Source organism: Petromyzon marinus, unplaced genomic scaffold, assembly GCF_048934315.1.
Source record: "Petromyzon marinus isolate PM22_M1 ecotype Great Lakes invasive population unplaced genomic scaffold, UKy_Petmar_22M1.pri1.0 PM_G_Scaffold_88, whole genome shotgun sequence".
NCBI lineage: Eukaryota > Metazoa > Chordata > Hyperoartia > Petromyzontiformes > Petromyzontidae > Petromyzon > Petromyzon marinus.
In genome coordinates, this window is record NW_027423044.1 from 156,957 (window position 1) to 229,045 (window position 72,089).

At 46.8% G+C, this 72,089-nt stretch overlaps 4 protein-coding genes and 1 long non-coding RNA gene across 5 annotated transcripts in view; 2 read left to right on the plus strand and 3 right to left on the minus strand.

The window, feature by feature from the left end:
• The first annotated feature begins 7,440 nt into the window (after positions 1-7,440).
• On the plus strand, positions 7,441-14,477 carry LOC142921739 (gap junction gamma-1 protein-like). Its single transcript, XM_076063060.1, has 3 exons — positions 7,441-7,768; positions 9,209-9,673; positions 13,919-14,477. Exons 1-3 carry the CDS (start codon positions 7,467-7,469, stop codon positions 14,097-14,099), a joined length of 948 nt encoding a protein of 315 aa, XP_075919175.1. The 5' UTR covers positions 7,441-7,466; the 3' UTR covers positions 14,100-14,477.
• A 3,886-nt stretch (positions 14,478-18,363) lies between these two features.
• LOC142921729 (uncharacterized) lies at positions 18,364-24,607 on the minus strand. The gene is made up of 3 exons (XM_076063044.1): positions 24,529-24,607; positions 22,615-22,688; positions 18,364-20,505 (listed from the first exon to the last, which is right to left on the minus strand). The coding sequence occupies exon 3, from the start codon at positions 20,493-20,495 to the stop codon at positions 19,518-19,520; it is 978 nt and encodes a 325-aa protein (XP_075919159.1). The 5' UTR covers positions 20,496-20,505; positions 22,615-22,688; positions 24,529-24,607; the 3' UTR covers positions 18,364-19,517.
• Positions 24,608-26,020: 1,413 nt separating this feature from the next.
• LOC142921728 (uncharacterized) lies at positions 26,021-28,886 on the minus strand. The gene has a single exon (XM_076063043.1). The coding sequence runs from the start codon at positions 28,878-28,880 to the stop codon at positions 27,720-27,722; it is 1,161 nt and encodes a 386-aa protein (XP_075919158.1). The 5' UTR covers positions 28,881-28,886; the 3' UTR covers positions 26,021-27,719.
• Positions 28,887-38,372: 9,486 nt separating this feature from the next.
• Positions 38,373-50,965, minus strand: LOC142921740 (uncharacterized). Its single transcript, XM_076063061.1, has 3 exons — positions 50,892-50,965; positions 44,185-45,474; positions 38,373-38,378 (listed from the first exon to the last, which is right to left on the minus strand). Exons 1-3 carry the CDS (start codon positions 50,940-50,942, stop codon positions 38,373-38,375), a joined length of 1,347 nt encoding a protein of 448 aa, XP_075919176.1. The 5' UTR covers positions 50,943-50,965.
• A 20,952-nt stretch (positions 50,966-71,917) lies between these two features.
• The window catches only part of LOC142921721 (uncharacterized), a 4,677-nt gene continuing 4,505 nt past the window's right edge, over positions 71,918-72,089 (plus strand). The window contains exon 1 of the long non-coding RNA XR_012939628.1: positions 71,918-72,004. This is a non-coding gene — a long non-coding RNA (uncharacterized LOC142921721). The remainder of the gene's footprint in view (positions 72,005-72,089) is intronic.

Below are 72,089 nucleotides of genomic sequence, written 5' to 3' on the forward strand. Positions count from 1 at the left end.
TGTGTATAGTGTAGTGTATAATGTAGTGTATAGTAGTGTGTAGTGTATAATGTAGTGTATAGTGTAAATTAGAACAGAACCAGCCCACAGTTTGTATCACTGCTGCTGCTGCTGTCAGTGACATTTACTCCACGTGGGGTTGATAATGACCTCAGGCAAGAGGACCACAATGCAGCTATTAAGGAAATTCTGCTTATCCACACATGGCCGTTTTAAAATAAAACGTGTGCATCTTGTGTGTAACGTACGGGGTTTTAGCATGCCCTATTCTTTGGTTGTGATTTCGGTTTTTTTTGCTCATTGACAGCTTTGTTGATTGGAACTGAAACGCTAGGTGACATTTTAGATAGGGGCTGTACCGTACGTGGCGTGCCTGAGATGGTTATAACACGTGTGTCACTGGTGAGTGATTGGTGAGGGAGATGGTGAGTTGGTGAGGGAGTGATTGGTGAGTGAGTTGGTGAGTTGGTGAGTGAGTTGGTCAGTGAGTGAGCTAACCACTGCACCACCACTCCCCACTCACACACACTGCGCTAACCACTGCACCACCACTCCCCCCACACAAATTATTTTGCAACTCAATGCTGCCGTCTTGTGGTAAATAACTAGAATCTCACTCACCAACTCACCCACTCACCCACCCATTCATCCACTCACTCACCAACTCACTCACCCACCCACCCATTCATCCACTCACTCACCCACACACCCACTCACCCACCCACATACCCACCCACTCACACACCCACTCACCCACCCACATACCCACCCACTCACCCACCCACTCACCCATCCACTCACCCACCCATTCATCCACTCACTCACTCACCCACACACCCACTCACCCACCCACATACCCACCCACTCACCCACCCACTCACCCACCCATTGATCCACCCACCCACCCATTCAGCTTTGATGATTGGAACTGAAAAGCTTGGTGACATTTTAGATAGGGGCTGCACCGTACGTGGCGTGCCTGAGATGGTTATAACACGTGTGTCACTGGTGAGTGATTGGTGAGGGAGTTGGTGAGTGAGTTGGTGAGGGAGTGATTGGTGAGTGAGTTGGTGAGTTGGTGAGTGAGTTGGTTATAACACGTGTGTCACTGGTGAGTGATTGGTGAGGGAGTTGGTGAGTGAGTTGGTTATAACACGTGTGTCACTGGTGAGTGATTGGTGAGTGAGATGGTTATAACACGTGTGTCACTGCTCACTGTGCACATTTAAGAGTGTTCATGCGTGTTTCGGCAGTAAAGGGAGTTTGTCTCTCTGTCTCTTAAGTTGTACGTCTCGTTTGAAACGACACCCTCAGTTACAACTACATCACCAAACTGCGCTCAGCCACTCCACCACTGCAGTACACTACACACTACACTACACCACAATACCACACCACTACAGTACACTACACACTACACTACACCACAATACCAGACCACTCCACCACTGCAGTACATTACACACCACCACTACACCACAACACCACGACTGTAACACGTTGTACCACTACTACACCACACCACTACACACCACTACTACACCACACTACACCACACAACACCACCACACCACACTACACCACTACTACACCACACTACACCACACCACGACTGTAACACGTTGTACCACCACTACTACACTACTACTACACCACACTACACCACACCACGACTGTAACACGTTGTACCACCACCACCACTACACCACGACTGCCCCGCGTACATTCTGACGGATTCTCACCCTGGACACCGACCGATGAGACGCTTCCCTTGGCGCCAGGGGCAGATGTGGTACAATAAAAGCGACCGGCGAAGGAATCCCCAGGTCTTGTCGGTGTTAGTTTGACACGTCCCCGTTGGCTGTCGCGACCAACGTCAACTCGTACAGCGAGCAGGAAACCGGGCGGAAAGTTCCTCCAGGATTTTATAATGACGACGACGACGATGAGCAGAGCTCTAAACTTATCGGCAAACTCTTACCAATTTGGCACGCGCACGCAGAGACAAAGATCCCCCGTGTAGCCTTAACAGACTGTAGGGGCAAGTGCTGTTAGCGAGCACCTATGAAGGCCGGAACGGTACACGAGGGGGCGGGTGGCCGGCACCACCCCTGGCCGCCTTTGTCTCCCCAGTGGCGATGTTTACACAACGCACCAGGGTACTCATTTAATGCCGAGTCGACCTAGGGGAGGCCCGGGACCGGTTCAGATGATCGTCGCCGGCGGCGTCGGCCGTGAGCGGGAATTGAACCCCGGGTCACCACCACCTGACACACACCACGTGACACACACCACCTGACACACCACCTCACACACACCACCTCACACTCACCACCTCACACGCACCACCTCACACACCACCTCACACACACCACCACACACACCACGTGACACACCACCTCACACACACCACCTGACACACCACGTGACACACCACCTCACACACACCACCTCACACACACCACCTGACACACACCACCTGACACTGTTGTATCTAGGCCCCTTTTCCATCTTAATGTTAACAGGTAATTTTCCGATACATATAGATACATGTTTCTATTGTTTTTTTTTATATAATAATGAATAAAAACACCAAACCAGGCCTCCGCATGGCATGTGGAGGTTCTCTTTACCATGACCCACTAATACGATTTTGACATTAAGAGCCCTCCCAGGGTCAGAGGGAGCAGATAGAGAGCAGAGCACAGCGGATTGCAAGGGGCTGACGTAAACACACCAAGCCAGGGTCACTGGGAGTTTGCGTTAGCCTAGATATAGTTCAGTCAAAAAGCTGATTGGTTCTACATTACTATTAAAGTAACTTAACATCGGAATTCAACGACAGGGTAGGCTAAAGTTATTGATCTTCACACCAACTTCAATTGAACCCTGCCAATAGCTACATCAATGTAACCATCAACCGTCTATTGGTTTAACATTAAATCTATTTTCATATTTTAATAATTTTTATACGACTGGACCCAAAGCCTATAACAATCAGGTTTTCCGAAGTCAACATGAATGTTCTAACCCAGACATGAGTGAATAATGAGCAGAGTGGATATAAGGTTGGAGAAGAAAGGAAAATAAGCGCAGCAAACTGCAAACGTAGGCAAAAAGCCAGGAACAACCAACCAACCTAACAACAGCAAGCCGGGGCTAGACAGGCCATCAAATTAGATAAATCCCGGGGTCAGAGGTCACAGACCAAGTGCTGAGAGGCAGACGAAAACCAGAACTGACTCCAGGGCTAACCCGCCCTCACCTACACGGAGTGACGGAAATTAATGAGGCCTTGAATTGGCGGCGTCAGCGAAAACAGCGGTCACTACGCGCTAGAGAGAGTGAGGGCCAAAGAGTGTAGAGAGACTGAAAAGAGAATAAGGGCGGGACCTTAGAGTGTCAACGCATTTCAGCGAAAATACCAGGCTAATAAAAATCACAGTGCATTATTTCCTACTTAACATTCGTGTTGGCACCATTCACCGAGGCTTACACAAAACATAAACTGCATAATGACTTGGGCGGTGTTAAACCCAAGGTTGGAAAGAAAGGGAGATTCCGGCCGTCTTTGTATCCCCGCAGCGCGGGGTAGGAGTGTGTATATGCTCGGGGGGAAAACCTTCCCTTGACATTAAGTACAATACCACAACGGAAGCTAACCCAGACCTTGGGTTACATACAGAGCATAACTGTGAAACTGTGAGGGATAAATGTTAACTTTAAAAACCTTAACCGTTTCTTGGTGCGTCGGTGAAAGTCGGAGGGAATATCGCCCCTCCCTCCAGGTTGTGTACCCAGACAGAGAGGCGCCTTCGAGACAATTTATAACATTTGATTGTTTTACTTGTGGGTTTTATGGAAGGAGGGTGACAACGGAATATGCACACAAGAACACACACTGACACACACTGACACACACACGGACGCAGATACATACGGACAAACCCTGACACAGCAAAAATCGGAAGAAACCCCGCCTTGTGGGCAGGGTCCGAGTGAAGGGATTTTTGGGCATAAAAAGAGGATCCTGAACATTGAAACCTCAGTTCGACCGGGGGGGTCGACTCAGGAGCGAGCTGCGGCCAACGGGTCGGCTCGACTCGTCCGCAGTTCATCGGAAACTCAGCTGAGTTCGATCGGCTCACCGGAGCCGGCCATCGGGGGCTCGACTCATTGGAGCAGCTCCCCATCTCATCTGCAGGCGGGCAAGACCCGCTTGACAGCTCAACTCGCCCCTGCGTGGGTCAGCCTCTGCCGACACGGAGGTCTCTGCTGCCGCCGGGGTGGTGAGGGTCGCTGTTTGGCGACAAGGCTGCGTGCACACCGTGCATCGCCAGCCGAGTGCACACCCGGGTCAACACTCAACCACCGTGCACGCTGCGAGCGAGCTGTGGCGCCATCTACCGACCGTATCCTGACCTGCAGCAGCGTATCGACGACATCCGAATCCGTTCAACACGGTGACCGCCGAATCGACTGATACGTATGACGCGCACCGCCCCCTCACCACACGACAAGCAGGCGTCTGTTTGACACGAAGTTCGACTCCGAACACTGACTATTCAAAACAATTCATGTCACTCAAACATACACGGGTCCTTAAACCAGAAGCCAACACTCAAGTCTATCGGGCATCAGTGGCTGTGAAGGCGTCACGACGAGACCGAGTGTTCATACATGTGTCGTTATAAGCATATCCATAGTTGTCCTCTTTACTATTTAGTGGGCTGTACTCTTAATCGCATAAATATGCAACAGATCCATCAATACGAATTTACTTTTGACACCTTCTCCCGTAGAGCCACGCTCTTGTGGGGAAGGGTGTGTCCCACCAGATCCTCATCAGGCGATCTGGTCCACAATTAATTAAAACTTGGTATCAGGTGAGGTCTTCAGGAGAAAGGAGCACCCCATCGCATGCCCTTACTCCAAGCCATTATGTAGTCAGATAATCTGCCGATGTATCTGTTGAGATTTGTGCCTTTGAGAATAATAACTGTTTTAATTGTTTTTCTTATCGTCGTATAATCTTTAAAGTACCTTTCGTTCGTAATCGCCGCACGTTCTCACGTACTCTACAGAATAATCACCTGTTCTGTGACCCAGTGTGCTAACAACGTGATAAGGGTTGCATATGATCTATGATCAATAACGATTGCGATACTGCGGGAATAATTCAAGTATAATCATTCATTATAAGTTACGTTTTTTGTTTAGTATAGCATTTCCATGTTCTAATAACTCTCTCTTTCACTAATAACCATCGCTTCATGCGGGGTCCATGTGTTATCAAAGTGAAATCGTACAGTCATTGATGATACTGTCTCATTGATGATACTGTTAAACTGACTAACCTCTATGGGGAGGATACTTTTCTTAAAACCAGAAAATTGGAGAAGCTTCGCATTAAGCGGATGAAATTGATATCTTCACTGGCGTTCCTCAAAAGGTGCAGAGATTCAAAGGTAATACCAAACGCAGTTAAAATAACACATCACATAAAGTCTTCTAAAGCTAACCAAATACTACACAAAGCTAGCAAATTATTATTAATAGAGACAATACAGCACAATAGGAGTGAATTATCTTCTTTGGTTCTTTCGGTAAAGTCACGTAGAATGAGAATAAAATAATAAATTGATAAAATAAAATAACACAATAATATTCTCACGACGTTTCGGCCACAACACAAGCGGCCTTCATCAGGTGAAGGGAGCGAGACTGTCTGGTAGGACAGCGCTGGAGTGAGAGAGCCACGTTCAGATCACGGCTTTTAAGCTGTGTGAGAGGAACAAAGAGCCTTGACGAAGGAATTAGCATAAAATTTAGCATTGAAAAGGCTGAATGATTAGCTTGTGACTGGTCACAGAAATAGCTATGTTAAAAGTCAAAGCATACACATCCGCAGAGGCACCCATTGTTAAAAGGAATTAGCATAGAATTTAGCATTGAAATAGCTAAATTAAGGCATTCGCTTGTAACTGCTACAGAAATAGTTACGTTGAAGTCAGAGCATACACATTCACCGAGGCACTTAGTACAAATCAAAACAGGAGAATTTAGCATTGAAATAACTAGGCGAATTTATCATTGAAATAACTGGGTGATTTGCTAGTGACTGGTCACAGAAATGACTACAAATCTGAGCTATTCACAGTACTATATAGTGAACCAATAAAAACTAAAATATAAATTACCTTCATGTTATCAATAAACTCTATATTCTCCAATCAGCTAAGCTACCAACCATAAGTCGTTATATATCACAATGCTATATGGCGAAAAAATGGGTGGATTCTTACCCTCAAATTTCCGTACCACGGATAGCTACGGGCCCCGTTCAGACGGACGAGTTCGTCCATGGTCGGAACAGAGGAGGGGGAGAGAGACAGCTGCGAAGCCCTAGTATACTCCATGTTGTAAACCATACCATTAACCGTGGTGTGAGAGGTATTAAGAGGCAATGCTGGCGAAAGAGCTGCGGTCTGAAGGTCATCGTAAAATTACAATTAATTAAGAACAGAAATGATTTAACACATCTTTCCAGTGGTTACTGAGCCTGAATCCATCTTCTCGGTTGAAATTGTCTCTGTGCTTGTATATGTGAATGGCCTCATGAACGAATCTCTCATGGTAGCCAGTTGGTTTGCAAAGAACCTCCGTCTTGGAGAAGTCAATGTCATGTGAGCCCACTGAATTGTAACAGTGATCTGCCACGGCAGAGGAGTTCGTCTTACCGTGTTTCAAGTCTGCTTTATGTTCGCGGATGCGATCCGAGATATGTCTTTTGGTTTCTCCAATGTAGCTACTACCACAGAGGCACTTTAGTTTGTAAACGCCCGGGTACTGTATGTCTGGAAGAGCATCTTTTACAGATGGAAGTAAATCACGGATTTTGTGTACTGTGTTGAATCGGACCTGGATCTTGTGTTTATTCAGGATTTTGGAGATCTTTTTAGTGACCCCTGCAATGTAGGGTAAGGTGATGGTTTTGAGTGGCTCCACAAGAGGATCCTTCTTCATGACTGGAGTGATGGCTTTGCGGATTGTGTAGTCGGAGTAGCCATTAGCCCTGAGAGCCTGGTGTATGTGTTTGAGTTCACTGGTAATGTGTTCCTGGTCGGAAATGCATTGGGCTCTATGGTATAGAGTCTTGATGAGGCAGTTCTTCTGGGATGGATGGTGGTGGGAATCCGGTTTCAAGTAAGCATCTGTATGGGTAGCTTTCCTGTAGACAGAGTGGCTCATTGAACCATCATGTCTCCTTTTAATTAAGACATCCAGAAAGGGTAGTTTGACATCTTTTTCGACCTCCATGGTAAATCTGATGGGCAAACGGGATAGGTTTTTTTTATTATCTCTAAAAGTCTTTAAGTTGAAGGTTTGTAAGTAGAGTAGTGCCTGTACAAACTCGGGTGAACGTTTCCCCGCAGCGGCATCGCTGCATCTGACTGGCGGCCACGATGAGCTGGGGCTACCTCACGCAGCTGCTGGAGGAGGTTCATCGGCACTCCACCTTCCTGAGCAAGCTGTGGATCACCACCTTCCTCATCTTTCGCATCATTCTCACGACGGTCGCCGGCGAGTCCATCTACTACGACGAGCAGGGCAGCTTCTCGTGCAACACGGAGCAGCCCGGCTGCGAGAACGTCTGCTACGACAGCTTCGCCCCACTCTCCCAAGTCCGCTTCTGGGTGTTCCAGATCATCGCGGTCGCCACGCCCACCATCATGTACCTCGGCTTCGCCGTGCATCTCATCACCAGGTGCGGAGGTTCCCGGAGGGAGTTTTCACAGCGGGGGAGCTACGGTGGAAATTTGAATGGCTGCCCGCAGTTGGAAATGTTTTAATTTGTTTTTTAATTAGGCTGCGCCGTCGATTTGGTCACGAGTTTGAACGGTGAAAGGGCCGGCAAGGTTTCCCCTTGACTTAGGAACGGAGTTCCGTTCCCGAGCCCCCTGTCAGTATGTCCGAACGGCTAGTTCAGTTCAGGAGGGCGAATGTGCGCTGTGTTTAAACACGCATATGGTCAGCGTCGTAAAATATATTCTGCGGTTCAACAGCAAAAAGGGAAGCATTGTTAAACTCTTCAACAATAAGAAATATAATACATTTGCATGCGATATTATAATTGCATAGTGTATCTATATGTATAAAAGGGAAATTTGTGAATGTGTTCAAAATGTTTAGCGTACTTCCTGACATTTAACAAACTTGAGATTTGCCATGTGGGTACTTTCCATACTGTGCACCATGCAAACATTATAAAAATAGACTTGTTTTTTTTTGGGGGGGGGTGGGGGGGGAATGATGATGAAGTGTGGCGAGAATCGATATCTGGTGAGCTTTTGTGGTATCAATTAAACGGGAATAGGCCGATTCTAAAGAAATCTACAAACTTCAATTCCTTTGCGCGATCTAAAGAATCGAATCTTGGCGCACGAGCGTACGTTTTTTTTCCGCTGCGCTAATTTTTATGAATGAGGTAATGATCATCGTTTTTTTTTCATTTGTATATGTTATGTTTTTAAGTTTTGAGAAGTTTTTCAATATATTTTCCCCCGGGCAACGCCGGGTGCTTCCCGCTAGTAGTAAATAAAGCGTAAAATAAAGGAAGGTAAATATTTTCACTTACCTCGAGTCCCGATGCTGGCTTGCTTGTAGCGCACAGACATCTACACCAACAACCGCCGTTTGCCACTAAGCGGTGGTGACGTCACCACGGTGCTTGTGCCAGGCTACGTGCACGGTAAGGCCACGCACACACAGACACACGCGGACGCACACGGGGCCACACGCGCACAAAGACAAAAATCCCCCATGTAGCCTTCACAGGCTGTCGGGATAAGCGCTGCTCGTGAGCGGCGCCTCAAAGCACACGAGGGGGGTCTATGGCCAAAGCCATGCCGGGCTGCATTTTTCTCCCCAGTTGGCAAAGTTTTTACAAATCGCATCAGCTACTCATTCGAGGCTGAGTCGACCTAGGGTAGGCCCAGGACCGATTCAGATCATTGCCACCGGCACGGACACTTTAAGTGGTCTCTCAGAGGCGACGATCAGAAGTGAAAGTGGAATCCCGGACAGCCTCGTAGCTGTCGCTGTTCGTCGTAATGTCGCGTTTCATAGCGAGTGCATATTTCCATTTGCTCGCGACGTTTCACACCGAGGGGTGAAACTTAAACGCCGCCGCTCTCTGTCGTGGTAGGATCGAGTACAAGCGAGACGAACAAACCAAGCGAGCCAAGCGAGCCGGCGGCCCCGACCGCGTGGTTGAATGCACGGAGAAAGAGGAGGAGAAGGTGGAAGAGGTGGAGGGTGAAGAAGATGGCAAGGGGAAGCAGCACAACGAGCGGTGGTGGATCAAGACGGACGGCCTGATGGTGGCCTACACCCTCCAGCTGCTGGCCCGCACGCTGGCCGAGGTTGGCTTCCTGGTGGGGCAGTACCTGATGTATGGCTTGGAGGTGGCCCCGCGCTTCAAGTGCGTCCGTGACCCCTGCCCGAATAGCGTCGACTGCTTTGTGTCGCGCCCCACAGAGAAGACCGTCTTCCTTCTGGTCATGTACACAGTCGCCAGTCTCAGCCTCCTGCTCGAACTGTCCGAGATTGCCTACCTGGGGCTGGGCACCATCCACGACTCGCTGAGCGGGAGGCACCGGCTACGGAGCAGGTGGGGGGCCTCGCTGGCGCGGTTGGCCACGGTCGGGGGGGGGGGGGGTGCGGAAGAAGTTCGGCGCGCGTACGACCGACTGTGTCGGAGGTTGTCGGCTTCGGTGTTGGATCGCGAGAAACTAAAGCGTCGTCTCGTCAAAGCCGTCAACTTGTAGTAGCGGCGTTGCGTCACGTAAACGAAACGTGCCGGGTCGCTACCGGCTCGACACTCGCCGGCTGCGTGTCAGAGAGTGACCCCCAACTACGCCGACGATTCGAGTTTCCGTGACGTTTCGCCGATGATGACAACAGCAAAAAACATCATGGGACCTCCCTTGCCAGTAACAAAATATAAGAATTGGTTTTACCCTTTCTAGTAATAAAACAGCTGTGTGAACGTGATAACACCAAACGTAAACCTCTTGCAAGGAATCATCTCACTGCATTGGCCACGCACACGGTACTTGTAATGAACATGCAAACAGAAAAAAACATGCTCTGGTAGTCTACGAGATGATGATGCATTGTCTTTGAAACTGATTGTTCCACACCAGAGACAGCTTTCTTTAGAGCCTCGTGTGTCTCACCCCGAGCTGTCAATGTCTTCGTAGTGGCATTGTCCTCTCATCTAACACTGTTTGAGACTAGGCTCTAAACAAAGCTGTCTCTTATTCTTGGTTCTTTCGGTAAAGTCACGTGGAAGGGAAATAATAACGGTTCCGTCAGCTTCCCAACCGCTATATATAGATGTTGTGTATAGTTTATAGTGTAGTGTATAATGTAGTGTATGTGTTGATAGCTATATATATAGATGTTGTGTATAGTTTATAGTGTAGTGTATAATGTAGTGTATGTGTTGATAGCTATGTATATAGATGTGTGTAGTTTATAGTGTAGTATGTAGTGTATGTGTTGATAGCTATGTATATAGATGTTGTGTGTAGTGTATAGTGTAGTGTATAATGTAGTGTATGTGTTGATAGCTATATATATAGATGTTGTGTATAGTTTATAGTGTAGTGTATAATGTAGTGTATGTGTTGATAGCTATGTATATAGATGTGTGTAGTTTATAGTGTAGTATGTAGTGTATGTGTTGATAGCTATGTATATAGATGTTGTGTGTAGTATATAGTGTAGTGTATAATGTAGTGTAATGTAGTGTATGTGTTGATAGCTATGTATATATATGTTGTGTGTATTGTATAGTGTAGTGTATAATGTAGTGTATGTGTTTATAGCTATGCATATAGATGTTGTGTATAGTTTATAGTGTAGTGTATAATGTAGTGTATGTGTTGATAGCTATGTATATAGATGTTGTGTATAGTTTATAGTGTAGTGTATAATGTAGTGTATGTGTTGATAGCTATATATGTTGTGTGTAGTGTATAGTGTATGTGTTGATAGCTATGTATATAGATGTTGTGTGTGTAGTGTATACTGTATAGTGTAGTGTATGTGTTGATAGCTATGTATATAGCTGTTGTGGGTAGTTTATAGTGTAGTGTACAATGTAGTGTATGTGTTTATAGCTATGTATATAGATGTTGTGTTTGTAGTGTATAGTGTAGTGTATGTGTTGATAGCTATGTATATAGATGTTGTGTTTGTAATGTATAGTGTAGTGTATGTGTTGATAGCGATGTATATAGATGTGTGTAGTTTATAGTGTAGTGTATGTGTTGATAGCTATGTATATAGATGTTTGTAGTTTATAGTGTAGTGTATAGTGTAGTGTATGTGTTGATAACTATGTATAGATGTTGTGTGTAGTGTATAGTGTAGTGTATGTGTTGATAGCTATGTATATAGATGTGTGTAGTGTATAGTGTAGTGTATGTGTTGATAGCTATGTATATAGATGTTGTGTATAGTTTATAGTGTAGTGTATAATGTAGTGTATGTGTTGATAGCTATATATATAGATGTTGTGTGTAGTGTATAGTGTAGTGTACGTGTTGATAGCTATGTATATAGATGTGTGTGTAGTGTAGTGTATGTCTTGATAGCTATGTATATAGCTGTTGTGTGTGTAGTGTATACTGTATAGTGTAGTGTATGTGTTGATATCTATGTATATAGATGTTGTGTGTAGTTTATAGTGTAGTGTACAATGTAGTGTATGTGTTGATAGCTATGTATATAGATGTTGTGTTTGTAGTGTATAGTGTAGTGTACGTGTTGATAGCTATATATATGTTGTGTATATTTTATAGTGTAGTGTATGTGTTGATAGCTATGTATATCGATGTTGTGTGTGTAGTGTATAGTGTAGTGTATGTGTTGATAGCTATGTATATAGATTTTGATTTAAAGCTTTCGTGACTGCAGTAATTCATATTCTTAGCTCTTTCGGTAAAGTCACGTTGAAGGGAAACAATAAAATAATACAATATATATAAAACAATAAAAATTCTCATGACGTTTCGACCATAACACAAACGGTCGTCATCAGGTGTGTCGGTTCGCATTAATTAATTAATTTTTTGCAGTGTTTTTATTTATTTAAAAAAAACGTTAGCGCCACGCGCAGCGATTTGGCAGTTTATTTAGAAGGACGAGTCCATCTATGTTCTGAAAAGAGGAGGGGGGAGACGAAAAATTAATGTATGCTGTCTGAAAGCCACTGTAAGCGTGAACAATCAATTAAGACCTGAAATGGTTAATCAAATCTTTCCAATGATTGCTAAGCCAGAATCCATCTTCTCGGTTGGAATTGTCTCTGTGCTTGTATATGTGGATAGCCTCATGAACGAATCTCTCATGGTAGCCAGATGGCTTACAAAGAACCTCTGTCTTGGAAAAGTCAATGTCATGTGAGCCTACTGAATTATAACAATGATCTGCCACGGCCGAGGTGTTAGTCCTACCATGTTTAAGGTCTGCTTTGTGTTCACGGATGCGGTCCGAACCATGGCGTTTGGTTTCTCCAATGTAACTACTACCACAGAGGCAACTTAGTTTGTAGACACCAGGGTACTGTATGTCCGGAATCACATCTTTTACAGACGGAACCAGATCAGGGATTTTATGTAATGTGTTGAAACGGACCTGGATCTTGTGTTTATTCAAGATTTTAGAGATCTTTTTTGTGATCTCCGCAATGTAGGGTAAAGTGATGGTTTTGAAAGGCTCCTCAAGAGGGTCCTTCATGGTTTGAGTGATAGCTTTGCGGATTGTATAGTCGGAGTAACCATTAGCCTTAAGAGCTTGGTGTACGTGCTTGAGTTCACTGCCTATGTGTTCCTGGTCGGATATGCATTGGGCTCTATGGTGCAGAGTCTTGATGAGAGAATTCTTCTGTGATGGATGGTGGTGGGAATCCGGTTTTATTGTTTTATATATTTTTTATTATTTTATTGTTTCCCTTCAACGTGACTTTACCGAAAGAGCTAAGAATATGTATATAGATGTTGTGTGCACTATACACTGCACTATACACTGTACTATACACTACACTATACACTGCACTATACACTGCACTATACACTACATTACAATACACTGCACTATCCACTGCACTATCCACTGCACTATATACTACACTATACACTGCACTATACACTACACTATACACTGCACTATTCACTACACTATACACTATACACTGCACTATACACTGCGCTATACACTACACTATACACTACACTATACACTACACTATACACTACAGTACACTATAAACTACACTATACACTACTATCCACTGCACTATACACTACACTATGCACTGCACTATACACTACACTATACACTACACTATACACTACACTGTACACTACACTACACACTACAGTACACTATACACTACACTATACACTACTATCCACTGCACTATACACTACACTATGCACTGCACTATACACTACACTATACACTACACTGTACACTACACTACACACTACAGTACACTATACACTACACTATACACTACTATCCACTGCACTATACACTACACTATGCACTGCACTATACACTACACTATACTATACACTGCACTATACACTACACTATACACTGCACTATACACTACTATACACTACGCTATACACTACACTATACACTACACTATACACTACTATACACTACACTATACACTGCACTTTATACTACTATACATTACACTATACACTGCACTTTATACTACACTATACACTGCACTATACATGCGATATAACCAAAAAAACCCTCTATCATGGAGAGTGTATATATATTTTTTTGTTAATGAAAATACTCTTCTTGAAATTCGACTCGTTTCTAGGGTCGCAGATGCCGTCGAGCCGGAATCGACGACGGGTCCCAGAGCGATGTCACCGTCAGAATTGTGGCAGCTCCTTGACGAGGTGCAGCAACTTCAGACGGAGCTGGGAGTGACGTCGAGGCCCCACCAGGAGCCCCCCGAGCAAGACGCTGGCGACGCCTCCCGCAAGTCTTGGGTTTAGCGTGCTAGTATTACTCTCGGGCGTCGTTATCGCTCAATCGCTTTTTGCCATCCCACGTTCCATTTACTCGGCCCCCCCAATGCGCCGCCGCCATTTGGATCGTCTCGACTTTGAAGGTCTTCTTGACATTCTTCCGTCGAGATTCAATCGGAGGCGACCGTCTGCGCTTTTACGATTCGAGCGGCAGAGCGCGGGCACCCCGCTAACCCGCTCGCGACGGCACGGGGGGCACGCCGGCACCCAGCCTCGTGGCTCGGGGGATTCGGCGCTGGGTTTGTAACCCAGAGCGTTGAGAGTTCAAATCTCCTTAGAACGCGTTTTGTGTGGCATTGTGGCTTTCGCATTCGGCCAACGTATAAATGCACGAGTCGGGGGGGGGGGGGGGGGGAATGTTTGCGTGAGTTTTTAATCAATATGGAGGTGTGTTTTGATTAAAGCAACCCAAATATTTTTGTTACTTTAGCTTACTTCTTAATTTGCGTGAGTTTCTGTTTTCGTTGTTTTGTTAAACTTCCTCGTTCATCGGTGGATAAGAGGGCCTGAGTTTAGCGGGCACGTCGTTATTATACCGTAACAGCCTGCTCCGATTTATATTTTGTCAAACCAAAAGGCGTTTAAGATGCTGGCTATGCGGTTTGTGAACAGCTGTGGCCAGATCTGAACGGCAGGTGACACAGTGTTGTATGTATTGTTTTTCTGAAAAATATTCAATAATTTGGGAAATGTAAATTATTATTGTGTATTTCATGTTAATTGATGCTAATTGAGTAAGTTTAATGTGATCAATCGCACACACCCACTAAACACACGCACACCCCCACTAAACACAGACACGTAGGTAAAATAAAATAAATGAAAACTAAATTAAATCACGACGTTTTGGAGGCAACACAAGCTTCCGTTTTCAGATGGAAACCGTCAGCAATATTGCTTTGATACCAGGCTACAGTCTACATTAGTGGTTTATTATTTTATTTTATGATAGACAACAACCGCCATTGGTCACTAAGTGGTGGTGACGTCACCACGACGCTTGTGCCAGGCTATGTGCACCTTGAGGCCAAGTGAAGTGTCGAACGCCCGCTGGCATGTCACGGGGCAGACCCAGGTGCCACTGGTCGACTGACTGAGATGACTGAGATGACTGGCTGATGCACCACCTGTGCCCCCTACTGTGCCAACTTGCTGTGCTTTAGACAGACACACAGACAGGACAGGCAGACAGACACAGACAAGAGGAACACAGAACAGAGAAAGAAAGACAGAGAGACACAGGCAGAGAGAGACACAGAGGCAAACAGAGATACAGACGTACAGAGAGATGTTGAATCGAACACACTTAACTCGCTCCATTGAAAGAGATTCCTCGATCTTTGCCCATCCCCGAAAGTCTTCTAGTTTCTATTTATTTCATTGTGTGTGGTGTGTACATGTAAGCAATGTGGGATATCGATGTACACGGATATGAACAAGATCAGCAGACAAGACGTCTTTCATACTCTTTGGTTCTTTCAGTAAAGTCACGTAGGTAGAAAAAATAATAATAAAAAAAGAAATCACGATGTTTCGATCACAACACGAGCAGTCATCCTCAGGCGAAACATCCCGACATTGTCGCGGCAGAAGTCACGTGAGTTACAGAACGTGACAAAGGTGCTCCCCCCCCCCCCCCCCCCCGTGGCTCGCCCCGCTCAGCTGAGCATTGTTTTAATGCGGTGGGCTCACGTGAAATGTATTCTGTAAAAGGAAGGTACTTTGAAAACCCACTGGCTTTACTCTTTTACAGTGAGGGAAAAAAGTATTTGATCCCCTGCTCATTTTGTACGTTTGCCCACTGACAAAGAAATTATCAGTATATAATTTTAATGGTAGGTTTATTTGAACAGTGAGAGACAGAATAACAACAACAAAATCCGGAAAAAGGCATGTCAAAAATGTTATAATTTGATTTGCATTTTAATGAGGGAAATAAGTATTTGACCCCTCTGCAAAACATGACTTAGTACTTGGTGGCAAAACCGTTGTTGGCAATTACAGAGGTCAGACGTTTATTGTAGTTGGCCACCAGGTTTGCACACATCTCAGGAGGGATTTTGTCCCACTCCTCTTTGCAGATCTCCAAGTCCTTAAGGTTTCAAGGCTGACGTTTGGCAACTCAATCTTCAGCTCCCTCCACAGATTTTCTATGGGATGAAGGTCTGGAGACTGGCTAGGCCACTCCAGAACCTTAATGTGCTTCTTCTTGAGCCACTCCTTTGTTGCCTTGGCCGTGTTTTTTGGGTCATTGTCATGCTGGAATACCCATCCACGACCCATTTTCAATGCCCTGGCTGAGGGAAGGAGGCTCTCACCCAAGATTTGACGGTACATGGTCCCGTCCATCGTCCTTTTGATGCGGTGAAGTTGTCCGGTCCCCTTATCAGAAAAACACCCCCAAAGAATAATGTTTCCACCTCCATGTTTGACGGTGGGGATGGTGTTCTTGGGGTCATAGGCAGCATTCCTCCTCCAAACACGGCGAGTTGAGTTGATGCCAAAGAGCTCCATTTTGGTCTCATCTGACCACAACACTTTCACCCAGTTGTCCTCTGAATCATTCAGATGTTCATTGCCAAACTTCAGACGGGCATGTATATGTGCTTTCTTGAGCAGGGGGACCTTGCGGGCGCTGCAGGATTTCAGTCCTTCACGGCATAGTGTGTTACCAATTGTTTCCTTGGTGACTATGGTCCCAGCTGCTTTGAGATCATTGACAAGATCCTTCCGTGTAGTTCTGGGCTGATTCCTCAGCGTTCTAATGATCATTGCAACTCCACGAGGTGAGATCTTGCATGGAGCCCCAGGCCGAGGGAGATTGACAGTTCTTTTGTGTTTCTTCCATTTGCGAATAATCGCACCAACTGTTGTCACCTTCTCACCAAGCTGCTTGGCAATGGTCTTGTAGCCCATTACAGCCTTGTGTAGGTCTACAATCTTGTCCCTGACATCCTTGGAGAGCTCTTTGGTCTTGGCTATGGTGGAGAGTTTGGAATCTGATTGATTGATTACTTCTGTGGACAGATGTCTTTTATGTATACAGGTAACAAGCTGAGATTAGGAGCACCCCCTTTAAGAGTGTGCTCCTAATCTCAGCTCGTTACCTGTATAAAAGACACCTGTTGTTATTCTGTCTCTCACTGTTCAAATAAACCTACCATTAAAATTATAGACTGATCATTTCTTTGTCAGTGGGCAAACGTACAAAATCAGCAGGGGATCAAATACTTTTTTCCCTCACTGTATATAAGTGTTGTGTCCTTAACTAACCACACGGAGACATCTGGTTGAGGCAACGCATTTATTATAACTCTTTCGAACTCGGCTCTACACACTACTGAAACACGAAGGGGTACGTCCCCTTCCTCCCGATCGCCTACGGGAGTGACAGCCTACCTTCTATCGCAGCCTGCACACTCCGGGCTCTGCTACCCACAGGTCCCTTAGCCCGGCGTTAAGGGAAGACTGGATGAACCGTCATAGCCAGGGTATGGGAGCTCACCTCTGGTCTGCTACAACCCGGCTCTGGCTAGAGCCTGGGGAGGGTCCCAGGGTGTCCGAGCCACCTAGGTCCGCTACAACCCGACTCTAACAAGAGCCTCGGTTGAGGGTCCCCGGGTGCCGGTCCAGTCTTCAGGTCTTCGGATGTCTTCAGGCTTGAGTTAGCGAACACTGCCTCGGCCCGTCCAGAGGGCCGGCCTTTTATCCCCAGGTCGGGGTCACCCCTCCCCTCCTGACCCCCCCCCCCCTCCCAGAACCTTCTGAAAGGTCTTAAGGGGCCTTAGGGACGGGTGGGGGGTCAGGGGTGTCAGTCTCCGTTCACAGGGGGGGGGGGGGGTTAACCTTTGGTCGACCCCTACGCACCGCGCTCTCTCTCGGCTGCCCCGTTGACCCGTGAACGTGGTGGCAGGTCAGCTTACAGTGCCTTGTTATGGCGCTTACGCACAACTTCGTGACGAACACTGCACGTTCCGTCATTTTCATGCATGGGGTGCTGCAAACCTACGCGCCCCCTGCATGAACGACGAAGGCGCAGGAACAGACGTTCAATCGTGTTGAAATCGATCTGCAGACGACGGTCTTCTCGCAAGCTTTGTGTCGCCTCATCTCGATCCCGCGATCCCAACCAGGTGAAAGTCCGCATCGAACCGAACCCCTGGCAAAGCCATCTACTTAACGACGAGAGAAAATTCACACGAAATATCGTTTTCAATGAATAAGCTGTTAATGAAGAAATACAATTATTTAATTCAAAACATAATACAATTCAAAGTTGTTTCATTTTCAAACTTCAAAACGGAGCATTGAGAGCTTGCGTGGATGCGTCGTTCTTGTGCAATTTATTTCGTGATTTTCCTGGCCCAAGGCCGCAAATGGTTGTGAGGGGCGCCGCAGGCGGTCAGCCTTGCTTCAACCCTTGGTTGTGAACATCCAGACGTTAATCAGCAAGGAGCATTTCTAGTCCTAGTTCGACAAAATCTACGTCAACACGTAATACAAAACTACAATTTGTGTTGTAGAGAATGAATCTCCTCTACGTGTAACCTTTGAGAGGTATGCCATGTAACTGATTAATGATCCGAGTGTGCTCCCTATTTCAAAGACAATGAGTTGCTCCAGAGGGAGAAGCTTCCTGAAAACACAAAATACCCTTTGACCTGTATGACAAGAACAATGAGTCTCACCTGAGTTATCTGTACAGGTTACTTCCAAAACACACACTTTGTCCTAACATCACTTATTCAATGTTTAACCCTCATAGACAAAATGGTACATGTATGCACACAATCAGACAAGTATTATTGACAGGCATATTAACAAAATTCAATTACTACACTGAAATATACTGCATCAGGTTACATCGCATTAACAAGAAGCTATTTTAGTATGTACAACATACTATTGCGCCATTCAAAACGAGTAGGCCATTGCATACTGGCGTCTGGGTCAAAATTTATCAAATTCTAAACATTACCTACAAACTCCACAACTAAGATGCCACATCAACCATCGCCTCCTACTGACAGGCTCTTGTGCACATGCAGGCCGGAGCAGGGCCACCACCTTGTGCCACACAGGGGCAGCTGCTACTTGGGGATGCTCTTCGAGTGTTTGAGACGAGATACGACACAAAACTCCGAATTGCCGAGGCGATTAAGCAAGCACCATATAAATGGAATTATTAGAACCTAGTAAATGCTTGGGAGCTTATTCGACTCTCGCTCCTGGTTAGAGATCTACCCAACCCACAGGTCCACAAAGACTGGCCGCTCTTACCCTGCAGGTTGAACCTAGGAATTGAGTGTTCAACTTCATTCTTGTCATTAAAGGCCTGTGATAAAGGTGCATCTATTGGAGCGACATCGTTTCAAGCTTACACATCTACCGGGTCTCCATTTGAGTTGTATTGTCTCGGAGGAAGTCCACCCACACCTCCACTTCCACAAACTGCTGGGAGTTGCCTCGCTCTGCCTCACAGTCAGAATTCACCTCCTGCTTCACGTTGCCTCCATCGATGTGAAGGTCCCATTTTGGAGCTGAATCTTCATCTTCACATTTTACCCTCACTTCTTCGCTCTTCACTTCTTCACATTTCACCTTGACCTCTTCAGATTTCACCTCGATACCTTTAAAAGTGTCCAAGCTGGGATTTTCTTCCGGTTGTTTCATGAGGGATGGGCTCATTGCGTCACTTTGACTTTCACAAGCTGATTTCAGACTCCACTCCTTGTGGATCTTCTGATGCTTTTGTGTTCTCTGGTGTACTTTAAGATTTGATGAACGTGCAAACGCCTTCCCACACACACTGCACTTGAAGGGTTTCTCTCCCGTGTGTGTTCTCTGGTGTTCTACAAGAAGAGATGAACGTGCAAACGCCTTCCCACACACACTGCACTTGAAGGGTTTCTCTCCCGTGTGTGTTCTCTGGTGTGCTACAAGAGTAGATAACTGTGCAAACGCCTTCCCACACACACTGCACTTGAAGGGTTTCTCTCCCGTGTGTGTTCTCTGGTGTTCTACAAGAAGAGATGAACGTGCAAACGCCTTCCCACACACACTGCACTTGAAGGGTTTCTCTCCCGTGTGTGTTCTCTGGTGTATTACAAGAACAGATAACTGTGCAAACGCCTTCCCACACACACTGCACTTGAAGGGTTTCTCTCCCGTGTGTGTTCTCTGGTGTTCTACAAGAGTAGATGAACGTGCAAACGCCTTCCCACACACATTGCACTTGAAGGGTTTCTCTCCTGTGTGAGTTCTCTCGTGCCGTGTCAAATTTCCAGTACGATCCGTGCTGTATGCACACCAGTCACAATGTTGCCTTGTAGTAACGAGCTGCGCCGAGCGCCTTTGCTCCATCAGACCAATTCTGCAGAGGAAGCGTCAGAGGAAGCGTCAGCTGCAGACATAAAAATATAATATCTACACCATCTACACGTCAGTATCGATACACAGAGGAAAGCATATATACACAGTAAAACGTGACTTACACGTCTATACTTATTCATATAGTCATGATATAGTGGAAAAGTGTCCCAAATTCAACACACGGGCTGTTATGGCACACAATACAGAGGGAAAATGGTTACAAACATGCCTGGAAGCCCTCGTATCTTCAAAATGAATGTTAACCAAAAACTCCGAGCACACAATTTCAGCTGTCTGGCTTCAAAAGGAATATTTATGAAAGCTAACTTCAGCTGACATAGCAAAGGGTGTTTAAAATAATACTATTTGTGTTATGCAGAAATGCATAAATTAATGTTCAATCGCAACTTAGAGGTGTGAAGACAGGCACAGATGTCCTTGAATGCTGGGGATGAACAGATCCGACTTCAGCTGCACGTGTGTGCTGTGTTAACTTCCTGACTCCATTCTTACAAAGAGTTGCAGAGGAAAACAAAACTAAACTACTGTTTTGATATAACCTCCGTGCTCAATAGAGTTAATAGACTTTACTGCAAACACAAACTTGACACTGTCACACACTCAAGAGGCGGAGCCAGGATTTTCAGGTAGGGGGGGCAACCCCTCCAGCAATGAAAAATGATAATTGTTAGTAAGTAAGGAGTTGTTAGTAAGGAGTTGTTAGTAAGTAATGACTTGTCCCTTACTTTTTATTCGACGCGTGTGATCGGCATTGCGCTCGCTGAAGGTGTTTGCCTTCAGGGAAGTCGTGTACTCTGTATACTCAACTGCGCAAAATTCTGTGAGTCGCTTACAATTGTTTTGCCGTTACTTATTGCCAATTATGGACTCGGACTGTTGTACTCTCATAGAGTCCCTGGCACGTAATAATATGCCACACGGTGGCAGTGGGGGTCACAAAATGCTGATTTATCTATATATATGAAAGGGAAATGTGTGGATACGTGTGTCTGTTTGAAATGTTTAGCATACTTCCCAACGTGCCACACACTTGAAATTTGGCATGTGGGTATGTTTCATACCGTACACAATGTAAAAAAATATAAAAATGGTCTTTTGTATTTTGGGGGGGGAATGACCATGAAGTGTCTGGCGTCAACCCGCAACACCTCTGAGTTAAGCGCTCTGCAATGCTTAGAGCTGTTAACAGCGTGCCGGGAGATTTTAGTTGGCGCTTCGCTCCTGGCCGATGAAGCCATTGGCTTCTCGGAGTTCAACACACATCCTCCGTGCGAAGAACGGGTAGAACTGCTATCTAAAATATGAAGCAGAACATTCCATCTGTTTGTTTGTGTGAAGCAGGAAAAACCTCTCCAATGCTGAGCTCTGGCGTCATGAAAATTTGCACAGCTAACACGGTCTGGAATTTCTAAGTGAACGTGACTATTTTCAGCTCGCCACGTCATTATTCCCTTCCCAAGTGGCCAAAATCGACCTAACGTAGAAGTCGGGTAAGGTTGAATTTCCTTGAGTGAAAACATCCGATTTAGGTAAATTTATTTGTTTCGGCTTTTTTCTTTCTATTTCAGTGAAATAGAAGAGAATGTGAAGTTAATCCAAGACAAGAATCCAAGTCCCGGGCGAAGCTGGGTAGTAAAGCTCGTTACTAATAAACCCCAATGATCCTATCAAAATTAGGGATTTCGATCGAATCGTTGGGGGGGCACGTGCCACCCCACCCCCACTGCCTCCACCACTGTCACACACTGGTATGATTCACAGGTGGTGGTTTGTCCAGACCCATGCCTGGCCACCTTCACCTGCTCAGTATTAATGCTTCCTCACTCCACCAAGTAGTTAATTGAGGATCAATCAACACAGCCGAGGCTGCGTGTCTCTCTTTCTCCCCGTGGTCGTGTGGATTTCCTTCCCGATCTCCCGGTCTCCCCTCTACATGTAGAGAATGAACACCGCCATGCATCTAGAGTGAACACCGCCATGCGTCTAGAGTGAACACCACCAAGCGTCTAGAGTGAATACCACCCCGTGTCTAGAGTGAACACCGCCACGCGTCTATAGTGAACACCACCACGCTGTTGACAAGCCCCACCTTGTTGTTATTGTTGTTGTGGGCAGGTTGCTTCTGAAAACAAGAGCGGTACAGCAGCTCAACGCGGGCGTGGCCTGGTAAAAAAATAAAAAAACTGTGAATATTAAAAAAAAAAGTTACAAAGTAGCGAGCCAGGTGAAGAGAAATTAAAACTTAAGCAAGATACTCTTTGGTTCTTTTGGTAAATTCACGTAGAAAAAATAATTTAATTAAAAGTTTCAGTTTCATTTATTTGGTATAGCCCTGTGAGCCATTCGGCTCTTGAATCGGGTGCAACCGCAACAAACAAAAAACATGAACAAGAAAACATCTTGAAGTGACTATGTGACTGTGCAAACAGAAAATCCAGGGAAAAACAGCAAAATATTCCACAAAAAGCACCGTACACCAACGCTGTGTGCAAATAGCATACGACGTTTCGATTGCAACACAAGCAATCATCATCAGGTACAAATGAAAGAGAAAACAAACCTAGTAAACTTAGAAATGTAATGCAATACAACACAGAGAGTCGGCTAACATAACAGTCAACACCCCACCTGGTTGATAACATTCTTCCAAAGATTGCTCAATTTGAGAGACAAAACACAGACACAGAGACTCATAGAGAGAGATAACAGAGACACACAGAGAGAGATACACACATAGGCACAGAGAAATAACGCCTCTGTGTTGAGGCCTTAAATAGAGAGAGAGGGGGGCAGAGAGGGGAGGGGGTGTAGAGATATTAGCATGTCAATGCAAGGCCGTAGCCATGGAGTCAACATTGGGGGGGACCAAATCTTCCAGGGGGTCTGGGGTCCCCCGCAGAAAAAAAAATCTAAATTTGAAAACTAATTTCCTGACATTTCATAAAATATTGAAAAATTTCACTAATACATGGGATGGATTTTTTTATTTGATACAATAATGTATAATGTTGTATTACATTGCTCTGTTTTTTCTTTTTTACCTTTTCTTGTTTCATAGTATGTAATGGCAGAGATTAGGGTTCATAAAGTACACTGCAATCATATAAACAGAAATCTATGCATTGTTATATGAAGACAAGTCCACATTTTGTGGCCAAGGTTTAGCAAATTGTTTTTATTAACATAGCATCGCAATTATTCTTTTAAAAAATATTTTTATAGCAATATATTGGGTGGACATTTTGAGCATATTTGATTATTGGGGGGGGATATGTCCCCCCCCCCATATAATATAATTATTATAACATATTATAATTACAGCCTTGTGTCAATGAGAGATTTGGAACTTTGGTGACTGCAGGAATAATAACACGAGGACACAGAGAGAGAGAGAGAAAGCACACTTATGTTCTTGGTTCTTTCGGTAAAGTCACGTAGAAGGGAAACAATAAAATAATAAAAATATTAAACAATACAATTCTCACGACGTTTCGACAACACAAGCAATCATCATCAGGTGCAAAAACCATAGCAAGAAAATGTTCTTGCTGTGGTTTCCTGCTGTGGTTTCTTATTTTATTGTTTCCCTTCTACGTGGTGACTTTACCGAAAGAACCAAGAATATGAATCCCTGCAGTCACGAAAGCTTTAAATCAAAACCACACTTAATCAAATAAACTGAGTAAAATTTGGAAATGTAATGCAATCCAACACAGAAAGTCGGTCAACACACAATGAACGCATAGCCTGGTAGATTACTTTCTTACAAAGATTGCTCAACTAAGCGAGATAATTGAAGCAAACGCGATCAGGCGAGGGCAGGAGGCAAGGCCCCGCGTGGCTAGGCCCTGCGTTGTAAAGTTCCAACCTGGACATCGATTCCCATGCTCGCTGCTACTCAACTGACATCCCTATGAGAGAGAGAGAGGCTCTACCTTGGTAAACAACAACAACAACCACCACAACCACCACCACAACGACAATCGCAATGAGAATTTCTCACCTCGGATTTCAGTTCACGCGCAGAGCGGCAGATTCCTGTTACCTCGTGACGTCACGCAGCAGCAGGAGATGACGTCACTTGCGTGGTACAAGAACACTCCCCTCCCGCAACGAGCGGGTCTTAATTTAAATAAATTATGTTAATGAGCCCGGCCCATACGTGGAGGGATGGGGCGTGGGTGCTGAACCCGTCGCAATAAACTCGCGACGGTCGACACGAACACATTATGTTAATGAGCCGCCAGTCACCGGGCGTAGCTTTGCCCAAATAAGGATTGTACTTGAACAGATAACGCAAGTTGACCCAGGCAGAGGTGACGTCACGCTCAAGGGCGCGGTAGACGGGGTGGGGTGACTACCTTGGTGACATGACGTCACTGGCGAGGTACACCTCCCCCTGGCGTTTCACGCCGATGAGGTAATGCTGAGTAGTGACGTCACAGAGCGGGATTGGAGTTTAAGTTGATTTAGATTAATTTTCCATTGCTCCCTCCCTTGAACTCAGCAACAACAACGTGGACATTGCATCCCACTGGGATTTTTAGCACACAGCGTTGGTGTACGGTGCTTTTTTCAGGAACATTTTGCTGTTTTTCATGGATTTTCTGTTTGCAGAGTCACACAAAGTAGTAACTTTAAGATGTGTTTCTTGTTCTTGTTTGTTGTGGTTGCACTTGATTCAAGAGCCGAATGGCTCACAGGGGTATACCAGATATATATCAACTGAAACTATTGTGTACACACTGTGTGTGTATGTAAACTGTGTGTGTACACTGTGTGTGCGTACACTGTGTGTGTACACTGTGTGTGTGTACACTGTGTGTACACGTACACAGTGTGCACTGTGTGTGTACACTGTGTGTGTACAGTGTGTGTACACACTGTGTGTGTACACTGTGTGTGTGTGTACACTGTGTGTGTGTGTACACTGTGTCACTGTGCCTGGCACAAGCGTCGTGGTGACGTCACCACCACTTAGTGGCGAATGGCGGTTGTTGTGTCACTGTGTGTGTGTACACTCTGTGTGTACACTATGTGTCACTGTGTGTGTCACTGTGTGTGTATATACACTGTGTGTGTACCCTGTGTGTGTACCCTGTGTGTGTACACTGTGTATACACTGTATGTGTGTACACTGTGGGTGTGTACAGTGTATACCCTGTGTATGTGTACAGTGTATACACTGTGTGCGTGTACAGTGTGCGTGTACACTGTGTGTGTGTGTACACTGTGTATACACTGTGTGTGTATGCTATGTGTGTATACACTGTGTGTGTACACTGTGTGTGTGTACACTGTGTGTACACTGTTTGTGTCCGAACCCCCGGCAAGGCCATCTACTTAATGACGAGAGAAAATTCACACGAAATGTCCTTTTCAATGAAGTCTTCCAGATGTAAATTGATACAAGCTTTTAATGAAGAAATAAAATCATCTAATTCAAAACACAACACAATTCAAAGATGTTTCATTTTAAAACTTCAAAACGGAGCATGGGGTACTTGCGTGAATGCGTCCTTCGTGTGCCGTAAATGTTGTGACTTTCCTGGCCTGAAGGCCGTCAATGTGTTGGACCATTATTGGTGCACAGCGTCTCAACAACAGCAGTGGGGTTTGCTTCAACCGATAGGTAACGAACATCCAGACGTGAATCAGCAAGGATCATTTCTAGTCCTAGTTAGACAAAATCTACGTCAACACGTAAGACAAAACTACAATTCGTGTTGTAGAGAATGTACCTCCTCCTATACGTGTAACTTTCAAGTGGTATGCCTTGTAACTGATTAATGATCCGAGCGTGCTCCCTATTTCAAAGACGATGAGTTGCTCCAGAGGCAGACGCTTCGTGAAACACAAGAGTTCTCTGTACAGGTTACTTCCAAAACACACACACACTTTGTCCTAACATCACTTATTCAATGTGTGACCCTCAGACAAAATATTACATGTACGCGCACAATCAGACAAGTATTAATTCTAAATTATTGACGGGCATATCAACAACATTGAATTACTGCAGCGAAATTGACTGCATCACGTTACATCGTATTAACAAGAAGTTATTTTACAAATACGCACCGTCTGCTTAACAGTGTATGTACAACATACTATTGTTGTGTCATTCAAAACGGGTAGGCCGTTGCATGCTGGCGTCTGGGTCAAAATGTAGCAAACTCTAAACATTACGCTACAAATAATAGATCACGGAGTTTCGATGGCAACACAAGCAATCGTCATCAGGTGGGACAAGCACAGCAGCAATAAGAGGAAACTGCTGGAGTAGGCGCCTACTACTTCAGCAGTTTCTCTTGCTGTGGTTGTCCCACCTGATGACGATTGCTTGTGTTGTGATCTAAACGCCGTGATCTGTTATGTTTCTACTACGTGGTGACTTTACCGAAAGAACTCAAGAGTGTGGATTCCTGCAGTCACGACAGCTTCGAATCAAGATTGCCTACAAACTACACAACTGAGATGACACATCAATCATCGTCCCCTGCTGACAAGCTCTTGTCCACATGCAGGCCGGTGCAGGGCCACCACCTTGTGCCACACAGGGGCAGCTGCTACTTGGGGATGCTCTTTGAGCATTTCAGACGAGGTACGACACAAAACTCCGAGTTGCCGAGGCGATTAAGCGAGCAAAGCGTAAAAGAAATAATCATGAGAACATCGTGAATGCTTGGGAGCTTATTGGCTCTCGCTCCTGGTGAGAGATTGACCCAACCCACAGGTCCACAAAGACTGGCCGCTCTTACTCTGCAGGTTGAACCTAGGAAATGAGTGTTCAACTTCACATTCTAGTCATTAAAGGCCTGTGACAAAGGTGCATCTATTGTAGCGACATCGTCTCTGGCTTACACATCTACCGGGTCTCCACTTGACTTTGGATTGTCTAGGAAGTCCACCCACATCTCTACTTCCACAAACTGCTGGGAGTTGCCTCGCTCTGCCTCACAGTCAGAATTCTCCTCCTGCTTCACGTTGCCTCCATCAATGTGAAGGTCCCATTTTGGAGTTGAATCTTTATCTTCACATTTCACCATCACTTCTTCCCTCTTCACCATCACTTCTTCCCTCTTCACCATCACCTCTTCATATTTCACCTCGATAACTTTAAAAGTGTCCAAGCTGGGATTTTCTTCCGGTTCGTGTTTCATGCGGGATGGGCTCATTGCGGCACTTTGACTTTCACAAGCTGATTTCAGACTCCACTCCATGTGGATCTTCTGATGCTTCTGTGTTCTCTGGTGTACTTGAAGATGTGGTTGCTGTGCAAACGTTATCCCGCAGGGAATGCACCTGAAGGGTTTCTCTCCCGTGTGTGTTCTCTGGTGTACTTGAAGATTTGATGAATCTGCAAACGCCTTCCCACACACACTGCACTTGAAGGGTTTCTCTCCTGTGTGTTCTCTGGTGTTCTACAAGAAGAGATGAACGTGCAAACGCCTTCACGCACACACTGCACTTGAAGGGTTTCTCTCCCGTGTGTGTTCTCTGGTGTATTACAAGAGTAGATGAATATGCAAACACCTTTCCACACACACTGCACTTGAAGGGTTTCTCTCCCGTGTGTGTTCTCTGGTGTTCTACAAGATTAGATGACTGTGCAAACGCATTCCCACACACACTGCACTTGAAGGGTTTATCTCCCATGTGTGTTCTCTGGTGTATTACAAGAGTAGATGAATGTGCAAACGCCTTCCCACACACACTGCACTTGAAGGGTTTCTCTCCCGTGTGTGTTCTCTGGTGTTCTACAAGATTAGATGACTGTGCAAACGCCTTCCCACACACACTGCACTTGAAGGGTTTCTCTCCCGTGTGTGTTCTCTGGTGTATTACAAGAGCAGATGAATGTGCAAGCACCTTCCCACACACACTGCACTTGAAGGGTTTCTCTCCCGTGTGTGTTCTCTGGTGTTCTACAAGATTAGATGACTGTACAAACGCCTTCCCACACACACTGCACTTGAAGGGTTTCTCTCCCGTGTGTGTTCTCTGGTGTATTACAAGAGCAGATGAATGTGCAAATGCCTTCCCACACACACTGCACTTGAAGGGTTTATCTCCCGTGTGTGTTCTCTGGTGTATTACAAGAGTAGATGAATGTGCAAACGCCTTCCCACACACACTGCACTTGAAGGGTTTCTCTCCCGTGTGTGTTCTCTGGTGTTCTACAAGAGCAGATGAACGTGCAAACGCCTTGTCACACACACTGCACTTGAAGGGTTTCTCTCCTGTGTGAGTTCTCTCGTGCCGTGTTAAATCTCCAGTCCGATCCGTGCTGTATGCACACCGGTCGCATTGGAGCCTTGTCATACCGAGCTGCGCTGAGTGCATTTGCTCCATGAGACCAATTCTGCAGAGGAAGCATCAGAGGAAGCGTCAGCTGCTGACAGAAAAAAATAATATCCACACTATCTACACGTCAGTATCGATGCACAGAGGAAAGCATATATACACAGTAACACGTCACTTACACGTCTATACTTATTCACATATTCATGATATAGTGGAAAAATGTCCCAAATTCATCACACGGGCTGTTATGGCACACAATGAGAGGGCAAATGGTCATGAACATGCCTGGAAGCCCTCGTATCTTCAAAATGAATGTTCACCCAAAACTCTGAGTACACAATTTCAGCTGTCTGGCTGCAAAAGGAATATTTATGAGAGCTAAATTCAGCTGACGTAGCAAAGGGTGTTGAAAACAATACTATTTGTGTTAGGCAGAAATTCATAAATTAATGTTCAATCACAACTTAGAGGTGTGAATCCAGGCTCAGATGTCCTTAAATGCTGGGATGAACAGTTCCGACTTCAGCTGAATGTGTGTGCTGTGTTAACTTCCTGTTTCCATTCTTATAAAGAGTTCCAGAGGAAAAGAAAAGTAAACTACTGTTATGATATAACCTCCGTGTTCAACAGAGTTAATAGACTTTACTGCAAACACAAACTGTACACTGTCACTGGGCAAACAGGCGGTGGCGTGTCTAGAATCATGCCTGGCCACCTTCATCTGCTGAGCATTAATGCTTCCTCACTCCACCAAGTAATTAATTGAGGATCAACGAACATATCCGAGGCTAACTGGAGTTTGCGTGTCTCTCTCCGTGGTGAGATGTTAACTACCTCACCTGGTATACAGGAGGTCGTGGGTTCGATCCCGACCCTGACGCCTGCTGTATATTTGGAGTTTGTGTGTCACTCCGTTTAGCGTCTTTGACCGATAGACATTGACACACGTATTCTTGTTTCTTTCGGTAAAGTTACGTAGACAGAAAATAACAATAACAGATAATACAATTACATTAAATACAGACCACTTGTGTTGCGATCAAAACGACGTGAGTTTTTTTGCTTTATTTACATTTTTTTTGTTATTTTCATTTAATTTTCTATCTACGTGACTTTACCGAAAGAACCAAGAATATTAATTCCTGCAGTCACCAAAGTTTTAAGTCAAAACATTCACACACGTTGACAAAGCCTCACCTTGTGTTGTTGTGGGCAGGTCGCTTCTGATAACAAGAGCGGTATAGCAGCTCAAGCGGGCTTGGCCTGGTGAAAAAGAAAATAAAAACTGCGTGAATATTTATAATAAAACAAAGTTACAAAGTGGCGAGCCGGGTGAAGACAAATTAAACTTAAGCGAGATAATTAAAGTGAATGCAATCAGGCGAGGGCAGGAGGCAAGGCCCCGCATGGCTAGGCCCCGCGTTGTAAAGTTCCAACCTGGACATCGATTCCCATGCTCGCTGCTACTCAACTGACATCCCTACGAGAGAGAGAGAGGCTCTACCTTGGTAAACAACAACAACAACCACCACCACAACAACCACCACCACAACAACCACAATCGCAATGAGAATTTATCACCTCGGGTTTCAGTGCAGGAAGCGATAACTTCCTGTTACCTCGTGACGCCACGCGGCAGCAGGTGACATGACGTCACTTCCGGAGTACGAGACACGCTCCTAAATTAGAGAATGAATAAATTATGCTAATGTCGACATCCGTTAACGTCGTGAGTGCTGAACCCGTCGCAATAAACTCGCGACGGCTTTAACGGACACATTATGTTAATGAGCCGCCATTCACTGGGCGTAGCTTTGCCCAAATAAGGATTGGCACTGGAACGATATCGGCAGTGACCCAAGCGGAGGTGACGTCACGCTCAAGAGCGCGGTGGACGGGGAGGGGTGAATACCTTGGTGACATGACGTCACTAGCGAGGTACACCTCCCCCTGGCGTTTCACGCCAATGAAGTAATGCTGAGAGGTGACGTCACAGAGCGCGATTGGCGTTTAAGTTGATTTAGATTCATTTTCCATTGCTCCCTCCCTTGGGTGTGTGGGCTCAGCTACAACAACAAAGTGGACATTGTTGTGTATACACTGTGTGTGTGTACACTGTGTGTTTGTGTACACTGTGTGTGTGTACACTGTGTGTGTGTACACTGTGTGTGTACACTGTGTGTGTGTACACCGTGTGTGTGTACACTGTGTGTGTACACCGTGTGTGTGTACAGTGTGTGTGTGTACACTGTGTGTGTGTACACTGTGTGTATACACTGTGTGTGTGTACACTGTGTGTCCACTCTGTGTGTATACACTGTGTGTGTACAATGTGTGTGTGTACACTGTGTGTGTGTACACAATGTGTGGGTGTACACTGTGTGTGTATACACTGTGTGTGTTTGCACTGTGTGTGTGTACACTGTGTGTATGCACTGCGTGTGTGTACACTGTGTTTACACTTTGTGTGTGTACACTGTGTGTGTGTGTGTACACTGTATGTGTTTACACTGTGTGTGTACACAATGTGTGTGTTTACACTGTGTGTACACTGTGTGTGTGTGTACACTGTGTGTGTACATTGTGTTTACAGTATGTGTGTGTACACTGTGTATGCACTGTGTGTGTGTACACTGTGTATGCACTGTGTGTGTGTGTGTACACTGTGTGTTTACACTCTGTGTGTGCACTGTTTACACTCTGTGTGTACACTGTGTGTGTGCACTGTTTACACTGTGTGTGTGTGTGTACACTGTGTGTATGCACTGTGTGTGTGTGTACACTGTGTGTGTACACTGTGTGTGTTTACACTCTGTGTGTGTACATTGTGTGTGTATATACACTGTGTGTGTGTGTGTACACTGTGTGTGTGTACACTGTGTGTGTGTGTACACTGTGTGTGTGTGTGTGTACACTGTGTGTGTGGACAGTGTGTGTGTACACTGTGTGTACACTGTATGTGTGTGTGTACACTGTGTGTGTGTACACTGTGTGTGTGTACACTGTGTGTCCACTCTGTGTGTATACACTGTGTGTGTGTACAATGTGTGTGTGTACACTGTGTGTGTGTGTACACAATGTGTGGGTGTACACTGTGTGTGTGTACACTGTGTGTGTTTGCACTGTGTGTGTGTGTACACTGTGTGTATGCACTGTGTGTGCGTACACTGTGTGTACACTCTGTGTGTGTACACTGTGTGTGTACACTGTGTGTATGCACTGTGTTTACACTGTGTGTGTACACTGTGTGTATGCACTGTGTTTACACTGTGTGTGTTCATCTTTTTTGGTTCTTTCGGTAAAGTCACGTAGAATGAGAATAAAATAATAAATTAATAAAATAACACAATTAAATTCTCACGACATGTGTGTTTACACTCTGTATGTGTACACTGTGTGTGTACACTGTGTGTGTACACTGTGTGTTTACACTCTGTATGTGTACACTGTCTGTGTGTACACATACAGACACAGGCCACCACTTGGCAGTCCCGGGGAGTCCTCCACCCCCCCCACCACCCTCCACCACTACCCCCACCACCACCCCCACCACCCTTCACCACCACCCTCCATCACCCTGGTGGTGGTGGTTGTTGTTGTTGTTGTGATGTTCTGACACCAGTCAGATCAACACCTTCACAGCCACTGCTGCTGCTGCTGTTTGTTTATAGGCAGAAGGTGTTCACGCCACGTCCCTTTCTCTGTGTGTGTACACTCTGTGTGTGTGTACACTGAGTGTGTGTAGGTGTTCAAGCCACGTCCCTTTCTCTGTGTGTGTACACTCTGTGTGTGTGTACACTGAGTGTGTGTAGGTGTTCACGCCACGTCCCTTTCTCTGTGTGTGTACACTCTGTGTGTACACTGAGTGTGTGTAGGTGTTCACGCCACGTCCCTTTCTCTGTCACCATTTTAATTCTGGGCCAAAGAGGTCCCGCAAACATAAACATTTTCTGTTTAAAATGTAACACGACCATAACAAACAATGAATTATATTCTTGGTTCTTTCGGTAAAGTCACGTTGAAAGGAAACAATAAAAAATATATAAAACAATAAAACTCTCACGACGTTTCGACTGTAACACAAGCAGTCATCATCAGGTGTGAAAACCAACGGCAAGAAACATTTGAAAGAAGTGGCGGTTTGTATCTATTTATTTATAAACGTTAGCACCATGGAGAGCGATTTGGCAGTCATTCAGAAAGACGAGTCCATCTATGTACTGAAAAGAGGAGGGGGGAGACGAAAAATTAATGTATGCTGTCTGAAAGCCACCGTAAGCGTGAACAATCAAAAGACCCGAAATGGTTTATCAATACCTTCCAATGATTGCTAAGCCAGAATTCCTTCCTCTCGGTTGAAATTGTCTCTGTGCTTGTATATGTGGAGAGCCTCATGAACGAATCTCTCATGGTAGCCAGATGGATTGCAAAGAACCTCCGTCTTGGAGAAGTCAATGTCATGTGAGCCTACTGAATTGTAACAGTGATCTGCCACGGCCGAGGTGTTGGTCCTACCGTGTTTAAGGTCTGCTTTGTGTTCACGAATGCGGTCCGAGACATGGCGTTTGGTTTCTCCAATGTAACTACTACCACAGAGGCAACTTAGTTTGTAGACACCAGGGTACTGTATGTCTGGAATCACATCTTTTACAGACGGAACCAGATCACGGATTTTATGTAATGTGTTGAAACGGACCTGGATCTTGTGTTTATTCAAGATTTTGGAGATCTTTTTTGTGATCCCCGCAATGTAGGGCAAAGTGATGGTTTTGAAAGCCTCAAGAGGGTCCTTCTTCATGGTTTGAGTGATAGCTTTGTGGATTGTAGTCGGAGTAACCATTAGCCTTAAGAGCGTGGTGTACGTGCTTGAGTTCACTGCCTATGTGTTCCTGGTCAGATATGCATTGGGCTCTATGGTGCAGAGTCTTGATGAGGGAATTCTTCTGGGATGGATGGTGGTGGGAATCCAGACAGAGTGGCTCATTGAACCATCAATTTTTTTACCAATTCCACTTTACAGTAAAATTGTAGACACGGCACAATATATATTTCTGAATCTTTATTTTTACCAACATTTAAAAAAATATTCTCCGTTAAGGCAAAATTCTGAAATATTGGATTTTTGACAAAGCCTTGTGAATTCACCTTGTATCTGAACAAGTTCAATTTGTGCAAATATTTTTTTTCAAACGTATAAATAACAAAGACATTGCTTACAAATATCAGCTCTATGTTTTCAAGTCAATACAGTTTGGGTAGTGAATAAATTATAGTCTAAATAAGCTACACATGATGAATTGTAGGCAATTATAGTTATAATCAAAGACATTTTTAAACAATCACGTGGTCCCTGTAGTCGCCGTTAGAGACAATCTGCTTGAAAACAGTTTATCAAGATATATGAATACATTGATTCGAATAAGCAGAGTTGATTTCCTATTCATGGCATGCCAGTTATGTGTCAGTTTTCGATATCAACATCACCTTATAAAAGAATAACATTTAAAATACGCACAGACAAGTATTCATTCGTAATTATTGACAGGCATATTAACAAAATGTAATTACTGCAGTGAAATATACTGCATCAGGTTACATCGTATTAAGAAGAAGCTATTTTTAAAATACGCACCGCCTGCTTAACAGTGTATGTACAACAAATTATTGTAGTGTCATTCAAAACGAGTAGGCCGTTGCATGCTGGCGTCTGGGTCAAAATGTAGAAAATTCTAAACATTAGCTACAAATATCGCAACACAAGCAATCGTCATCAGGTGGGACAATCGCAGCAGCAAGAAGACAAAACTGCTGAAGAAGGCGCCTACTTCAGCGTCTTCTTCTTGCTGTGGTTGCCCCACCTGATGACGAGTGCTTGTGTTGTGATCTAAATGCCGTGGTCTGTTATGTTTCTACCCACGTGATGACTTTACCGAAATAACTAGACAGTGTGGATTCCTGCAATCACAAAAGCGTCGAATCAAAATTGCCTACAAACTACACAACCGAGATGACGCATCAATCATCGCCCCCTACTGACAGGCTCTTTTCCACATGCAGGCCGGTGCAGGGCCACCACCTTGTGCCACACAGGGGCAGCTGCTACTTGGGGATGCTCTTCGAGCGTCTCAGACGAGATAGACATGAAACTCCGAGTTGCCGAGGCGATTAAGCGAGCAAAGCGTAAAAGCAATTATCATGAGAACATCGTGAATGCTTGGGAGCTTATTAGCTCTCGCTCCTGGTGAGAGATTAACCCAACCCACAGGTCCACAAAGACTGGCCGCTCTTACTCTGCAGGATGAACCTAAGAAATTAGTCTTCAACTTCACATTCTTGTCATTAAAGGCCTGTGACAAAGGTGCATCTATTGGAGCGACATCGTCTCTGGCTTACACATCTACCGGGTCTCCACTTGACTTTGGATTGTCTAGGAAGTCCACCCACACCTCCACTTCACACAAACTGCTGGGAGTTGCCTCGCTCTGCCTCATAGTCAGAATTCTCCTCCTGCTTCACGTTGCCTCCGTCGATGTGAAGATCCCATTTTTGAGTTGAATATTCATCTTCACATTTCACCTTCACTTCTTCGCTATTCACCATCACTTCTTCACATTTCACTATCACTTCGCTCTTCACCATCACTTCTTCCCTCTTCACCATCACCTCTTCATATTTCACCCTGATACCTTTAAAAGTGTCCAAGCTGGGATTTTCTTCCGGTTCCTGTTTCATGAGGGATGGGCTCATGGTGGCACTTTGACTTTCACAAGCCGATTTCAGACTCCACTCCTTGTGGATCTTCTGATGCTTGTGTTCTCTGGTGTACTTGAAGATTTGATGAATTTGCAAACATCTGCCTGCACAGAGTACACTTGAAAGGTTTCTCTCCCGTGTGTTCTCTGGTGTACTACAAGAGCAGATGAATGTGCAAACGCCTTCCAACACACACTGCACTTGAAGGGTTTCTCTCCCGTGTGTGTTCTCTGGTGTACTTTAAGATGTGGCAACTGTGCAAACGCCATCCCGCACAGAATGCACCTGAAGGGTTTCTCTCCCGTGTGTTCTCCGGTGTCTTTGAAGATGTGACACATGCACAAACGCCATCCTGCACAGAATGCACCTGAAGGGTTTCTCTCCTGTGTGTGTTCTCTGGTGTACTTGAAGATGTGGGGACTGTGCAAATGCCTCCCCACACACTGCACTTGAAGGGTTTCTCTCCCGTGTGTGTTCTCTGGTGTTTTTTAAGAGCAGATGACCGTGAAAATGCCTTCCCACAAACACTGCACTTGAAGGGTTTCTCTCCCGTGTGTGTTCTCTGGTGTCTTTTAAGATTAGATGAATCTGGAAATGCCTTCCCACACACACTGCACTTGAAGAGTTTCTCTCCCGTGTGTTCTCTGGTGTGTTTTAAGAGCAAATGAACCTGAAAATGTCTTCCGACACACACTGCACTTGAAGGGTTTCTCTCCCGTGTGTGTTCTCTGGTGTTTTTTAAGAGTAGATGAATCTGAAAATGTCTTCCCACACACAGTGCATTTGAAGGGTTTCTCTCCCGTGTGTGTTCTGTGGTGTGTTTTAAGAGCAAATGACTGTGAAAATGCCTTTCCACACACACTGCACTTGAAGGGTTTCTCTCCGGTGTGTGTTCTCTGGTGTGTTTTAAGAGCAAATGAATCTGAAAATGTCTTCCCACACACACTGCACTTGAAGGGTTTCTCTCCCGTGTGTGTTCTCTGGTGTCTTTGAAGATGAGATGAATCTGAAAATGCCTTCCCACACACACTGCACTTGAAGGGTTTCTCTCCCGTGTGTGTTCTCTGGTGTGTTTTAAGAGCAAATGAATCTGAAAACGCCTTCCTACACACACTGCACTTGAAGGGTTTCTCTCCCGTGTGTGTTCTCTGGTGCTGTGTCAAATTTCCAGTCCGATCCGTGCTGTATGCACGCCGGTCGCATTGTTGACTTGTCGTACCGAGCTGCTGTGCTGAGGGCCTTTGCTCCATCAGACCAGCCTCAGCTGCAGACAGAAAATAAGAATATCCACACCATCTACACGTCAGTATCGAGCCATGGAGGAATTAATATATACAGTCACACGTGACTTACACGTCTATATTCATTCATATATTCATGAATAGCTGTACTACCCGGCTTCGCCCGGGACTTGGATCCACCACGTCCGGCCGCCTTTGTCTCCCCAGTGGCGATGTTCACACCACCACAACAGTTACTCGTTTAAGGCTGAGTCGACCTAGGGGAGGCCCAGAAGCGGTTCAAATAATCATCACCGGTGGTGGCCGTGAACGGGAATCAAACTCGGGTTGCCGGGTTCGTAGCGTAGCGCTAACCGCTACACTACAATGTGTTACTCTTCCACACACACAGACACACACACACAGACACACACACACAGACACACACACAGACAACGCTAACCGGTACACTTCAATGCGTGACGCTTCCACGTGCGAGGGTCACGTGACAGATTTGACGTCACAGCTCACTTGCCGTGGAAAAATCTATACATTATTGAGCTCCCCTCTACCCCCCAAAAAGAACCTAAAAGTGTATTTGTATAATGTTTGCACGGTGTACAGTCTGGAAAGTACCCACATGGCAAATTTCCAGTTTGTTGCATGTCAGGAAGTACGCTAAACATTTTGAACAGACAACACACACAATCACAACTTTGCCTTTATATATTTGGAGATGCAGTGAAAAACTTTCCCAAAATTCATCACGCGGTTTCAGTTTTTTTATTTTCAGTTTGATTTATTTTGCTTAGAGTCCCGTGAGCCATTCGGCTCTTGAATCGGGTGCAACCACAACAAGCAACAAAACAAAAACACGACCAAGAAAAACATCTTACAGTGATTATGTGTGACTGTGCAAACAGCACTGTCATGGCACGCAATGAGAGGGCAAATGTCATAAATATTCCTGTAAGCCCTCGCATCTTCAACATTAATGTTGCCATAGAAACGTTGTGGGGTTTTAGGCTTCATTGTAAAAAAGAAAAATTATTATCTGTTATTTTAATTTAATTTTCTATCTACGTGACTTTACCGAAAGAACCAAGAATATTAATTCCTGCAGTCACCAAAGTTTTAAGTCAAAACATTCACACACGTTGACAAAGCCTCACCTTGTGTTGTTGTGGGCAGGTCGCTTCTGATAACAAGAGCGGTATAGCAGCTCAAGCGGGCTTGGCCTGCTAACAAAAGAAAATAAAAACTGCGTGAATATTTACAATAAAACAAATTTACAAAGTGGCAGCGTCAGCTGCAGACAGAAAAAAATAATATACACACCATCTACACGTCAGTATTGAGGCACAGAGGAATGCATATATAGTCACACGTGACTTACACGTCTATACTAATTAATATATTCATGATGCAATGAAAAGTTTCTCAAATTCATCAGATTTGATGAACGTGCAAACGCCTTCCCGCACAGAGTGCACCTGAAGGGTTTCTCTCCACGGGCTGTTATGGCACACAATGAGAGGGGAAATGTCATTAATATGCCTGGAAGCCTTCATATCTTCAAGATGAATGGTAACCCAAATCTCTAAGCACACAATTTCGGCTGACTACAAAAGGAATATTTATGAAAGCTAAATTCAGCTGACATAGCAAAGGGTGTTGAAAACAATACTATTTCTGTTATGCAGAAATGCATTAATTAACGTTCAATCGCAACTCAGGTGTGAATCCAGGCTATGTCCTTGAATGCTGGGGATGAACAGTTCCGACTTCAGCTGCATGTGTGTGCTGTGTTCACCTCCTGTTTCCATTCTTACAAAGAGTTCCAGAGGAAAACTAAAAGAAACTATTGTTTTATATATCCTCGTGTTCAACAGAGTTAATAGACTTTACTGCAAACACAAACTTGACACTGTCACACACTGCCATGAGTAAACAGGTGGTGGTGTGACCAGAACCATGCCTGGCCACCTTCATCTGCTCAGCATTAATTCTTCCTCACTCCACCAAGTAATGAATCGAGGATCATCAACATAGCCGAAGCTATCCGTGTCTCTGTCTCTCTCTCCCCGTGAAGGTGTTCCCCTCCACACATTCAGAGTCAACAGCGGCACGCGCTTAGCGTCTTTGACCGATAGATACATTGACACACGTATTGTTGGTTCTTTCAGTAAAGTCACATAGATAGAAAATAAAAATAACAGATTAAATTTAATAAGATAAAGACCACTTGTGTTGCGATCGAAACGTCGTGGGTTTTTTGCTTCATTTTCCATTTTTTTTATTTTTCATTAAATTTATTATCTTTTATTTTATTTTCTATCTACGTGACTTTACCGAAAGAACCAAGAACATTAATTCCTGCAGTCGCCAAAGTTTTAAGTCAAAACATTCACACACGTTGACAAAGCCTCACCTTGTGTTGTTGTGGGCAGGTCGCTTCTGATAACAAGAGCGGTATAGCAGCTCAAGCGGGCTTGGCCTGCAAACAAAAGAACGAAAATAAAAACTGCGTGAATATTCACGATAAAACAAAGTTACAAAGTGGCGAGCCGGGTGAAGACAAATTAAACTTAAGCGAGATAATTAAAGTGAATGCAATCAGGCGAGGGCAGGAGGCAAGGCCCCGCGTTGTAAAGTTCCAACCTGGACATCGATTCCCATGCTCGCTGCTACTCAACTGACATCCCTACGAGAGAGAGGCTCTACCTTGGTAAACAACAACCACCACCACAACCACAATCGCAATGAGAATTTCTCACCTCGGGACGTCACGCGGTAGCAGGTGACGTGACGTCACTTCCTGGGAACGAGACACGCTCCTCCCACAATGAGCTGCTCTGTAACTAATTAAATTAGAGAATGAATAAATTATGTTAATGTTGCCGTCCGTTATGTCGTGAGTGCTGAACCCGTCGCAATAAACTCGCGACGGCTTTAACGAACACATTATGTTAATGAGCCGCCAGTCACTGGGCGTAGCTTTGCCCAAATAAGGATTGGCACTGGAACGATATTGGCAGTGACCCAAGCGGAGGTGACCTCATGTTCAAGAGCGCGGGGGAGGGGTGAATACCTTGATGACATGACGTCACTAGCGAGGTACACCTCCCCTTGGCGTTTCACGCCAATGAGGTAAAGCTGAGTGGTGACGTCACAGCGGGATTGGAGTTTAAGTTGATTTAGATTAATTTTCATTGCTCCCTCCCTTGGGTGCGTGGGCTCAGCTACAACAACAACGTGGACATTATTGTGTATACACTGTGTGTGTGTACACTGTGCATGTATACTGTGTGTGTGTGTACACTGTGTATGTGTGTACACTGTGTGTGTGTACACTGTGTGTGTGTACACTGTGTGTACATTGTGTGTGTACACTGTGTGTGTACACTGTGTGTATACACTATGTGTGTGTACACTGTGCATGTATACTGTGTGTGTGTTCACTGTGTGTGTGTACACTGTGTGTATACACTGTGTGTGTGTACACTGTGTGTATACTGTGTGTTTACACACTGTGTGTGTACACTGTGTGTGTATATACACTGTGTGTATACACTGTATGTGTGTGTGTGTACACTGTGTATGTGTGTACACTGTCTGTGTGTACACTGTGTGTACATTGTGTGTGTGTACACTGTGTGTGTACACTGTGTGTATACACTATGTGTATACACACTGTGTGTACACTGTGTGTGTGTACACTGTGTGTATACAATATGTGTATACACACTGTGTGTACACTGTGTGTGTGTACACTGTGTGGGTACACTGTGTGTATGTGTACACTGTGTGTGTGTACACTGTGCGTGAAGACTGTGTGTGTGTGTATCCTATGTGTGTATGTACACTGTGTGTATACACTGTGTGTGTGTACACTGTGTGTGTGTACACCGTGTGTGTACACAATGTGTGTACACTGTGTGTAACAGTGATCATAGGGACTGTGACCGAATTTTTAACAATAAACTACATAAATTATAACACCAAAATCTAGAGCCATATTTTAGGCCACTGTCCATAGACAGTGTTGAGTCTATGGACAGTGTTGAGTCCATGGGCAGTGTTGAGTCTATGGTGCAGTTCTGAGTCTATGGTGCAGTCTTGAGTCTATGGGCAGTGTTGAGTCTATGGTGCAGTGTTGAGTCTATGGGCAGTGCTGAGTCTATGGGCAGTGTTGAGTCTATGGGCAGTGCTGAGTCTATGGGCAGTGCTGAGTCTATGGGCAGTGTTGAGTCTATGGGCAGTGCTGAGTCTATGGGCAGTGTTTATCAGTTCTACAGAATCTGAGCCTCGCTCGGACTGCGTGTTCGCCTATCCGCACTACGATTTATAAAAGTGCTCTGCTAAGGCCTCACGTGATAACAGCCCCACCGAGTCGCCTGCCTGTGATTCGAGGCACGGAACGTCGAATCTCCTCCTCCACCACGACCACACGAGGACATTGTTTTGTTTATAACCTCACCACGAAGGAGGATATAGCTTAAGACCCCCTCCCCAGACACCTACGCAGCGTTGCGCTGGTGAGTGCCGCGTTGAGGCCTATTCCGGGAGTGTCACCGGTCTCGGCTAGATTGCCCAGCCGGCCGAGGCGGCACTTTGGCTGGCTACAGATGCCGCTGTCATGCGATGGTCTCCATAGAGACCTGGAAGATGGTCTCTAGGTTATGTTGTGGGTTAGCAAGCTTCCAAAGGATGCGTGAAGGCTGCCGCTAGGCCTTTGTAACGAATCTTTGCTGCGTGTTTTAAACTTGAATTATTTGCAATGCACGCGTGTCAATGTGCTCTAGAGGAGTTGTAGAACCCTAGCTGCCACTGCTATTCAGTGGCCTAAATTATGGCTCTAGATTTTGGTGTTATAATTTATTTATGTAGTTTATTGTTAAAAATTCGGTCACACTCCCTATGATCACTGTTACATTGCATTTATGGCTTTTATTTTGGTGATTTCGAAAAAAATTGTTTTGGCCATGTTTTTGTTTATTGTAGTACGGAGTTAGACTGATGGCTTTAATCTTAGTTGTCTTGTGGTTGTTGTTGTTATTTGACTTGCATCCCACTGGGATTTTTGCACACAGCGTTGGTGTACGGTGCTATTTCAGGAATATTTTGATATTTTTTTCCTGTATTTTCTGTTTGCACAGTCACGTAATCACTTTAAGATGTTTTCTTGTTCATGTTTTTTGTTTGTTGCGGTTGCACCCGATTCAAGAGCCGAATGGCTCACAGGGCTATACCATCTATTTTGACCACGTAGTTCGTGAAGCCTTCAATAGCTGTACCGGGGGAATCTCCATATGGTACAGATATAATGGGAGGCTAATCGATGCCCGGGTGCGGTCAAGGGATGGCTCCCTATTGCTCAACCACGTTATGTATGCTGATGATTTGGTAATAGCTGCTCAGTCAGAGGAGGAGTTGGAGACGCTGCTGCTGAGACTGGAGCGTGCCACTAAGAGGTGAGGCCTTACCATCAGCCCCACCAAAACTAAGCACCTGCCTGGGTATTTTGTACCATCGGACACTCCACCCCCACAACTCCCAATCGGTGATGGGGCAGTTGTGGAGAGAGTGGAGAGTTTCCCATACCTGGGCAGTGTGCTTATGACTGGCTCCAGTTTAACAGCAGAGGTTTCACTCCGAATCAGTCGAGCGGCAATATCTTTTCATCGGTTGCGTAACGCTGTGTGGAAGCTACCTGGTCTGTCGCTCCGCACTAAGCTTCAGGTCTTCTCGGCCACGGTCATTCCCTCCCTTCTCTATGCTTGCGAAACGTGGACCCCCCTAATGGAACATCTTCGCCGGTTAGAAACATTTAGGCTGGCCTGCCTACGATCCATCCTGGGTTTAACCAGACTGGATTGTGTGAGGAGCTCACAAATCCTTGAAAGATCTGGGCAGGGTCTCATCGGTGAGCTCCTCTGGCAGGCAAGGCTGCGATGGCTGGGTCATGTAGCCCGCATGCCCAGCCACCGCATGCCGAAACAGCTTTTGTTTGGCCGGATTGAGGGGGCTAAGCGGGCGCGGCACGGGCTAGAGAAGAGATGGAGTGATGTGGTACAGGAGGACGTGGAGCTGAGTGGACTTGCCGATGACTGGTACCAGCGGTGTCAAGATCGGCCTCTGTGGAGGAGGCTCGTGAAGGATGCTACTGGGCAGTTGGAGGCAGTCGCCCTCCAACAACAACGAAGGGCGGAGGAACGACGCTCAGAACAACGAGCGGAGCGCCGGGTGGCTAAAGCACAGCAGGTTGACACAGTAGGGGGCACAGGTGGTGCATCAGCCAGTCATCTCAGTCAGTCGACCCGTGGCACCTGGGTCTGTCCCGTGACCTCCTGCCAGCGGGCGTTCGACACTTCACGTGGCCTCAGGGTGCACATAGCCTGGCACAAGCGTCGTGGTGACGTCACCGCCACTTAGTGGCGAATGGCGGTTGTTGTTGTTGTCTGAGTGTGTGTGTGTCAGTTTGTGTGTCAGTGTGTGTGTGTCAGTGTGTCAGTGTGTGTCTGAGTGACTGAGTGTCTGAGTGAGTGACTGAGTGACTGTCTGAGTGAGTGACTGAGTGTCTGAGTACGTGTCTGAGTGACTGAGTGTCTAAGTGAGTGACTGAGTGACTGAGTGAGTGACTGAGTGTCTGAGTACGTGTCTGAGTGACTGAGTGTCTGAGTGACTGAGTGTCTGAGTGAGTGTCTGAGTGAGTGACTGAGTGAGTGACTGTCTGAGTGAGTGTCTGAGTAAGTGTCTGAGTGAGTGACTGAGTGAGTGACTGAGTGTCTGAGTGAGTGTCTGAGTGAGTGGCTGAGTGACTGAGTGAGTGACTGAGTGTCTGAGTGAGTGACTGAGTGTCTGACTGAGTGTCTGAGTGAGTGACTGAGTGAGTGACTGAGTGAGTGACTGAGTGTCCGAGCGAGTGAGCCACTCCCAACGCCCTCACCCGCTGCCCTGGAGTCTCCTCACCCTCCTCCTCACCACCCTACACCTCACCACCCAGCCCCTCCTCACCACCCTACACCTCACCACCCAGCCCCTCCTCACCACCCTACACCTCACCACCCAGCCCCTCCTCACCACCCTACACCTCATCTCCTCCTCCTCCTCACCCTGCATCTCCCCTCCAGCTGGGTTATCTCAGCCATGATGTCGTCTATCTGCTTGAGAATCCGGCACTCCTCCATCCTCTTGAGACTCGCCACCCTCTCCTCCTCCTCCTCCATCTCGTCGCCCGACTTGCAGTCGCCATCATCGGCTGCACTGCGTGATCTCCGTAGTCCCCTCCTCCTCCTCCTCCTCGTCCTCTTCTTCTTCCTCCTCCTCCTCCTCGTCTTCCTCTCCTCCTCCTCGTTCTCCTCCTCGTTGTCCGCCACCTCCCCATCGTCTTGTGCTCTGTCAATGCTCGGCTGCAGGCGACTGACGCAAAACTTCAGCAACAGCCTGCGGACGCCCCCCGTAGACTCCACCACCTCCTCCTCCTCCTCGTCCCTCCGCTCCTTCACCTCGTTACCCTCCACCACCTCCTCCTCCTCCTCGTCCCTCCGCTCCTTCACCTCGTCACCCTCCACCACCTCCTCCGGCGATGAAGACGACGACGACGATGCGTCCGAGAACGACCAACAGCTGGACGACGATGACGACGCTCTCTGCTGCCGGTATTGTTGCTGAATTTGTTTCCGTCGCTGCCGCTGCTTCTCCAACGCGCGACCCCGGCGCCTCCCGGTGGGCGGTGGCGGCGGCTCAGCCAGCGGCTGCGGCATCAGCGACAAGAAGTGGAACGTCGCCCCACGCGGGGCCGAGCGCCGCTTGCCCGCGACCGCCGCCGCCGCCAGCGGCGGCGGAGGAGAAGGAGGCGGAGGAGGCTTAGGAGGCGAAGGAGCGCGGCAGGTAGAGGAGCCCGGGCAGGGATCGGGATTCGGTCCCGCCGGGCAATCCGCCGCCGCCGCCTCCCGCCGCTTGCTTAGCGGCGACTGCCCGGTCAAAACCTCCTCCTCCTCTTCCTCCTCCGCCTTCATCTCCGCCTCGGCCTCCTCTTCCCCTCCTTCTCCTCTCGCTCCGCCTCCTCCTCCTCCTCCGCCCCTCCTGCTGCTCGCCCTCCTGCCCACGCCCTGCCACCAAAAGTCGAAGTGTCTCTTCCACGCCGCACGCGGTCCAAACGCGGCCTCCCTGCGTCTCTCCGCCTCCTCCTCCTCCGCCTCCTCCTCGCCCGCTGCCTCGTCAGCGCCAAGCGCCGGCCCCGACTCTCCGCCACCGTCTCCGCGCTCCGGGGCGACCCTCGGGCCGATTCCCGGCGTCGGCGTCGTCCGGGCGCCGCCACTGCCGCCGCCGCCGCCACGGAAGCTCTCCTGGGGGGGCGCCGCCGCCGCCGGAGTCTCCCGGCAGCGGCGCCCCCCCTCGAGAGCCCGGAACGTCACGGGGCGACGAAGATGACGGTCGTGGCGGGGAGGCCCCGGCGCGGGCCCCGGCCCCCTGGCGTCGTCATCGTGGAGCGGGCGAGCGACCTTGGAGGGCGCCGCGTGGGACTCGGCTCCTCCTCCTCCGGCGTCGTCCGCGGAGCGCTTGGGCACCCGGATGGGCCAGGAGGAGCGAGCCCTCGCGGAGGGGGCGGCCGTGGCCGTGGCCGGGGCCGGGGCCCGGGCCGGGGGAGGCCGTCTGGGAGGCCGCTGGTGAGGGGGGAGGGCCGGAGGAGAGGGAGTAGACGCGGGATCAGATTCTAGCATTCAGCACGCAAACGTCCTGGTAGTGGTGGTGGTATTGGTGGTAGCGGTGGTGGTCAGTGATTGTAGTGATGTTGGTAATGGTGGTGGTGATGGTAGTGATGGTAGTGTACGGTAGTAGTGGTGGTGGTGGTATTGGTGGTGGTAGTGATGGTAGTGTATGGTAGTAGTGGTGGTGGTAATGGTGGAAGTGGCGGTAGAAGTGGTGGTGGTGATGGTGCTAGTGGTGGTGGTAGTAGTGGTGGTGTAATGGTGGTGGTAGCGTTGCTGGTAGTAGTGGTGGTAATGGTGGTGGTGGTTGTGATGGGAGTGTATGGTAGTAGTGGTGGTAATGGTGGAAGTGGTGGAAGTGGTGGTGGTTATGGTGCTAGTGGTGGTGGTAGTAGTGGTGGTGTAATGGTGGTGGTAGTGTTGGTGGTAGTAGTGGTGGTAATGGTGGTGGTGTCCGGCAAAACAACCCACTACCTCCTTGTGGTGCCGGACGGGCAACGCTGCCGTGGGCAGTGCCGGGGGGGAGGGCCAATTCGGATTGGCCTTTCCCCTCATGGCGTTTGTAACCACCACAGTGGCTAAGTGGGGGCTCTGGACAGGTGTGAGGGGCTGGTAACCCCTCCACCTCCAATTAATTACCACTAAACCACGACCACAACATTTTATAAATAAGCTTGTGCCGGAGGCCCCGGGGGGACAGGCGTCTATGACGTCTCCTGACCAAACCCCATTTGGCGGAGCCAGGAGACTGAATCCTTCCCCTCGGGGCTCCTCCAAAAACAACAAAAAAACACTATGTGTGGCCACGTGGAATGTTCGAATGCTCACTGCGGAGGAGAGGCTGCCACTCCTATGTCAAGAGCTGGACCGGTACCGCCTGGATCTCTGTGGTAATAAGGAGGTCCTGTGGACCGGCTCTGGCTCCTGCCACCATGAGGGGTGGACAGTCCTCTATACGGGGCAGGAGACTGCCAAACAACAGGGTGTGGCTCTTTTTCTGAATAAAAGAATGAAGGGCTGTGGGAGCGTGGTGATGAGGTGTGGGAAGCTGTAAGCTCCAGGCTACTTTGGGCTCGCCTTCCCATCAACCACAGGCGAGGAGTGGTGGTCATGGTAACTTATACCCCCACCAAAGACGAACATCCGTGGAGAGATGCAAGCAAGGCCAATGAGTCAAATGCCTTCTATGACCTCCTGTCACAGGTGCTGGCTAAAGTGGCCCCTCGGGATAGAGTCATCTTGTTGGGTGACTTCAATGCCCGAGTTGGTCATGATGCTGGCACCTGGTCTGGAGTAATTGGAAGGCATCGGGCAGATCAGCTCAATAACAACGGCAGGAGGCTGCTAAATTTTTGTGCAGCCCATGGGCTTGTAATTACCAACACACTGTTCCGGCATCGGCGCATCCACACCACATCATGGATGCATGCCGGGTCCAAGCAAGAACATCTGCTGGACTACATAGTGATGGAACAGCGAATGCGAGCCCATGTCCTTGACACCAGGACCGACCGTGGAGCTGATCTGCCCACTGACCATCGACTTGTCATCTGTAAGATGCACCTGCAATTCTTCCACTCCGGTGGTGGGTGTACACCCAGGACCCCATTCAAACCCTTAGTGGCATGGTCTCAGCTAGCTGATGAAAGTTACAAACGAGAATTTCATCATCGCTTGCGGCTGGGATTGGCATCGTTTCCCACTCCTCTTGATGTCGAGGGGAAATGGGCGAGGTTTAGGACTGTAGCTCATGTAGCTGCAATGGCTGCTTTGGGTACACGGTCCAGACCTCCCCAGAGACCCTGGCTGACAAGAGGTGTTCAAGCTGGCTGAGAAAAATCGACAGGCCCACTCTCATCGGCTACAGCGTCCCACGTCGGAGAATGAGGAGGCTTACCGCAGCCTTCAATCGGAGGTTCGGGGAGCCGTGAGGCGCTGCAAGGATGGGTGGTGGTCGCGGGTTGCTGCCTCAGTGGCCCGCAATCACAAATCTCTATTTAACTCCATCAAAAAAGTAACCTGCAGTGCCACACCTATTACCGTCATTAGGGGAAAGAACGGTGATCCAATATCCGACCCCCAGGAACAGGTTTGCAGATTTTCTGAGCATTCCTGAGGTCCTGGGAAAGGGGAAATCCCTCAGCCAGGAAAACGTGGGACAAAGTGGGGATGACCCTGCTGAGGCTGCGGTGCCTCAAATATTGGAGGAAGTCACCCACTGTGATTGGCTGGCTGAGGTGCCATCCATTTAGGACAGCAAGTTGGCACAGTAGGGGGCACAGGTAGTGCATCAGCCAGTCGTCTCAGTCAGTCGACCCGTGGCACCTGGGTCTGCCCCGTGACCTCTTGCCAGCGGCGTTCGACATTTCACGTGGCCTCAAGGTGCACATGGCCTGGCACAAGCGCCGTGGTGACGTCACTATGGTGGCGAACTGCGGTTGTTGTTGTTGTTGTTGACAGTGGAGCTGCTGGTAGTATATTTGGAGTGTGAGTGTCTCTCGCCTCGTGGTCACGTGGATTTGTTTCTGGTTCCTCCGGTTTCCCCCCCTCCAAATTTAGAATTAACATCACGCATTTAAAATATTTAACTGCAATACATTTCCACACGATGAAGTCACTTTGTGTTGAGCTTTCATTCGTGATGGCCAGGTCGCTTGTGAAAAAAAGCTACATAGCTCAGTGAGCCTTACCTTGTACAATAAAATAGAAAAACTAGTTTATAGTTTAAGAAGAGAGATGAGTTGGATCTGTCACGTGGGTTATTTTAAAAAAAAAGGTTATTCGTTTCATCAGGTCATGTGCACAGATTACAATAACATTTGGAGGGGAAAAAAACATGCTGGCCGTTATGTGACTTCACCGAAAAAGCCAAAGAGTACGTTATGGTCAAGTTTTATGAAAAAAATTGTTTTTAGGATATTTGCTTACTTTCCCCTAGCACATTCACTGCATTGTCTTGGTGAATGCGAGGCATCGCGTGGTCATAACCCACCGGGGTATTTTCATTCTCAATGGAAATCATTTCAGGTATTCACTGATAGTGTCAGAGCTGAATGTTCAGGATAAAACTGAACATTCGTGCTAAAGATTGGTGCCATATTGTACGATTATAATTGTGCAAAATGCAACCAAAACACAATTAGCACGGTTAGCTACGTACCGCTACAGTCTACATTATAGACTGCCAGTACACTCACTCAGCTTAATAACCATTGCTACAGTCAACATTATAGACTGTCAGTACACTCACCATACTTAATAACCATTACTACAGTCTACATTATAGACTGTCAGTACACTCACCATACTTAATAACCATTACTACAGTCTACATTATAGACTGCCAGTACACTCACCATACTTAATAACCATTACTACAGTCTACATTATATACTGTCAGTACACTCATTCAGCTTAATAACCATTACTACAATCTACATTATAGACTGTCAGTACACTCACCATACTTATTAACCATTACTACAGTCTACATTATAGATTGTCAGTACACTCACCATACTTAATAACCAGGCTACAGTCTACATTATATACTGCCAGTACACTCACTCAGCTTAATAACCATTGCTACAGTCAACATTATAGACTGTCAGTACACTCACCATACTTAATAACCAGGCTACAGTCTACATTATAGACTGTCAGTACACTCACCATACTTAATAACCATTACTACAGTCTACATTATAGACTGCCAGTACACTCACCATACTTAATAACCATTACTACAGTCTACATTATAGACTGCCAGTACACTCACCATACTTAATAACCATTACTACAGTCTACATTATATACTGTCAGTACACTCATTCAGCTTAATAACCATTACTACAATCTACATTATAGACTGTCAGTACACTCACCATACTTATTAACCATTACTACAGTCTACATTATAGATTGTCAGTACACTCACCATACTTAATAACCAGGCTACAGTCTACATTATATACTGCCAGTACACTCACTCAGCTTAATAACCATTGCTACAGTCAACATTATAGACTGTCAGTACACTCACCATACTTAATAACCAGGCTACAGTCTACATTATAGACTGTCAGTACACTCACCATACTTAATAACCATTACTACAGTCTACATTATAGACTGCCAGTACACTCACCATACTTAATAACCATTACTACAGTCTACATTATAGACTGTCAGTACACTCACCATACTTAATAACCAGGCTACAGTCTACATTATAGACTGTCAGTACACTCACCATACTTAATAACCATTACTACAGTCTACATTATAGACTGTCAGTACACTCACTCAGCTTAATAACCATTACTACAGTGTACATTATAGACTGTCAGTACACCCACCATACTTAATAACCAGGCTACAGTCTACATTATAGACTGTCAGTACACTCACTCAGCTTAATAACCATTACTACAGCCTACATTATAGACTGTCAGTACACTCACTCAGCTTAATAACCATTACTACAGTCTACATTATAGACTGTCAGTACACTCACCATACTTAATAACCATTACTACAGTCTACATTATAGATTGTCAGTACACTCACCATACTTAATAACCATTACTACAGTCTACATTATAGACTGTCAGTACACTCACCATACTTAATAACCAGGCTACAGTCTACATTATAGACTGTCAGTACACTCACCATACTTAATAACCATTACTACAGTCTACATTATAGACTGTCAGTACACTCACCATACTTAATAACCATTACTACAGTCTACATTATAGACTGTCAGTACACTCACTCAGGTTAATAACCATTACTACAGTCTACATTATAGACTGTCAGTACACTCACTCAGCTTAATAACCATTACTACAGTCTACATTATAGACTGTCAGTACACTCACCATACTTAATAACCATTACTACAGTCTACATTATAGATTGTCAGTACACTCACCATACTTAATAACCATTACTACAGTCTACATTATAGACTGTCAGTACACTCACCATACTTAATAACCAGGCTACAGTCTACATTATAGACTGTCAGTACACTCACCATACTTAATAACCATTACTACAGTCTACATTATAGACTGTCAGTACACTCACCATACTTAATAACCATTACTACAGTCTACATTATAGACTGTAAGTACACTCACTCAGGTTAATAACCATTACTACAGTCTACATTATAGACTGTCAGTACACTCACCATACTTAATAACCAGGCTACATTATTATTCACAAATTAAATCGTTTGTATTTTGTCAATGGCCATAGCCTCAGCACTGCCCCATAGACCCAGCACTGTCCATAGACTCAACAGTGCATATTTAAACTATCTGCGAATCACGGGCTGGACATTTGAGGCCACTTTTTACCTCACGTTTTCCCTCACGAGAGGCGATCTCGCACCCCTGGGGGGTCGTCATCGTCGTTAATTTCTGCTCCGAAATAAAAACAAATTCAAATCCGCACCTCACGACTCTCAAAATGGCGCCTGGTCGAGGAGGAGTCTCAAAAATTTGGCGGGAAAAAATAATCCCGCGTCACATGGCTAGGGAGGAACCAAATCTGATTGGCTCCAAGTCGCCGCTTGGACCAATCAGAGAGCTCCAAGCGCCTCGCCTCACAGCAGCTCCGCTCCTGCACTGATAGATCACTGCAGGTCTCTCGTCTGTAGTTGAATGGTGTAATAGTGTGTGTGTCTGTGTGTATGTGTGTGTATCTGTGTGTATGTGTGTGTATCTGTGTGTATGTGTGTGTATCTGTGTGTATCTGTGTTTAACAGCAGAGGTCTCACTCCGAATCAGTCGAGCGGCAATATCTTTTCATCGGTTGCGTAACGCTGTGTGGAAGCTACCTGGTCTGTCGCTCCGCACTAAGCTTCAGGTCTTCTCGGCCACGGTCATTCCCTCCCTTCTCTACGCTTGCGAAACGTGGACCCCCCTAATGGAACATCTTCGCCGGTTAGAAACATTTAGGCTGGCCTGCCTACGATCCATCCTGGGTTTAACCAGACTGGATTGTGTGAGGAGCTCACAAATCCTTGAAAGATCTGGGCAGGGTCCCATCGGTGAGCTCCTCTGGCAGGCAAGGCTGCGATGGCTGGGTCATGTAGCCCGCATGCCCAGCCACCGCATGCCGAAACAGCTTTTGTTTGGCCGGATTGAGGGGGCTAAGCGCGGCACGGGCTAGAGAAGAGATGGAGTGATGTGGTACAGGAGGACGTGGAGCTGAGTGGACTTGCCAATGACTGGTACCAGCGGTGTCAAGATCGGCCTCTGTGGAGGAGGCTCGTGAAGGATGCTACTGGGCAGTTGGAGGCAGTCGCCCTCCAACAACAACGGAGGGCGGAGGAGCGACGCTCACAACAGCGAGCGGAGCGCCGGGTGGCTAAAGCACAGCAGGTTGGCACAGTAGGGGGCACAGGTGGTGCATCAGCCAGTCATCTCAGTCAGTCGACCCGTGGCACCTGGGTCTGCCCCGTGACCTCCTGCCAGCGGGCGTTCAACACTTCACGTGGCCTCAGGGTGCACATAGCCTGGCACAAGCGTCGTGGTGACGTCACCGCCACTTAGTGGCGAATGGCGGTTGTTGTTGTTGTTGTATCTGTGTGTGTATGTATGTATGTCAATGACTTGGGCACTGAACTGGATAATTCCAGGGTAAATCTTTTTGCAGATCACACGATACTGATTATTGCTGGCCGCTCTCCGGATGACGTGATTGCTAAGCTCCAGGGTGATTTCAACAAACTACAACATCAGCTAGTTTCTCTTAAACTAGTCCTGAATACCTCCAAAACCAAGGTGCTATGCTTCTCTCCAGGAATAAAGCAGGAAGTTATTTTTCCCCAATTACATTCCTTGAATAATTATAAAATAGAGCAAGTTAATATCTATAAGTATCTTGGGGTCATCCTGGATTCAAAACTTAGTTTTGAAGATCACATTGATTATATTGGTAAAAAGACACAAATAAAAATTGGTTTTCTGTATCGACACAAGCACTGCTTCCCCCCAATGTTCCGTTTGGAATTGATAAAAGCTACCATACTGCATCTACTTGACTACTGTGACATCGTGTATAAATCAGCCCCAAGTACTGTACTGAAGAAGCTTGATTCTATCTATTACTCGGCCTTAAGATTTACATTGAACTGCCCATATAGGACTCACCACTGTGATCTCTCCATTGGGTCAAACTTAACATCTCTTAATGTTCGACGGCTTGTGCACCAGATCTTATTTATTCACGATGTACTTACAAAAAAATCTGCAGACTACCTACTGGATCTCCTCTCTGTTTCAAAGAACAAATTTGACCTCAGGTCTTTGCTCATTTACCAGCTTCACATTCCCTATTGCCGTAAAAAACCGGAGGAAGGGCCTTTGCTATTGATGCCCCCAGGGTCTGGAATGCTATTGCCAATAAACTGCAACTTGAATCACTACCTATGAGATCTTCACTCAAAACTGCTCTAGAGGAGTTGTACACCCCTAGCTGCCACTGCTATTCAGTGGCCTAAAATATGGCTCTAGATTTTGGTGTTATAATTTATTTATATAGTTTATTGTTAAAAATTTGGTCACAGTCCCTATGATCACTGTTACATTGCATGTATGGCTTTTATTTTGGTGATTTCGAAAACGTTTTTTTTGGTTTTGGCCATGTTTTTATTTATTGTATACGGAGTTGACTGATGGCCTTAATCTTAGCTGTCTTGTGGTTGTTGTTATTTGATTTGCATCCCACTGGGATTTTTTGCACACAGCGTTGGTGTACGGTGCTATTTCAGGAATATTTTGATATTTTTTTTCCCTGGATTTTCTGTTTGCACAGTCACACAAAGTTACTTTAAGATGTTTTCATGTTCATGTTTTTTGTTTGTTGCGGTTGCACCCGATTCAAGAGCCGAATGGCTCACAGGGCTATACCAAGTAAATGAAACTATGAACTACGACCTCCTGTAGACCAAATTTTTGATTTAAAGCTTTCGTGACTGCAGTAATTCATATTCTTAGTTTTTTCGGTAAAGTCACGTTGAAGAGAAACAACAAAATAATAAAATATATATAAAACAATAAAAAAATTCTCACGACGTTTCGACCATAACTCAAACGGTCATCTTCAGGCGAGGTTTTTCAAATTTCCCGCGCTTTTTGTGACTCCGGGTCACGTGGCCCCGGCTGCCTCCCCCCCCCTCGCGCCCTCGGCAGCGCCTCTCAGTCCCTGAAGGCCACCGCGAGGTTGTTTTGTTAACAAAGTAAATAATCTCCTCATCGCGTACATGTACACACGTGTGTGTAGAGAGAGAGAGTGAGTCACGAGTGATAGATAATTAATAATTAAGCTGAAGTTAGCCGTCCAAGTGGGAACCTGAAGAGTTTGCAGCGTTGGTTTTGGTGACGGTTTGTTTTTGGCGGGAAAAGTGGAAACGGCTGCGCTGGGGGCTCGCGTGAGGTAAACTTTTAATTAAACACAACTCTTAAATTACTCGCCTGATGTTGATTTTATCATCGTAATATACACGGCGTTTAATATTTGCGCAGGTTGAGCACGTTTAGGGCGACGGGGGGAGCGGTGGAACAATGGTTAGCACGCATTGACCAGCGTGGTGAAGTATGGTCAGTCTACATTGACCAGAGTGGTGAAGTATGGTCAGGTCACATTGACCAGCGTGGTGAAGTATGGTCAGGTCGCATTGACCAGGATGGTGAAGTATGGTCAGGTCACATTGACCAGGGTGGTGAAGTATGGTCAGTACACATTGACCAGAGTGGTGAAGTATGGTCAGTACACATTGACCAGGGTGGTGAAGTATGGTCAGTACACATTTACCAGAGTGGTGAAGTATGGTCGTTCCACATTGACCAGAGTGGTGAAGTATGGTCAGTACACATTGACCAGGGTGGTGAAGTATGGTCAGGTCACATTGACCAGGGTGGTGAAGTATGGTCAGGTCACATTGACCAGGGTGGTGAAGTATGATCAGGTCACATTGACCAGGGTGGTGAAGTATGGTCAGTACACATTGACCAGCGTGGTGAAGTATGGTCAGTACACATTGACCAGGGTGGTGAAGTATGGTCAGTACACATTGACCAGAGTGGTGAAGTATGGTCAGTACACATTGACCAGGGTGGTGAAGTATGGTCAGGTCACATTGACCAGAGTGGTGAAGTATGGTCAGGTCACATTGACCAGCGTGGTGAAGTATGGTCAGTACACATTTACCAGAGTGGTGAAGTATGGTCATTCCACATTGACCAGAGTGGTGAAGTATGGTCAGTACACATTGACCAGGGTGGTGAAGTATGGTCAGGTCACATTGACCAGGGTGGTGAAGTATGGTCAGGTCACATTGACCAGGGTGGTGAAGTATGATCAGTACACATTGACCAGGGTGGTGAAGTATGGTCAGGTCACATTGACCAGGGTGGTGAAGTATGGTCAGGTCACATTGACCAGGGTGGTGAAGTATGATCAGGTCACATTGACCAGGGTGGTGAAGTATGGTCAGTACACATTGACCAGCGTGGTGAAGTATGGTCAGTACACATTGACCAGCGTGGTGAAGTATGGTTAGTACACATTGACCAGGGTGGTGAAGTATGGTCAGTACACATTGACCAGCGTGGTGAAGTATGGTCAGTACACATTGACCAGCGTGGTGAAGTATGGTCAGGTCACATTGACCAGCGTGGTGAAGTATGGTCAGGTCACATTGACCAGCGTGGTGAAGTATGGTCAGTACACATTGACCATCGTGGTGAAGTATGGTCAGGTCACATTGACCAGCGTGGTGAAGTATGGTCAGTACACATTGACCAGCGTGGTGAAGTATGGTCAACCCACATTGACCAGGGTGGTGAAGTATGGTCAGTACACATTGACCAGCGTGGTGAAGTATGGTCAGTACACATTGACCAGCGTGGTGAAGTATGGTCAGTACACATTGACCAGCGTGGTGAAGTATGGTCAGTTCACATTGACCAGTGTGGTGAAGTATGGTCAGTACACATTGACCAGGGTGGTGAAGTATGGTCAGGTCACATTGACCAGGGTGGTGAAGTATGGTCAGGTCACATTGACCAGCGTTGTGAAGTATGGTCAGTACACATTGACCAGGGTGGTGAAGTATGGTCAGTACACATTGACCAGAGTGGTGAAGTATGGTCAGTACACATTGACCAGAGTGGTGAAGTATGGTCAGTACACATTGACCAGCGTGGTGAAGTATGGTCAGTACACATTGACCAGCGTGGTGAAGTATGGTCAGTACACATTGACCAGCGTGGTGAAGTATGGTCAGTACACATTGACCAGGGTGGTGAAGTATGGTCAGTACACATTGACCAGCGTGGTGAAGTATGGTCAGGTCACATTGACCAGCGTGGTGAAGTATGGTCAGTACACATTGACCAGCGTGGTGAAGTATGGTCAGTACACATTGACCTGCGTGGTGAAGTGTGGTCAGTAAACATTGACCAGCGTGGTGAAGTATGGTCAGTACACATTGACCAGGGTGGTGAAGTATGGTCAGTACACATTGACCAGGGTGGTGAAGTATGGTCAGTACACATTGACCAGCGTGGTGAAGTATGGTCAGTACACATTGACCAGCGTGGTGAAGTATGGTCAGTACACATTGACCAGCGTGGTGAAGTATGGTCAGTCCACATTGACCAGGGTGGTGAAGTATGGTCAGTCCACATTGACCAGTGTGGTGAAGTATGGTCAGTACACATTGACCAACGTGGTGAAGTATGGTCAGGTTACATTGACCAGCGTGGTGAAGTATGGTCAGGTCACATTGACCAGGGTGGTGAAGTATGGTCAGTACACATTGACCAGAGTGGTGAAGTATGGTCAGTACACATTGACCAGGGTGGTGAAGTATGGTCAGTCCGCATTGACCAGGGTGGTGAAGTATGGTCAGTACACATTGACCAGCGTGGTGGAGTATGGTCAGGTCGCATTGACCAGGGTGGTGAAGTATGGTCAATACACATTTACCAGAGTGGTGAAGTATGGTCAGTACACATTGACCAGCGTGGTGAAGTATGGTCAGGTCACATTGACCAGGGTGGTGAAGTATGGTCAGTACACATTGACCAGGGTGGTGAAGTATGGTCAGTACACATTGACCAGCGTGGTGAAGTATGGTCAGGTCACATTGACCAGAGTGGTGAAGTATGGTCAGGACACATTGACCAGGGTGGTGAAGTATGGTCAGTACACATTGACCAGAGTGGTGAAGTATGGTCAGTACACATTGACCAGCGTGGTGAAGTATGGTCAGGTCACATTGACCAGCGTGGTGAAGTATGGTCAGTACACATTGACCAGAGTGGTGAAGTATGGTCAGGTCACATTGACCAGGGTGGTGAAGTATGGTCAGTACACATTGACCAGCGTGGTGAAGTATGGTCAGTACACATTGACCAGCGTGGTGAAGTATGGTCAGGTCACATTGACCAGCGTGGTGAAGTATGGTCAGTACACATTGACCAGGGTGGTGAAGTATGGTCAGGTCACATTGACCAGCGTGGTGAAGTAAGGTCAGTACACATTGACCAGAGTGGTGAAGTATGGTCAGTACACATTGACCAGAGTGGTGAAGTATGGTCAGTCCACATTGACCAGAGTGGTGAAGTATGGTCAGTACACATTGACCAGAGTGGTGAAGTATGGTCAGTCCACATTGACCAGCGTGGTGAAGTATGGTCAGTACACATTGACCAGGGTGGTGAAGTATGGTCAGTACACATTGACCAGGGTGGTGAAGTATGGTCAGTACACATTGACCAGAGTGGTGAAGTACGGTCAGTACACATTGACCAGCGTGGTGAAGTATGGTCAGTACACATTGACCAGGGTGGTGAAGTATGGTCAGTACACATTGACCAACGTGGTGAAGTATGGTCAGTACACATTGACCAGCGTGGTGAAGTATGGTCAGTACACATTGACCAGCGTAGTGAAGTATGGTCAGGTCACAGTGACCAGCGTGGTGAAGTATGGTCAGTACACATTGACCAGGGTGGTGAAGTATGGTCAGGTCACATTGACCAGCGTGGTGAAGTATGGTCAGTACACATTGACCAGAGTGGTGAAGTATGGTCAGTACACATTGACCAGAGTGGTGAAGTATGGTCAGTCCACATTGACCAGCGTGGTGAAGTATGGTCAGTACACATTGACCAGGGTGGTGAAGTATGGTCAACCCACATTGACCAGGGTGGTGAAGTATGGTCAGTACACATTGACCAGAGTGGTGAAGTATGGTCAGTACACATTGACCAGCGTGGTGAAGTATGGTCAGGTCACATTGACCAGGGTGGTGAAGTATGGTCAGTACACATTGACCAGCGTGGTGAAGTATGGTCAGGTCACATTGACCAGCGTGGTGAAGTATGGTCAGTACACATTGACCAGCGTGGTGAAGTATGGTCAGGTCACATTGACCAGCGTGGTGAAGTATGGTCAGTACACATTGACCAGCATGGTAAAGTATGGTCAGGTCACATTGACCAGCGTGGTGAAGTATGGTCAGTACACATTGACCAGCGTGGTGAAGTATGGTCAGTACACATTGACCAGCGTGGTGAAGTATGGTCAGTACACATTGACCAGGGTGGTGAAGTATGGTCAGTACACATTGACCAGAGTGGTGAAGTATGGTCAGTACACATTGACCAGGGTGGTGAAGTATGGTCAGGTCACATTGACCAGCGTGGTGAAGTATGGTCAGTACACATTGACCAGGGTGGTGAAGTATGGTCAGTACACATTGACCAGCATGGTGAAGTATGGTCAGTCCGCATTGACCAGAGTGGTGAAGTATGGTCAGTACACATTGACCAGAGTGGTGAAGTATGGGCAGTACACATTGACCAGAGTGGTGAAGTATGGTCAGGTCACATTGACCAGGGTGGTGAAGTATGGTCAGGTCACATTGACCAGCGTGGTGAAGTATGGTCAGTACACATCGACCAGGGTGGTGAAGTATGGTCAGTTCACATCGACCAGCGTGGTGAAGTATGGTCAGTACACATTGACCAGGGTGGTGAAGTATGGTCAGTACACATTGACCAGCGTGGTGAAGTATGGTCAGTACACATTGACCAGCGTGGTGAAGTATGGTCAGTACACATTGACCAGGGTGGTGAAGTATGGTCAGTACACATTGACCAGAGTGGTGAAGTATGGTCAGTACACATTGACCAGCGTGGTGAAGTATGGTCATGTCGCATTGACCAGCGTGGTGAAGTATGGTCAGTACACGTTGACCAGCGTGGTGAAGTATGGTCAGGTCACATTGACCAGCGTGGTGAAGTATGGTCAGTACACATTGACCAGAGTGGTGAAGTATGGTCATTACACATTGACCAGGGTGGTGAAGTATGGTCAGTACACATTGACCAGGGTGGTGAAGTATGGTCAGGTCACATTGACCAGCGTGGTGAAGTATGGTCAGTACACATTGACCAGCGTGGTGAAGTATGGTCAGGTCACATTGACCAGCGTGGTGAAGTATGGTCAGTACACATTGACCAGGGTGGTGAAGTATGGTCAGTACACATTGACCAGCATGGTGAAGTATGGTCAGTCCGCATTGACCAGCGTGGTGAAGTATGGTCAGGTCACATTGACCAGAGTGGTGAAGTATGGTCAGGTCACATTGACCAGCGTGGTGAAGTATGGTCAGTACACATTGACCAGCGTGGTGAAGTATGGTCAGGTCACATTGACCAGCGTGGTGAAGTATGGTCAGTACACATTGACCAGGGTGGTGAAGTATGGTCAGTACACATTGACCAGCATGGTGAAGTATGGTCAGTCCGCATTGACCAGCGTGGTGAAGTATGGTCAGGTCACATTGACCAGAGTGGTGAAGTATGGTCAGGTCACATTGACCAGGGTGGTGAAGTATGGTCAGTACACATTGACCAGAGTGGTGAAGTATGGTCAGTACACATTGACCAGCGTGGTGAAGTATGGTCAGGTCACATTGACCAGAGTGGTGAAGTATGGTCAGGACACATTGACCAGGGTGGTGAAGTATGGTCAGTACACATTGACCAGGGTGGTGTAGTATGGTCAGTACACATTGACCAGGGTGGTGAAGTATGGTCAGTACACATTGACCAGGGTGGTGAAGTATGGTCAGTCCACATTGACCAGCGTGGTGAAGTATGGTCAGTACACATTGACCAGAGTGGTGAAGTATGGTCAGTACACATTGACCAGGGTGGTGAAGTATGGTCAGTACACATTGACCAGGGTGGTGAAGTATGGTCAGGTCACATTGACCAGCGTGGTGAAGTATGGTCAGTACACATTGACCAGGGTGGTGAAGTATGGTCAGTACACATTGACCAGCATGGTGAAGTATGGTCAGTCCGCATTGACCAGAGTGGTGAAGTATGGTCAGGACACATTGACCAGAGTGGTGAAGTATGGGCAGTACACATTGACCAGAGTGGTGAAGTATGGTCAGGTCACATTGACCAGGGTGGTGAAGTATGGTCAGGTCACATTGACCAGCGTGGTGAAGTATGGTCAGTACACATCGACCAGGGTGGTGAAGTATGGTCAGTTCACATCGACCAGCGTGGTGAAGTATGGTCAGTACACATTGACCAGGGTGGTGAAGTATGGTCAGTACACATTGACCAGCGTGGTGAAGTATGGTCAGTACACATTGACCAGCGTGGTGAAGTATGGTCAGTACACATTGACCAGGGTGGTGAAGTATGGTCAGTACACATTGACCAGAGTGGTGAAGTATGGTCAGTACACATTGACCAGCGTGGTGAAGTATGGTCAGGTCGCATTGACCAGCGTGGTGAAGTATGGTCAGTACACGTTGACCAGCGTGGTGAAGTATGGTCAGGTCACATTGACCAGCGTGGTGAAGTATGGTCAGTACACATTGACCAGAGTGGTGAAGTATGGTCATTACACATTGACCAGGGTGGTGAAGTATGGTCAGTACACATTGACCAGGGTGGTGAAGTATGGTCAGGTCACATTGACCAGCGTGGTGAAGTATGGTCAGTACACATTGACCAGCGTGGTGAAGTATGGTCAGGTCACATTGACCAGCGTGGTGAAGTATGGTCAGTACACATTGACCAGGGTGGTGAAGTATGGTCAGTACACATTGACCAGCATGGTGAAGTATGGTCAGTCCGCATTGACCAGCGTGGTGAAGTATGGTCAGGTCACATTGACCAGAGTGGTGAAGTATGGTCAGGTCACATTGACCAGCGTGGTGAAGTATGGTCAGTACACATTGACCAGGGTGGTGAAGTATGGTCAGTACACATTGACCAGAGTGGTGAAGTATGGTCAGTACACATTGACCAGGGTGGTGAAGTATGGTCAGGTCACATTGACCAGCGTGGTGAAGTATGGTCAGTACACGTTGACCAGGGTGGTGAAGTATGGTCAGTACACATTGACCAGCATGGTGAAGTATGGTCAGTCCGCATTGACCAGAGTGGTGAAGTATGGTCAGTACACATTGACCAGAGTGGTGAAGTATGGGCAGTACACATTGACCAGAGTGGTGAAGTATGGTCAGGTCACATTGACCAGGGTGGTGAAGTATGGTCAGGTCACATTGACCAGCGTGGTGAAGTATGGTCAGTACACATCGACCAGGGTGGTGAAGTATGGTCAGTTCACATCGACCAGCGTGGTGAAGTATGGTCAGTACACATTGACCAGGGTGGTGAAGTATGGTCAGTACACATTGACCAGCGTGGTGAAGTATGGTCAGTACACATTGACCAGCGTGGTGAAGTATGGTCAGTACACATTGACCAGGGTGGTGAAGTATGGTCAGTACACATTGACCAGAGTGGTGAAGTATGGTCAGTACACATTGACCAGCGTGGTGAAGTATGGTCAGGTCGCATTGACCAGCGTGGTGAAGTATGGTCAGTACACGTTGACCAGCGTGGTGAAGTATGGTCAGGTCACATTGACCAGCGTGGTGAAGTATGGTCAGTACACATTGACCAGAGTGGTGAAGTATGGTCATTACACATTGACCAGGGTGGTGAAGTATGGTCAGTACACATTGACCAGGGTGGTGAAGTATGGTCAGGTCACATTGACCAGCGTGGTGAAGTATGGTCAGTACACATTGACCAGCGTGGTGAAGTATGGTCAGGTCACATTGACCAGCGTGGTGAAGTATGGTCAGTACACATTGACCAGGGTGGTGAAGTATGGTCAGTACACATTGACCAGCATGGTGAAGTATGGTCAGTCCGCATTGACCAGCGTGGTGAAGTATGGTCAGGTCACATTGACCAGAGTGGTGAAGTATGGTCAGGTCACATTGACCAGGGTGGTGAAGTATGGTCAGTACACATTGACCAGAGTGGTGAAGTATGGTCAGTACACATTGACCAGCGTGGTGAAGTATGGTCAGGTCACATTGACCAGAGTGGTGAAGTATGGTCAGGACACATTGACCAGGGTGGTGAAGTATGGTCAGTACACATTGACCAGGGTGGTGTAGTATGGTCAGTACACATTGACCAGGGTGGTGAAGTATGGTCAGTACACATTGACCAGGGTGGTGAAGTATGGTCAGTCCACATTGACCAGCGTGGTGAAGTATGGTCAGTACACATTGACCAGAGTGGTGAAGTATGGTCAGTACACATTGACCAGCGTGGTGAAGTATGGTCAGGTCACATTGACCAGCGTGGTGAAGTATGGTCAGTGCACATTGACCAGAGTGGTGAAGTATGGTCAGTACACATTGACCAGGGTGGTGAAGTATGGTCAGTACACATTGACCAGCGTGGTGAAGTATGGTCAGGTCACATTGACCAGCGTGGTGAAGTATGGTCAGTACACATTGACCAGCGTGGTGAAGTATGGTCAGGTCACATTGACCAGCGTGGTGAAGTATGGTCAGTACACATTGACCAGCGTGGTAAAGTATGGTCAGGTCACATTGACCAGCGTGGTGAAGTATGGTCAGTACACATTGACCAGCGTGGTGAAGTATGGTCAGTACACATTGACCAGCGTGGTGAAGTATGGTCAGTACACATTGACCAGGGTGGTGAAGTATGGTCAGTACACATTGACCAGAGTGGTGAAGTATGGTCAGTACACATTGACCAGGGTGGTGAAGTATGGTCAGGTCACATTGACCAGCGTGGTGAAGTATGGTCAGTACACATTGACCAGGGTGGTGAAGTATGGTCAGTACACATTGACCAGCATGGTGAAGTATGGTCAGTCCGCATTGACCAGAGTGGTGAAGTATGGTCAGTACACATTGACCAGAGTGGTGAAGTATGGGCAGTACACATTGACCAGAGTGGTGAAGTATGGTCAGGTCACATTGACCAGGGTGGTGAAGTATGGTCAGGTCACATTGACCAGCGTGGTGAAGTATGGTCAGTACACATTGACCAGGGTGGTGAAGTATGGTCAGTACACATTGACCAGAGTGGTGAAGTATGGTCAGTACACATTGACCAGCGTGGTGAAGTATGGTCAGGTCGCATTGACCAGCGTGGTGAAGTATGGTCAGTACACGTTGACCAGCGTGGTGAAGTATGGTCAGTACACATTGACCAGCGTGGTGAAGTATGGTCAGTACACATTGACCAGCGTGGTGAAGTATGGTCAGTCCACATTGACCAGGGTGGTGAAGTATGGTCAGTCCACATTGACCAGTGTGGTGAAGTATGGTCAGTACACATTGACCAGCGTGGTGAAGTATGGTCAGGTTACATTGACCAGCGTGGTGAAGTATGGTCAGGTCACATTGACCAGGGTGGTGAAGTATGGTCAGTACACATTGACCAGGGTGGTGAAGTATGGTCAGTTCACATTGACCAGGGTGGTGAAGTATGGTCAGTCCACATTGACCAGGGTGGTGAAGTATGGTCAGTACACATTGACCAGGGTGGTGTAGTATGGTCAGTACACATTGACCAGGGTGGTGAAGTATGGTCAGTACACATTGACCAGGGTGGTGAAGTATGGTCAGTACACATTGACCAGCGTGGTGAAGTATGGTCAGGTCACATTGACCAGCGTGGTGAAGTATGGTCAGTACACATTGACCAGCGTGGTGAAGTATGGTCAGGTCACATTGACCAGCGTGGTGAAGTATGGTCAGTACACATTGACCAGCGTGGTGAAGTATGGTCAGTACACATTGACCAGGGTGGTGAAGTATGGTCAGTACACATTGACCAGCGTGGTGAAGTATGGTCAGTACACATTGACCAGCGTGGTGAAGTATGGTCAGTACACATTGACCAGGGTGGTGAAGTATGGTCAGTACACATTGACCAGAGTGGTGAAGTATGGTCAGTACACATTGACCAGGGTGGTGAAGTATGGTCAGGTCACATTGACCAGCGTGGTGAAGTATGGTCAGTACACATTGACCAGGGTGGTGAAGTATGGTCAGTACACATTGACCAGCATGGTGAAGTATGGTCAGTCCGCATTGACCAGAGTGGTGAAGTATGGTCAGTACACATTGACCAGAGTGGTGAAGTATGGGCAGTACACATTGACCAGAGTGGTGAAGTATGGTCAGTACACATTGACCAGGGTGGTGAAGTATGGTCAGGTCACATTGACCAGCGTGGTGAAGTATGGTCAGTACACATTGACCAGCGTGGTGAAGTATGGTCAGGTCACATTGACCAGCGTGGTGAAGTATGGTCAGTACACATTGACCAGGGTGGTGAAGTATGGTCAGTACACATTGACCAGCATGGTGAAGTATGGTCAGTCCGCATTGACCAGCGTGGTGAAGTATGGTCAGGTCACATTGACCAGAGTGGTGAAGTATGGTCAGGTCACATTGACCAGCGTGGTGAAGTATGGTCAGTACACATTGACCAGGGTGGTGAAGTATGGTCAGTACACATTGACCAGAGTGGTGAAGTATGGTCAGTACACATTGACCAGGGTGGTGAAGTATGGTCAGGTCACATTGACCAGCGTGGTGAAGTATGGTCAGTACACGTTGACCAGGGTGGTGAAGTATGGTCAGTACACATTGACCAGCATGGTGAAGTATGGTCAGTCCGCATTGACCAGAGTGGTGAAGTATGGTCAGTACACATTGACCAGAGTGGTGAAGTATGGGCAGTACACATTGACCAGAGTGGTGAAGTATGGTCAGGTCACATTGACCAGGGTGGTGAAGTATGGTCAGGTCACATTGACCAGCGTGGTGAAGTATGGTCAGTACACATCGACCAGGGTGGTGAAGTATGGTCAGTTCACATCGACCAGCGTGGTGAAGTATGGTCAGTACACATTGACCAGGGTGGTGAAGTATGGTCAGTACACATTGACCAGCGTGGTGAAGTATGGTCAGTACACATTGACCAGCGTGGTGAAGTATGGTCAGTACACATTGACCAGGGTGGTGAAGTATGGTCAGTACACATTGACCAGAGTGGTGAAGTATGGTCAGTACACATTGACCAGCGTGGTGAAGTATGGTCAGGTCGCATTGACCAGCGTGGTGAAGTATGGTCAGTACACGTTGACCAGCGTGGTGAAGTATGGTCAGGTCACATTGACCAGCGTGGTGAAGTATGGTCAGTACACATTGACCAGAGTGGTGAAGTATGGTCATTACACATTGACCAGGGTGGTGAAGTATGGTCAGTACACATTGACCAGGGTGGTGAAGTATGGTCAGGTCACATTGACCAGCGTGGTGAAGTATGGTCAGTACACATTGACCAGCGTGGTGAAGTATGGTCAGGTCACATTGACCAGCGTGGTGAAGTATGGTCAGTACACATTGACCAGGGTGGTGAAGTATGGTCAGTACACATTGACCAGCATGGTGAAGTATGGTCAGTCCGCATTGACCAGCGTGGTGAAGTATGGTCAGGTCACATTGACCAGAGTGGTGAAGTATGGTCAGGTCACATTGACCAGGGTGGTGAAGTATGGTCAGTACACATTGACCAGAGTGGTGAAGTATGGTCAGTACACATTGACCAGCGTGGTGAAGTAAAGTCAGGTCACATTGACCAGAGTGGTGAAGTATGGTCAGGACACATTGACCAGGGTGGTGAAGTATGGTCAGTACACATTGACCAGGGTGGTGTAGTATGGTCAGTACACATTGACCAGGGTGGTGAAGTATGGTCAGTACACATTGACCAGGGTGGTGAAGTATGGTCAGTCCACATTGACCAGCGTGGTGAAGTATGGTCAGTACACATTGACCAGAGTGGTGAAGTATGGTCAGTACACATTGACCAGCGTGGTGAAGTATGGTCAGGTCACATTGACCAGCGTGGTGAAGTATGGTCAGTGCACATTGACCAGAGTGGTGAAGTATGGTCAGTACACATTGACCAGGGTGGTGAAGTATGGTCAGTACACATTGACCAGCGTGGTGAAGTATGGTCAGGTCACATTGACCAGCGTGGTGAAGTATGGTCAGTACACATTGACCAGCGTGGTGAAGTATGGTCAGGTCACATTGACCAGCGTGGTGAAGTATGGTCAGTACACATTGACCAGCGTGGTAAAGTATGGTCAGGTCACATTGACCAGCGTGGTGAAGTATGGTCAGTACACATTGACCAGCGTGGTGAAGTATGGTCAGTACACATTGACCAGCGTGGTGAAGTATGGTCAGTACACATTGACCAGGGTGGTGAAGTATGGTCAGTACACATTGACCAGAGTGGTGAAGTATGGTCAGTACACATTGACCAGGGTGGTGAAGTATGGTCAGGTCACATTGACCAGCGTGGTGAAGTATGGTCAGTACACATTGACCAGGGTGGTGAAGTATGGTCAGTACACATTGACCAGCATGGTGAAGTATGGTCAGTCCGCATTGACCAGAGTGGTGAAGTATGGTCAGTACACATTGACCAGAGTGGTGAAGTATGGGCAGTACACATTGACCAGAGTGGTGAAGTATGGTCAGGTCACATTGACCAGGGTGGTGAAGTATGGTCAGGTCACATTGACCAGCGTGGTGAAGTATGGTCAGTACACATTGACCAGGGTGGTGAAGTATGGTCAGTACACATTGACCAGAGTGGTGAAGTATGGTCAGTACACATTGACCAGCGTGGTGAAGTATGGTCAGGTCGCATTGACCAGCGTGGTGAAGTATGGTCAGTACACGTTGACCAGCGTGGTGAAGTATGGTCAGTACACATTGACCAGCGTGGTGAAGTATGGTCAGTACACATTGACCAGCGTGGTGAAGTATGGTCAGTCCACATTGACCAGGGTGGTGAAGTATGGTCAGTCCACATTGACCAGTGTGGTGAAGTATGGTCAGTACACATTGACCAGCGTGGTGAAGTATGGTCAGGTTACATTGACCAGCGTGGTGAAGTATGGTCAGGTCACATTGACCAGGGTGGTGAAGTATGGTCAGTACACATTGACCAGGGTGGTGAAGTATGGTCAGTTCACATTGACCAGGGTGGTGAAGTATGGTCAGTCCACATTGACCAGGGTGGTGAAGTATGGTCAGTACACATTGACCAGGGTGGTGTAGTATGGTCAGTACACATTGACCAGGGTGGTGAAGTATGGTCAGTACACATTGACCAGGGTGGTGAAGTATGGTCAGTACACATTGACCAGCGTGGTGAAGTATGGTCAGGTCACATTGACCAGCGTGGTGAAGTATGGTCAGTACACATTGACCAGCGTGGTGAAGTATGGTCAGGTCACATTGACCAGCGTGGTGAAGTATGGTCAGTACACATTGACCAGCGTGGTGAAGTATGGTCAGTACACATTGACCAGGGTGGTGAAGTATGGTCAGTACACATTGACCAGCGTGGTGAAGTATGGTCAGTACACATTGACCAGCGTGGTGAAGTATGGTCAGTACACATTGACCAGGGTGGTGAAGTATGGTCAGTACACATTGACCAGAGTGGTGAAGTATGGTCAGTACACATTGACCAGGGTGGTGAAGTATGGTCAGGTCACATTGACCAGCGTGGTGAAGTATGGTCAGTACACATTGACCAGGGTGGTGAAGTATGGTCAGTACACATTGACCAGCATGGTGAAGTATGGTCAGTCCGCATTGACCAGAGTGGTGAAGTATGGTCAGTACACATTGACCAGAGTGGTGAAGTATGGGCAGTACACATTGACCAGAGTGGTGAAGTATGGTCAGGTCACATTGACCAGGGTGGTGAAGTATGGTCAGGTCACATTGACCAGCGTGGTGAAGTATGGTCAGTACACATTGACCAGGGTGGTGAAGTATGGTCAGTACACATTGACCAGAGTGGTGAAGTATGGTCAGTACACATTGACCAGCGTGGTGAAGTATGGTCAGGTCGCATTGACCAGCGTGGTGAAGTATGGTCAGTACACGTTGACCAGCGTGGTGAAGTATGGTCAGTACACATTGACCAGCGTGGTGAAGTATGGTCAGTACACATTGACCAGCGTGGTGAAGTATGGTCAGTCCACATTGACCAGGGTGGTGAAGTATGGTCAGTCCACATTGACCAGTGTGGTGAAGTATGGTCAGTACACATTGACCAACGTGGTGAAGTATGGTCAGGTTACATTGACCAGCGTGGTGAAGTATGGTCAGGTCACATTGACCAGGGTGGTGAAGTATGGTCAGTACACATTGACCAGGGTGGTGAAGTATGGTCAGTTCACATTGACCAGGGTGGTGAAGTATGGTCAGTACACATTGACCAGCGTGGTGAAGTATGGTCATTACACATTGACCAGGGTGGTGAAGTATGGTCAGTACACATTGACCAGGGTGGTGAAGTATGGTCAGGTCACATTGACCAGCGTGGTGAAGTATGGTCAGTACACATTGACCAGCGTGGTGAAGTATGGTCAGGTCACATTGACCAGCGTGGTGAAGTATGGTCAGTACACATTGACCAGGGTGGTGAAGTATGGTCAGTACACATTGACCAGGGTGGTGAAGTATGGTCAGTACACATTGACCAGAGTGGTGAAGTATGGTCAGTACACATTGACCAGCGTGGTGAAGTATGGTCAGGTCACATTGACCAGAGTGGTGAAGTATGGTCAGGTCACATTGACCAGGGTGGTGAAGTATGGTCAGTACACATTGACCAGGGTGGTGAAGTATGGTCAGTACACATTGACCAGGGTGGTGAAGTATGGTCAGTACACATTGACCAGGGTGGTGAAGTATGGTCAGTCCACATTGACCAGCGTGGTGAAGTATGGTCAGTACACATTGACCAGAGTGGTGAAGTATGGTCAGTACACATTGACCAGCGTGGTGAAGTATGGTCAGGTCACATTGACCAGCGTGGTGAAGTATGGTCAGTGCACATTGACCAGAGTGGTGAAGTATGGTCAGTACACATTGACCAGGGTGGTGAAGTATGGTCAGTACACATTGACCAGCGTGGTGAAGTATGGTCAGGTCACATTGACCAGCGTGGTGAAGTATGGTCAGTACACATTGACCAGCGTGGTGAAGTATGGTCAGGTCACATTGACCAGCGTGGTGAAGTATGGTCAGTACACATTGACCAGCGTGGTAAAGTATGGTCAGGTCACATTGACCAGCGTGGTGAAGTATGGTCAGTACACATTGACCAGCGTGGTGAAGTATGGTCAGTACACATTGACCAGCGTGGTGAAGTATGGTCAGTACACATTGACCAGGGTGGTGAAGTATGGTCAGTACACATTGACCAGAGTGGTGAAGTATGGTCAGTACACATTGACCAGGGTGGTGAAGTATGGTCAGGTCACATTGACCAGCGTGGTGAAGTATGGTCAGTACACATTGACCAGGGTGGTGAAGTATGGTCAGTACACATTGACCAGCATGGTGAAGTATGGTCAGTCCGCATTGACCAGAGTGGTGAAGTATGGTCAGTACACATTGACCAGAGTGGTGAAGTATGGGCAGTACACATTGACCAGAGTGGTGAAGTATGGTCAGGTCACATTGACCAGGGTGGTGAAGTATGGTCAGGTCACATTGACCAGCGTGGTGAAGTATGGTCAGTACACATTGACCAGGGTGGTGAAGTATGGTCAGTACACATTGACCAGAGTGGTGAAGTATGGTCAGTACACATTGACCAGCGTGGTGAAGTATGGTCAGGTCGCATTGACCAGCGTGGTGAAGTATGGTCAGTACACGTTGACCAGCGTGGTGAAGTATGGTCAGTACACATTGACCAGCGTGGTGAAGTATGGTCAGTACACATTGACCAGCGTGGTGAAGTATGGTCAGTCCACATTGACCAGGGTGGTGAAGTATGGTCAGTCCACATTGACCAGTGTGGTGAAGTATGGTCAGTACACATTGACCAACGTGGTGAAGTATGGTCAGGTTACATTGACCAGCGTGGTGAAGTATGGTCAGGTCACATTGACCAGGGTGGTGAAGTATGGTCAGTACACATTGACCAGGGTGGTGAAGTATGGTCAGTTCACATTGACCAGGGTGGTGAAGTATGGTCAGTACACATTGACCAGCGTGGTGAAGTATGGTCATTACACATTGACCAGGGTGGTGAAGTATGGTCAGTACACATTGACCAGGGTGGTGAAGTATGGTCAGGTCACATTGACCAGCGTGGTGAAGTATGGTCAGTACACATTGACCAGCGTGGTGAAGTATGGTCAGGTCACATTGACCAGCGTGGTGAAGTATGGTCAGTACACATTGACCAGGGTGGTGAAGTATGGTCAGTACACATTGACCAGCATGGTGAAGTATGGTCAGTCCGCATTGACCAGCGTGGTGAAGTATGGTCAGGTCACATTGACCAGAGTGGTGAAGTATGGTCAGGTCACATTGACCAGGGTGGTGAAGTATGGTCAGTACACATTGACCAGAGTGGTGAAGTATGGTCAGTACACATTGACCAGCGTGGTGAAGTATGGTCAGGTCACATTGACCAGAGTGGTGAAGTATGGTCAGGACACATTGACCAGGGTGGTGAAGTATGGTCAGTACACATTGACCAGGGTGGTGTAGTATGGTCAGTACACATTGACCAGGGTGGTGAAGTATGGTCAGTACACATTGACCAGGGTGGTGAAGTATGGTCAGTCCACATTGACCAGCGTGGTGAAGTATGGTCAGTACACATTGACCAGCGTGGTGAAGTATGGTCAGGTCACATTGACCAGGGTGGTGAAGTATGGTCAGTGCACATTGACCAGAGTGGTGAAGTATGGTCAGTACACATTGACCAGGGTGGTGAAGTATGGTCAGTACACATTGACCAGCGTGGTGAAGTATGGTCAGGTCACATTGACCAGCGTGGTGAAGTATGGTCAGTACACATTGACCAGGGTGGTGAAGTATGGTCAGTACACATTGACCAGCGTGGTGAAGTATGGTCAGTCCACATTGACCAGGGTGGTGAAGTATGGTCAGTACACATTGACCAGCGTGGTGAAGTATGGTCAGTCCACATTGACCAGCGTGGTGAAGTATGGTCAGTACACATTGACCAGGGTGGTGAAGTATGGTCAGTACACATTGACCAGAGTGGTGAAGTATGGTCAAGCAAATCCCTCCTCAACTTCTCACCGGGAGATGAGCATGATGTTTTGTGTTTCTCATTCGTGATGGGACTTTGTAGTATGAACGTTGAGATGTATAAGGGGCACCGAGGGGTGATCAATAAGTTCTGAATTAATCATTGGTTTTGTCGGTAAAGTCACGTGTGTAGAAATACAATAAAATTATATTAAAACAAAAAAACACAATCACGACGTTTCGATCACAACGCAAGCGATCTTCATCAGGTGTCAAGAACAATTCACGGAGTTAAATACAGCAAAAAGATGAGAGACGAGAATTCAATAAACCTGAAACAACAATATGTGAAGCACATCCAGTCAGGCCAACGACACAGCTAGACACTTCCTGGCGGACCACGAATTTCAGAAGAGTGTTACATTTCGTGTTCAACCTTTGGATTGCACGTACCACCTGATGAAGATCGCTTGCGTTGTGATCGAAACGTCGTGATTGTTTTGATTTAAAGCTTTCGTGACTGCAGTAATTCATATTCTTACCTCAATTGGTAAAGTCACGTTGAAGGGAAACAATATTGTTTATATATTTTATATATATTTTATTGTTTCCCTTCAACGTGACTTTACCGAAAGAGCTAAGAATGTCGTGATTGTTTTTTGTTTTTATATAATTTTATTGTATTTCTACATACGTGACTTTACCGAAAAAAAACAATGAGTAATTTTATGCAGTCACGAAAGCTTTAATGCTTTATTAAGTTCTGAATTGTCTCGTAGTAAGGTAGGGGCAACTGATGAGGGGTTGACAGCTGCGCCATCGAGAGGGAATCTTGATGGTGACGGTGTTTGTCTTTGTGGGTGAAGGACGCCAGTGGGAGAGCCTCGCCATGGACACGTCAGGTGACGAACTTGGTCGTGGTGCCAGCAGCAGCAGCAAGGCCGCTTCTGACAGCCGGTGATGGCTCTGTGGTGATCGTGATGGGGTTGGTGGTGGCGATTGTGAGGGTGGTAGTGATGGATGGTGATCGTGATGGGTGGTG

Coding starts and splice junctions, on each gene's coding strand:
- LOC142921739 (XM_076063060.1), top strand. CDS start 7,467: ATGAGCTGGGGCTACCTCACGCAGCTGCTGGAGGAGGTTCATCGGCAC. Junction 7,769..9,208: donor GCCGTGCATCTCATCACCAG/GTGCGGAGGTTC, acceptor CTGTCGTGGTAG/GATCGAGTACAAGCGAGACG. Junction 9,674..13,918: donor AGGCACCGGCTACGGAGCAG/GTGGGGGGCCTC, acceptor ACTCGTTTCTAG/GGTCGCAGATGCCGTCGAGC.
- LOC142921729 (XM_076063044.1), bottom strand. CDS start 20,495: ATGGAGCAAAGGCGCTCGGCGCAGCTCGTTACTACAAGGCAACATTGT.
- LOC142921740 (XM_076063061.1), bottom strand. CDS start 50,942: ATGACGACCCCCCAGGGGTGCGAGATCGCCTCTCGTGAGGGAAAACGT. Junction 45,475..50,891: donor CTCGTGAGGGAAAACGTGAG/GTAAAAAGTGGC, acceptor CCCCCTCACCAG/CGGCCTCCCAGACGGCCTCC.
- LOC142921728 (XM_076063043.1), bottom strand. CDS start 28,880: ATGGAGCAAATGCACTCAGCGCAGCTCGGTATGACAAGGCTCCAATGC.